This window comes from Sphaeramia orbicularis, chromosome 20 (assembly GCF_902148855.1).
Source record: "Sphaeramia orbicularis chromosome 20, fSphaOr1.1, whole genome shotgun sequence".
NCBI lineage: Eukaryota > Metazoa > Chordata > Actinopteri > Kurtiformes > Apogonidae > Sphaeramia > Sphaeramia orbicularis.
Window position 1 is genome coordinate 7682716 of NC_043976.1, and position 69164 is coordinate 7751879.

Consider the following 69164-nt stretch of genomic DNA (forward strand, 5'->3'; position numbering starts at 1 on the left):
GTCAAACATGTGGCCCGGGGGCCAAATCTGACCCGCCAAAGGTTCCATTCTGGCCCCGCAAGATGAAAGTGCAAAATTAACCTCAACAGTCAGGTTGTCAAAAATCCTTTTGGTTGAGGTTCCACATACAGACCAATGTGATCTACAGTAAAAAATAAACACAATAACCCATAAATAATGACAACTACATGTTTTCTTTGTGAAAAATTATGTAGAAAAAATTTAAGTAAAAAAATAACATTACACTGTGAAAGTATTTACATTTACAAAACTAATCTTTCACAATAAAATGCAAATAAATACATAAATAAAAACAAAGATGAACAACCCGAAATGTGCAATTTTAACAATATTCTGCCTGTTAATAAATGTTTTGTGCATTCATGGATCCACTGTGATCTGTAGTTGTGTTAATAATAAGAGATGGAATATTGTAGAAATTGTTCAAATTTTAGTTCCAAACTCCAAAAATTTTAACACTACTCTGCCTGTTACCAAAATTTTATGGAACACTGTGTGTAAATGCACATGTAAAAATAACAAGTTGAGGCATAAAATTGTTAAAATTGCACTAATTTTTCAAATGAAAGTTCTGTTTTTTCAGGTTATTCACATCTTTTTTGTAAAATATAAATATTTTCATAATTTAATTGGGGTTTTTTTGTACTAAAAAAAATGGAAAAACTTGGATTTGTCATTATTTCTAGGTTATTAAGTCATTATTTTACTGCTCTGGCCCGCTTGAGATCAAATTGGGCTAAATATGGCCCCTGAACCAAAATGAGTTTGACACCCCGGCTATAAAATGTTCAGAATATTCTACTCATTTGTAGATATAGTCAAAAGTATGAAACAGTTTAAGTTGAATGGATTTAAATCACTCACTTTTAGTCATGACCACACCTTTTTATCTCCACTTTGCATTGTGGGTATTGGGCATGTTGTTGAACATGTTTTTCTGTGCAGGGGTTCAGCGTGGTTGTGGTGTTAGTGTTCATTTGGACTGAATGTGTGTATGTCAGTGTTTATTGGCCTTTTTGTGTTTGTTTTTGTATTTTTGTAGAGCTGCACCATGAGTCAAAGCCATAGGAAGAACAATGGATTTACTGTTCATCCACAATTGTTCTTTTTCAAAAAAGTCCGTTATGCTTTGCCAAATTAAAAGCACTTCCTGTACTGGTAAATTACAGCAAGCAGACTTCCTGCCAAACTTCCATCCACGCTAAAATATATCAAGTTCAATAATTATACAAAGCAATTTAAATGGCCAAAGATTTTAATCTAAATCAATTTGGAAGTGAGTCCAATGAACTGACGATATTAAGTCTAATGATTGTACAAAGCAATTAACATTGCAACAAACTTTAAGTTAATTTAACGTGGCATTTGGTGTGTTGTACTTAAAATAACAATTCCATTCAAATCAAGCATTTAACTTTAATACACTTAAGTTTTCATTACTCCTTACTTACATTTTTTAAGGCAACCGGTTACCTCAAATTTTTGAAGTAAACTCAACTTATCTGGTCTTAGAGGGACCATCCAGCCTGAAGAAGAACCCAAACTTGGAATTCTTCAGGTATTTGTATTTATTTATTTAGTTACAGGACAGTGTGTATTGGCATTAGTTACAAAGAACAAGATGCATGCACCAGATATAGCTGAGAAGCCACTGACACTGCTTTGTCCAAATGAAAGAGTAGAAGGACCGTCCAGACTGATGTCAGTGTTCACTCCAAAAGCTGTGTCTTTGATGGTAATTGCAAGACGACAGATTTAGTAGAAGATAAGTCAGAGATGGACTGGGTTGGACCTTGTTCCTTGGCTCAAACTCAAACATGAAACAGTTCAATCACATTTCTTTGGAAAGTTAGATTATTACAAATCTGTGTTGTTCACCTCGCCAACTGGGTGGAACTGCTCACGCTACAACATTGAAATTCTTGGGAAGCTGTTACACAACCTATTATCCAAAGGTCTGATTTGAACTGATAAACTCTGAAATGACAAGAAACACATAACCAGCTCTCCCACACCTTTGACCAAAACCTTTTCTGCCGTCATATCAGCAGAATGTACAAACATTTTTACACTTTTAACCTGGGAGATCATTGTCATTCTTTCCATCTTCTTGTGCCTTACAATCATCGTGGAAATTTGTAGAAAATGTTCCATATTTCCCAAAACTTGTGGAGTTCATTTCTTGTGGTTTAACTTGTTTTTCCCAAAGTAAACAAGAAAAGCAATGATTTCCTTCAGTCATCATGATAGCACAGACCCACAGAAGGTTTGTTTCTTCTAAAAAATAACTCACATGTCATTTATCTTCTAGGAGACAAATATTGAGTGAAAAACTGTGTTCGTGTGTTCTTAGAAATGAGAAAACCTTCAGGTTTATATTCAAAATGCAGAATACTTAGGACTGGGAGTGACCACTTTACTAATAACCTCACCTACCAATTCTCTCCAAAAAAACAAAATACCTGGGGACATTCCCACATACAATGAAGAACTGATCCTTTTTGGTGGTTGTATTTAGTACACTTACCAGAAATATGAGGGTTACAATAATGTAACCTGACTGGAATAACATATTGTCCATTGTCTATTAGTATTGAAACAACATAGAGTATCACTGATACAGCATGTTTAGTCTTTTTTTTTTTTTTTTTTTTTTACATTTATACTTCTTTATAGACCAAACTTTATGTGTGGCTTCAATCAAACAGACAAAAGAAGTAAATCGAATCTAAGGAACAAACTCCATCCCAGTCCTTCTCTGACTCATCTTCTTCTAAATCTGTCGTCCATGCTTCTAATATTTTGATGATGATTCTCTAAATTTACCTACAAACTTCCTGCATGGTAAAGACGGCTGACCTTTACCTTCCACGTAGTTTTGAGTAATATTTTCTAGACTGGATACAAGAGGATCTTTCTGTATATAATATATGATATAATTATTTACAATATTGTCAAATTATGAACACAATCATCTTTAAAGTATGACTTTACAGAGTAATTCTTAAAACTGCAAATGACTGCACATGGTCCAATGTTTTCCATGTGTCAAATCATACAGTAGATGGTTAAAAAAGAAAAACTTCAGTTACAAGGTAAAAGAAAATTAAAACATTGTAATGATGTGTAAGCAAATGTGGTTGAGTAGAATTGGCTGGAATTTAGTTACCTGAAACAGCAGGACACTGATAGGTGACAGTAGGACAGCATTTAACACTAGTATCAACATTTAGAGTTGAGCATTAGGTGGACTGTATTAATCGGATGTGTCTCAACCATAAAACCATTTAATATGCCACATTCACAGAACTAACAGAACAATTTGAGATTCCAAAAACACATTTTTTTCGCTATTTACTAATTCGTCACTTTTTAAAAAGTAGATACCATTCGTTTCCCAATTTACCTGTAGAAACTACTCTGGATAAAATTTTAGACATAAAGGGTAATAAGAGAGGTGCAATAAAAGAAATTTACAACTGACTTTTAGAGCTACAATCGTCCTCATTATCTATTATAAAATCACACTGGGAAGGCAATCTAGCACTGGACATAACAGATAACATCTGGAAATCAATTCTCCATACAGTACACACCAGTGGCGGCTGCTCGTCTTTCGGACAGGGGAAGCTCATTGTCGGCTTACATTAAAAAAAATAATTAAGAAAATGCTCAGTGACCTTATCGTACCAAGTAGGCGTCTTTTCCAGGGACTGGACCAGTGTCCTCTCAATGTCCATCAGAGCTAGGCTGCTTAGATTGCCTTGGCCCAGTGTGTTGTGGGTGTAAGACTTCAGCCTTTTTAAACTAGAGATGCTCCTTTCACTCCGACCTAGCCGACAGTTTGATTGATTTAACTATCTACAAAACGATATTCAACTCGAACAAGAAATGATTAAATTATGTAACTGAAACAAGAAAACGCTGAAATTATGTTAAATTGAAACAAGGAAGTACAATGAGTGTGTTTTATTTACAGTGCAAGAAATGAACGAGTAATTTCGTAGTAGTTTCTTTCTTGATTTCACAGCAGAATGCACAACGTTATTAAACTGAACCGTGTCAGTGAAGGAGTAGATCTGAAACTAGCTGTCAATCAAACGGGATTCAGCCTTTTGACCGATCCTCCAATCAGCACGTGGGATTCTGGCGTCCAGCCCGGCTGAGCTCCGCCCACAGCTCCATTCACCCCCAGAGACGCCCGGCGTCCGGGGGCGGGACAACATCGTGGCATTTATCCAATTACCGTCCAGTTTCGACGCAATGAAAAAAATTGTTCCATTCAGTCCCATTGAAGCCCGTAGACGCCCGGAGTCTACGGACAAACACACTGAGCAGAGATCGAATGAGAAAACAGCGCAATGGGAATGGAGGAGAAGTGAACAACATCGCGTCCGTTGGTTTGTGATAAAGCTGATTCTGAACGAACTCATCTTTGAGATGAACGTGTTCTAACGCATTTGTAGTCAATAAAATGTCAACACAACCGAACATATTTAACCATTTAATTTTCGTAATTTTAGGGGAAGCCAGGCTTCCCTTGCAGTCTATGAGAAATTGCCACTGTTGCCATGGTGATCTGTCACTAGACTAGACAAAGAGTTTAGGTTTGGACAATGGACAAGGACTGGACTGGAAAAGACACATGGGACATGTTTGTTTTTTGGACCAGTTTGGACAGTTTGGGCTTTAATGTTCTGAGATGTGCAATGGAAACAGGCTCACTGACCCACTGATACTGGTCACATGTTCATCTGTAGTACCAAAATTTGTTTGTTGTTGTAAAAAAAAAGTAATTTTATTGTCATAGCTGTAAGATAACTGCACATTTCGTATTTTTATTTGGAAAAAATATTGTCACAGTGAGCAGTCTGGTTGAGTTTATTTACCAAAAATCTCAGTTATTTTTCAGAGGGAATCCGGCTGTAGTGCTCTTTACTGTGGGTTTGGAGGCTCTGAAAAGAGCCTTTGTGGTGATCATCGTCCACATACCTCAGCCAATAACCATCGGATGTACTGCAGAACAACGATTCCCTCTGCATTCAAGTGGACGCCGTCATCTGACAGGTGCTCCAGGTGAGACCAGGTGCGGGTGTGGGTCTCATCTCCAACTCCGCCATGAAAATGATGCTCCTGGTCCGCTCCAGACCCTATCCGCTGTCTGTTCACTGGTACCACCAGCAACAACACCGGAGGGATGTAATATCCTTAGACCTCTTGTCCAGGTGGGGGTTACCTGGAAGGATATATATATCCTTATATATATATATATATATATATATATATATATATATATATATATACACACACACATATATATATATGTGTGTGTGTGTGTGTATGTATGTATGTGTGTATGAAGAGCATGTCATGTGATTCTCTGTCTGTGCTGCATATCATGTCCCAGTAAAAAGCCAAACAAGCTATTTTTAGGTGTCCTGCGTCCTCCTTGATTTTATGGGGTCACAATGTTATAATTGTAATGCACAAGAAGATGGAAAGAATGACAGTAATCTCCCAGGTTATCGGTGTATAAATGTTTGTTACATTCTGCTGATATTAAACAGCAGAAAAGTCTTAAGTCAAAGGTTCATGTGTGAGAGTGTTGGTTACTCATTTGTCATCAGCTAGTCACACATTTTGTTTATATGTTTGTAACTGTTTCCCAAGAATTTCAGTGTTGTATTGTCAACAGTGCCACCCAGTTGGCAAGGTGAACAATACAGATTCACTATAATCTAACGTTCTTGAGAAACTGACTATTTCCTGCTTGAGTTTGAACTGACAAACAAACTACAAAGCAGTCCTTCTCTGGCTCATCTTCTACTAAATCTGTCGTCTATGCTTGTAGTATAGTATTCGATCAAATCAAATTATATTTATATAGTGCCAAACCATAACAAAAGTCATCTCATGACATGGAACCAGACACTGGATGATTCTCCAGATTTACCTACACACTGTCTGCAGGATAAAGACGTCTGACCTTTACTTTCTAGGCAGTTCTGAATGATAGTTTCTAAAGTGGATAGGGGAGAAAAGGTCTAAACTTCAGGCAGACCAGTTCAACACCTGCACTCTTCTTCTATGAATTCATGTTGTTGTAATAAATTCATTGTGTGCTTTTGCTCTGTCTTGCTGAAATATACAAGGTCTTCTCTGAAATAGATGTTGTGTGGATTCTCTAAAACCTGCATATACTCATAAGCATTGATGGTGTCACCAGATGTACAAGTTGCCCATTCCTCAGATACTAATGCACCCCCATACCGTCAAAGATGCAGCTTTTGGAGGGAACACTGACATTGGGCTGGACGGTCACTCTTCTCTTTCATTTGGATGATAGTGTCAATAGTTTTCCTAAAGAATCCAAAGTTTGGGTTCGCCTGTCCACACAACAATTTTCCAGTTTTCTTTTTTCAAACGAGCTTTGACTCAGAGAAGATGGTGGCGTTTGAGATCATGTTCATGTATGTGTTCTTCTTTACATGACAGAGCTTTAACCTGCATTTGCGAGCTCACAAATGTCTCTGCATCTTACATCCAAAGACGTACAATTTGGCTGATACTAAAAAAATCTAATGTCATGTGAAAGATATCTTATCTTGAAAATGTTGTTTGTGTAAAGCAGGAAACAGTTGACTTTTTTTTTTACAGTGAAATTACTAAAGTCAGTTCTGTGGCTCCACCCAAAATGTGACAAACTTTCTGCTGGTAGGTGTGATTATGCAGTATTTATACACAGGTATAAGATGAACTATGGAAAGTGAAGGCTTATGACCAAACTGTTGACTTCACTATTATCGTTCCTGTACATCATCATAGGAGATGGCAAAACTCCCTGAAAAACATGGTGGCTCCGACTCGGTAAGAGGAAAACATAATTTTTTTGTTTGTGTTCATTCAGTCTATTTATCCCTGAAACACAGTTCACTGGTCTTCTCTTCATGATTTTATCTTATGAGTCTTTAATTGAAGTAAAAAAAAAAAAAAGTATTTAAAATGTATAATGTTTCATATGGAAATGTACATTTAACTATTTGTTGTTAATGATTCCAATTATCATTTTTATTTTTGTTTCGATCCTTAATGCACCAGTAGATTTTATTAAGTTTTCATTAAGTTTATATGTTGTAGTAAAGTTCTAGCTTTGGGTTATAATTGATTAAAAAAGCTGAGCAAGTTTCACAGCATCAAGAGGAGTATATTTTCCTCATTTTTCTTTTTTCCACATCAATGCAGGAATTTAAGTAATTCTTAATTTTGCAAAAAAGTTTATTTTTGTGAACATTTGATAAATGAAAATTTGCATCCAAACTTCGTTGTCAACTTGACCTCATCATAACAGGTTAATCCTGGAGGATACGGTCCCACTGAGGAGGCCACTGAGGGATTTAACATTCTTTGTTTTCAGGTAAAAAACAAACCACTGTTGTTTCTTTTATCCGTTTCATCTTTGCCAAACAGGTTTTGGGTCTTCACTTCTTGCTGTTTTTGGTTTCATTCACAGCTCAAGCCCAGAGCCCAGGCAATAACAAACGAGATTTTTGAGGATTTTCGGGCAATTTCTTACCGGGCTCAGGTTGTAGCTGGAAAAAACTTCATATTCAAGGTATGAAAAGGCATACTATTTGAGAAAATGTCTGGAAGCCCCTGAATACCTGTAGAATTACCTGTGATACAGAAATGAGTCTGTTTAAGGAAAAAGAATGGAATCACCAGCATAAATACATACTTTTTCCTGTAGGTTCATGTTGGCGAAGAAAACTACATCCACATGAAGGTCTACTGCGCTCTGCCCTGCTATGGAGGAGGAGTAGTGGTGGTTGATGTACAGCAGAACAAGAAGAAAACTGATCCCATCGAACCTTTCTAATGTGGCCACAGTAAACTCACCAGCACCTCTGGGTTTTAATACAGAGTGTTGTGTTTCTTTCACATCAATTAAAGAAATAATTCTTTAAAATCAGCATGTTAATCACATTAAAACAAAGTGGCTCTTTGGTGTTGAGAACTTCATATCTTACTTTTCAGATTAAAATATATTTTAATGAAGCATCAAACATGGTTTTGTTGTGATTCTTAAAGCAGCTGTAACTTTTTTTTTATCATGAAGCTTGGTTTATACTTTATAGGTCCATTCCAGTCTTGGGTTATCTGACAAGCTGTATATGTGTGATTTGATCGATAAAGAGGAAACGGACATTCAGTCATATTGGTGAACGGTGGAAACAATGAAAGACTATTTAAATAGAATAAGACTTATCTCCTACACCTTGTAATGCTGAGGTCAGACTACAACCAAAACCAAACAAGATCATCAGTCTCACATTTAGTATATTACAAAGTACAAGTAGTTTATTTAAATAAGACAGTACATGTTGAGAAGGAGGTGCAATAAGTTCATATCTTAGTCTATTTTTACACTTCTCTTTTTAGACCTAACTTTATACATGACTTAAAAAGAGACAGTCAATTAAACAAGAACAGATTTGGGCAAAAATAGGAAAACCAGTGAGATTGGAACAAATAAAATCATCAGTGTTTCATATGTTTTCAATTCTTCACAAAATTTCTAATTTGCCACCCGTAGATGTGATGCAGTGATATTTATAAAATACAGAATAATATATCTCCTACATCCAAGGGTTCTAACATTAAATATATATATATTTTTTTATATACAGGGTGGGAAAGCAAAATTTACAATATTTTAAGGCAGGGATTGAAAGACAGTGTATGACCAGTTAGTTTATTGAAAGTCATGAGAATTTATTTGCCACGAGAAAATATACATAATAGAAAATGTTTTTATTCTATGTGTCCTCCTTCTTTCTCAATAACTGCCTTCACACGCTTCCTGAAACTTGCGCAAGTGTTCCTCAAATATTCGGGTGACAACTTCTCCCATTCTTCTTTAATAGTATCTTCCAGACTTTCTCGTAATAGTTTTGCTCATAGTCATTCTCTTGTTTCCATTATAAACAGTCTTTATGGACACTCCAACTATTTTTGAAATCTCCTTTGGTGTGACGAGTGCATTCAGCAAATCACACACTCTTTGACGTTTGCTTTCCTGATTACTCATATGGGCAAAAGTTTCTGAAAAGGTATGGATAATAGTGTTAGGTATGATTATGACATCAATATATGTTTGGTTTCAAAACAATTGACGTAGTGCCTGCTGAGAAAAAACAACTAAATGTTCATTGTAAATTTTGCTTCCCCACCCTGTATATCATTTTATTTGTGGATTTTTAACAGCATTACACAGATGCATCATATACTCTTTACATTTTTACTGTTTTTGAACACAAGTTCCCACCTCCAACTTAAATATAAACATAAACATGTAAATATATTTACCAGAAGACATCAAGATTATGAAAGCAAAAATAAATACATAAAATAAAATTGAATAGATAGCAATTATACACATATTAAAAAGAAAAAAAAAAAAAAAAGACAAATAAAATATGTACCATTCCTACAGTTATCCAGGTGATGAGTGGTGATTTGGTGTAAAAGTCATGATACATTGCTCATTTTATAAGTTTCTGTGAATTTTAGAAAAGGCTGCCATGCTTTATAGAATTTTGCAGTTGATCCTGTTAGCGTACATCTCATCTTCTCCATATGTAAAAACCTCATAATGTCTGCCATCCACTGATCATGTGTGGGAGGCAGGCCCGGACTGGCTAATCAGGAGGTCCGGGACAATTCCCGGTGGGCCGGTATAATATTTAGGCCGCGAGGGCTGGAGTTCACTTTAAATATGTATTTAATATTTTATTTATTTATTTTTTGGGGGCCGGTGTTCAGTCATAGCACTGAGTTGATCACGTAATCTGCAGTCGCTGTTCCTGGGCCCCACCCCCTCTACTAGCAAACTGTTGGTTTTCTTCCTCTTTTTTGCAGATGCACCGTGACCTGGCGTAATCTGTCCTTGCATATGGTTAGTAGCTCTGTACTGTAGCTGTGGTGCATATACCATCTGTGCTCTGTAGGCTGTGGATGGTCAGCTGTGTTTGCTGTTTGAAACATGGATAATAGAAAGAACAAGGGTGGTGTGGAGAAGACAAGAATTAAAAAGAGGAAAGCTCTGGAAGCAAATGCAGCCAGTTGTGTCAAAATCGGCAACTTTTTCACAAAAACGACCTCCCGGTTGGAAACAACTAATGAGGACGATGAACCGGGTAAACCACCTTTCAAGTTAGTTAATTATTGAGTCAGTGAATTGTGTGGCATTGTGGCGTGGAACATAACGTTATGCATTTTAAATAATAGTATGATGCGACGCCACATAACTGGGAAACTTTGTCTTGTAGCTCCTCAGAGTCAGAAAGAACATCCAGCAGCAGACAGCAGCCATGAGCCCACAAGTCCAGAGTGGGCAGGTTGGACTGCTCATAGAGGGAAGATTATTAGAATAAATAGGCTCCAATGAAGAGTATGGTGTAGGCCTTTTCAGTATGAAAGGTGCTCTGAGATGCTCCAGGATTCAGCACTACATGAATGAAACTGACACCAAGGCTTTGAAAATAGAAGATTTGTGCTGAGAATTCTGAGCATTTTTAAACTGTGCTTTAGTGTCAGAAGCAGAGCCAGGAGCCAGTAGTGATGAGGGGATTGTTCCTGTCAGGATGGAAGGAAAAGGTGAGCTGTTTGAACAGACTGTGTGAACAAGCATTAGTTCCAGTAAAACCACTTTCTATACCCAAACCATAGTCCTGACTGATTTTATTTATCATTAAAAGTGAGACAGTAAATACACAAAGCCCACAACTGATAGGCAACAGCATAAAGAAATATTAAATAAACCTGCATATTTTGTCAATGTAAATATCTGAATTGGTTAAGTAAGTTCAAATGTCTGTCGATATTATTTTTTATTGTGATACAGGTGCAGGAGAGTCTAGAGAAACTGGAGGAAGTGTGAAAGGGAGAGCAGAGTCTACTGATGACAGAGGAGCAGCTCAGCAGCACAACCCGGAACCACTAGGCACAAAGGAGACGGATGAAGATGAGTCTGTTGTTAGCTTTGATTACTTTCCTCACCCTCAGTCACAGGATACACATACATTTTTTTCTTATCATCCTCGTCAAACCCCTAATATCACTGTACCAAAAGTTTTTTAATAGCAAAGTTGGAACAAACCGCAAGTGGCTGACTTACTGTGAAAAAATTCAGTGTCTCTACTGCTCTGTTTGTCTCAAGCTTTGCAGAACAGTGTGTAGACCTAACATGTAAGGTTAGAATTACATGATTTTAATAATAATTGGTCGTGATCTAAAGTGGGCCGGTCTGAGGTATGAAACTCCAGGGCTGAAAATGAGTCTCAGTCTGGCCCTGCCAGAAATAGTGAACCACAGGCACCGGAAGTAAGCCACAGGCCACAGTGAGGTCTCGTCCCTACTGTTGAGCTGGCGGGTCAGTTCTCCGTTTTTCCGGAGGTTAGGTCGCTGTGCCGTGACATAGACCAGGGGTCAGCAACCCTGGTCCTAGAGAGCCACTATCCTGCATGTTTTAGATGTGTCCCTCTTCCAACACAGCTGATTCAAATGATAAGCCTATCGTCAAACTCTGGAGGAGCCTGATAACGACAGTCAGGTGTGCTGGAACAGGGAAACATCTAAAGCATGCAGGATAGTGGCTCTGTAGGACCATGGTTGCTTGATGCTATCCCTTCAGGTTTAAAAACTTTGCTATCTTCTACTATTAGTCCTTCAACAACCATTAGCCCTCAAATTGCACAATCAGAATTATACACAGGAAATTTAGATCCATTCTTGAGTAAAAAAAAAAAACTAATAATAAATGCATTAGAGAAGTGATTCAAAGGGATACAATTTGTAAGCCAGCTTCCATCTTTTTTTGGAGTAATTCATATTCTGATGTGGAATGGGAAAAGGTATGGTTATTACCAAGGATGTTTTTTTTATTTCCAATAAAGTGAGAGAGGTATCTTTAAAACTGTTCCATAGGCGTTATCCTACTAATTGAACTGTGATTAAGTATAAGATCAATGTCATCAATTAAGGTATAATTTGAGAGAAGGCGCCACAGCCCCCGGAGTCCACAGCCGCCCCCCGGCATGGAGGGCTCCCTCTGATGAAACACTGGAGAATAAGAAACATTAAAAAGATATAAAAATATTATTCGGTCGCGTGACCTCAAATTCCCGTCTGCTTGGTCTCAAAAGGGGGACACAGAAAGAACGTCATCGAAATGTGAGAAAGAAATGGGGGTGGATGGTTTGTTTGTACACAAATGTGGCGTGTTCTCCAAAGCCGATCTGATCGGCCTGTGGCACTTTACAGGTTGTATTCGTAAAGCCGATTTAATCGGCCCATGGCACTGAAAGAGTTAATAATTCTTTTGACTTGGTCCACTTCTGTACTATATGTAGTGACAAATACTGTTCTGTTTTGTGTTTGTTTAGGGGGATTCCTTTCTAGTAAGGTGTGTCTGTCCAGATGTTTAGCTCTTGTGTAAGCTTCTTGTAATGTGGCATTCTTGTAGCCCCTTGCCTGAAACCGTGCAAACATCTCCCCTGATTTACTCACAAAATCTGCATCTTGGTCGCACCCTCTGAAACTGGTCATAAGGGATGTTTTCTTTAAGCCATTTTGGATGAATGCTACTGGCATGTAGAACAGTGTTTCTGTCAGTGGGTTTTCTGAAAATGGATGTGTGTAACATCCCTAAATTGTCTTCATAAATAGTGAGATCCAGAAAATGAATGCTATCTTTACTGTAGTCCAATGACAACTTAATGTTTGGGTTAATGTTATTAAGGAAGCCATGGAAAGCTTTAAGTTCTGCCTCTGACCCTGACCAAAACAAGCATACATCATCAATGTAACGTCCCCACCAGACAGTGTGCTTTAAAAAGCTGTTCTTTTCCTGATTAAACACAAAATCTTCTTCCCATTTACCTAGGTAGAGTCCTGCATAAGGTGGGCAATAGCAAGCACCCATTGCACATCCTTTTGTCTGTCTGAAAACCTTATCCATAAAAATGAATATATTATTGTTCAAAGTCCATTCTGTAAGAGTTAAAAGAAAATCATTAGGTGGCATTTCAGACTCAGGATGGTTTTTCAACTAAACCTTTGTGACCGCCAATAAAAAACAAACAGCTCTTGACAAGTGTAGTCTGATCTAATTCAAAGGAGTGGCTTGAAGTTCTGTATATCAAGAAAAATAATTAGGGCTGAAAGGACTAACTGACAAATAACATAAATAATCAAAATTAATATGTCTATCGACAGGTCTTTAGTGACGTTATACACTTTTGTATAAAGGAAAGTTATGTAACTCTTGAGTATTTAGTTGTGTGTTTAAACTTTGTCAGACTCTGTAATTGTTAATCACAAAATGCACTTTTGTTTAAGAATAAATAAATAATGTTTCTCTCCATTTAACCTTCCTCAAGTGATGTAGCAGCTTTAACTGTCATATTATCCTCTATATTTTGCAGTTTCACCATAAATCATGTATTTTCCTATATTTAATTTCCTATTTTTAACATAAATCTTCATGAATATTCACAGTAGATTCAAAGGTTATCGTATCTAAACAGAGAAAACAGAAGAAAAAGATATAAATAACTGAACATAAACCCAGTGTTCCCATCTACTGTCATTGATCCAACTCAATGGGTTTTACTGGTAATTTAATGGTGTAGAAGATGAAAATGTTTCCACAGTAACTACGGAGTATCCGAACATCCAAATATGGTCTGATATCTGATGACCATGTAAAGATGATGTTTGAATAATCGTACATAAGTTATCACGTTCATGCCATACTTATGATGTTATTATATGCTATGTTGAATGAGGGCAAAGTGCTCTTAGAGTTCTTTTACAGGTTTTGCAGAAGTGAAAGCACCTCGGAGGATGGGGACCATGCCTTGGAGACCAGTTGACCCATGTCGTCTGATGGAAAGCAGAAGTTCACACAAAGGCTACACAGATGTGTCTGGACGATTCAGTTTTGACATTTAATAAGAGGAAAATAATCATGCACCCATGTACTAACAATGTGATCAATACGTAAACCCTCAGACTAATCACACCCATGTAACTAGGGAACACCCAAATGAAATAAATGAGGAGAGCAAGGGCAGGACCCTCAGAGTGAGTTGGGGCATTGTGACTGAGCAGTGTTCTGTCAACTACTCTCCTCGCGAGCAAGAGATACTTGACTCCTGTGTGTTCTTGTGTCTTTCCTTGAATTTAGGTGGTCTAAACCTGACATTTTTAATTAGTCCTTCGAGCCGGATCTCAATACACCTGTAGATTGCCAGCCTGGGGGACAGTCTCCGTGCAGACCGCGGCTGCAGCCGGGACGCAACAAAAACAGCAGACCGAAACAGACCCTTTCCGGGAACGGCAGTCTGACCCACTGGCTGGGATCTGATGGTTGACGAGAATCCTTGAACAGAGCAACAGGAGGGTGAGTATGGTCTTGAATTAAAAGGAAACGGGTGACTGAGGGTTACTGCGTAGAAAACCCTATAATCCTAGGCACTGATAGGTGAATAAATAGGTTGGAAGGGCCTTTGACAGGGAAGTCATAAAACTCCGTAGGTTAGAAGGGCCTTTGACAGGGAAGTCATAAAACTCCGTAGGTCGGAAGGGCCTTTGACAGGGAAGTCATAAAACTCCGTAAAATTGCCGGCCAAGGCGGAAGTTGGCATAATTTAAGCGGTGCAAAAATGCCAGGCAGGGCGGGAGCTGCCAGTTAAATTTAGGTTTGCCAGGTCAAGGCGAGAGTTGACCGCCGCAAACGGTGAAAGAGGAAGTGTGTGAGTGGAACGAAGGATTTTTGTCCTTTGTTCATACCAAAACTGACTGAAGTAAACAGTGTGCTATTGGTGGAAGCAGTAGGCAAGATTTCTCCGCCTCGTTGAGGTAGAAGCTTGAGAAATACCACTGATAGACTTTGAAAACACTGTACAGTCAGGTTGAAAGCCAGTCTAAGTAGCGACTCCACTAGGGATACACATGAGACTGGTCTAAATTGTTTAACAAAATGGGGAAATCTCATAGCAAAGAAGCTGGGAATGAAACAGAAGTAAAAACAAATGATTGGAAATACATGGAACTGAAGGATCCCAGTTCCATTAAAAAAAAAAAAAAAAAAAAAAACCTTTCAGATTGGAGATGACAATTTGAATTCGATGGTAAATTAACCACACAAAATGTTAGTGAATTGATAGGGAAAATGAAATTAAAAGCTAACAATAATCTAAAGAAAATGGAAAAATTAGGCCTCAGAGAAGTTCAAATGTGGCTAAAAGAAGCTCAGAAAAGAGGAGGAAAAATAAGTCAAACAAAAATAAGATCGACAGAGGAAACAAGTATAAAGACAATGTTTCACAGAAAAGAGGATGATGAAACACAACCATGTAGGCGACAACAACCTCAAGCTCAAAATGTAGTAGAAGAAGGGCCACAACGAGCACAGGAAGAGGAAGGAGCAGTGGGAGGTGCTGTGCCTGTTTTAGCGGCACCCTCCGCTCCCCCTCCACCACCTCAGATTCAAAACAAACTATATCCAAAGTTAGCAGGGCAACCTCCACCCTACTGCCCAAAAGAATCAGACAAATACCGTAAATTCCAGACTATAAGCCGCTACTTTTTTCCCACGCTTTAAACACTGCGGTTTATACTCCGACGCGGCTTATACGACGATTTTACCTTATTGCCTGCCACACCCCAGGGGAGAATCTGTCTATTGTTACCAGGTATGCAGGAATGGATAACATTAACAACTTAACCTTTATAAAGTTAATATTAACACACACAAAAGGGGAACTTTTAAGGAAAAATAGTAAACCTTCAAATGCTAATATTGTTTGACAAATGTACAAAACAAAACTCTGGATGAAAACACCCAATAAAGCTCTCCAGAGACCGTCATAAATTTAAAGCATCTCAGAATCAATGCGCACGTCGTGAGAGACAGCAAGTGCATATTGAGGCACAGACACCGCCGGTGGCTCACTTCCAGTACCACGGCTCGGTGCTGCAGCACCTTGGTGGCGCCGCAGTGCCACGGCACCTAGTGTTGGCCCCGAGCCGCGGCACCTCCTTGGTGCGCTGCGGCACCACGGCTCAGTGCCAGGTGCCGTGGCACTGCGGTGCCACAGCTCGGTGCCAGGTGCCGTGGCACTGCGGTGCCACAGTTCGGTGCCAGGTGTCATGGCGCCGTGGGACCATGGCTCGGTACGACGGTTCGGTACCAGGTACCACAGCACAGTGCCAAGTACCGTGGCATCTCGTCCCTGCTGCACATCGTGCGTAATGTTAAATGAAAATGATATTACAACAGACTTAATTACTCGTTTTTAATCTTTATATTTTGAAAATAAATTAAAAGTCCTACTCTAACGAAAAACAAAAATTTGTTCACTTTCAAGTGTCTTTCAAGTCATTTTAAGTCCGTGAATCCACAGCCGGCGCAAAAGCAAGTCAATCCTGTATTGGCACGAATCCAAAGGAAACCCCGTTAAGTCCACCGACAAAAAAGAAAGAGAAAATGTGCTTTTATTACTATCCTTTTATTGCCTCGTTTTTGTCTTTTTTTTTTTTAAATCATCATATTAACAACGAATCAACCTATAGATATGACAGCAAGCTCACACATATCATACCCATTTACATACAGGGAATAATTTCATTTGAACTCAAAGAAAACCTTTGTCCAATTACCGTCCAGTTTTGATGCAATGAAAAAAAGAGGTTCCACTCGGTCCCATAGACTCCCATAGAAGCCAGGCTTCAACGGGGGAAATGCAGTGACCATAGATCGTATGAGAAGTGAACAACATCGAGTCTGATGATTTGTGATAAAGCTGATTCTGAACAAACTCGTCTGTGAGATGAACGTGTTTTAACACATGTGTAGTCAATGAAATGTCAACACAACCAAACATTTAACCATTTAATTTTCGTAATGATAGGGGAAGCCGGGCTTCTCTTGCCGTCTATGAGAAATTGCCACTGGTGGAAACCCACGGCTTATAAACCGGCACGGCTTATACGTGTACAAAATTGATTTTCTTTCTAATATTAAGGTCTGCGGCTTATATTCAGGTGCGGTCTATAGTCCAGAATTTACGGTACATGCAAACACGTAGCCAGACAGAAAAGAAAAAACAAAAATTAGTCTGGTCCAGAATATTGGGGGAGGAGTAGTTACTAAGAAAGAAGATTTGGAAGACTTTGACCATGACCATGACTCAGACTCCAAGGTACAGGCTTACCCAATGGTCGAGGTAGCAAATCCTAGGACAGGAGAGGAGGGACAAAACCCTACAGTCTTGGTGTATAGGACGTGGACTATGGAAGATGTAAAAAAGACAGTGGAAGGTGTGACAAGTCCTAAAATAGATGTAGAACAATGTATAATTGACATGGGAAATTTAAGGAAGTCTTACAACCTTAAAGCTCTACCGTATGATGTGGCATTTTTACACTTTTCTTTTGTCATCTTAAAATGCTCCTAATAAGTGTGTGTCAAACTAAAATGTAAAAGAAATCCACCAGGTATTGAAACTCAAAAATGTTTACTTCTCATATATTTCTAATAAAAGTCTGACCAATCATTTTAGTCGGTCTGAATGAAATAATTGGCCGAACCTGACTGAGCCTCCTGTCAATCATCCATTACGGCCGTCCAGCATCCGATCCATTATCGCCGTCTCATCCGATATGTGTCCCTCTGAATCTGACGCTGCTTCTCCTGTCACTGACCACAGTCTTCTGTCTAGGATGTGTTTGGATAGAACTGACATGCACATGTGGAAGGGAACAAACGGATTTATGAACAGAAACGACAACTGAGGGGCACAAACGGGAGTCTGATGAATGAAGGATGGAGATAAAAGTCCGGAAGTCAGGTGTACTGGACTGAACAGGTCTGCTTAAAGTTCAGTTTTTATGACGGTGGGACTCATACAGGTACATGTACATGGTGTCACACAATGTAAGATGATGTAGGATGATAATTGTATGGACTATGAAACCTCAAATGTCCACGGAAAATTCGCAGAGGCCGCGCGTTCACAGTGCTCGCGCCCATCCTCTGGGCACTGCAGTGAAGACCCTGACCCAGTACTGCACAGACCAGGTCTACTGATGGAACAGGAGCCGCGGGCCCGCGGCAGGTGGATGATGCATCTGATTACTGAGGGAGGGGTCCGCGGACACGCCAAAACGGACCGGACCTCCACCTCTGCTTCCTCCTCTGTTTCCATCGCGCATCAGGAGAGAGGAGGAGGAGCCTCAGAGCTCAGGCAGAGGGAAGGGGGCGGGGCTTTGGAGGGAGGTGGGTTGTTCGTGTTCAAACTTTTACTAAGTGCTGTGAGAAATGCCACATCGGAAGGTATAGCTTTAATCAGGAGCAGTTTGCAGGTTTTACTGATCACACAAACAGCTGCATGAATATAAATGTATTCAGCATGAGGCAAACATAGGGTTACAGTTGTTTTTGAACATTTGTTTTTATAAAATTCTTAAATCTGAAGTTGACAATGCATCCTTGTTCATATTTCACCTTAAATAAATCATTCTCTTCCACACATCAAAGCCAATCAGATAAACTCAAAAGTGCACTGTCCACAATGTGTGTGACGCAGGACGTAGAGCCCCACCCCTGGGTGAAATGCCTAGTTTTTTTAGTGAGTCCCCTTCCTGCACAGCCATCCAAAGTATTCTGTTTACTGCCTTCCACTTCCACATGACTTTGAACTCCAATTGGATCGCAGTGAGCATTATTAACTACATCCTGGTCTGCAGATGTCAGTATTTGGTCAGTAATTTTTGATCTTTGGTCTTTAATTAAAGTTACTCTGGCATATTGATAACCCTTTGCATGTATTTGGTAATTTAAACATGTAGTTTCTTACGTTTATTGCCATTTTAAGTGGCCACGAATGAAAGTAGCTTCACATATAGTGAGCTACTTCTGCGGCGTTTGTGTTACTTAGCTTGCTACATTTGACTGGGTGGTAGCTTCTGTGTAGTGAAGCTTCATTCATGGCAGAGTAACTGGTAGCTTAGCTCACTACATTTTCCAAGTAGCCTGCCCAACACTGATTAAAACATATTAAACAGTTTAGATCAGTAGATGCTTTGGGTCTTTATAGGTTAAGGTTGCTATTTAGCTTTAAATTTACTCCTTAACTACTTTGTTGCATTCCACATCACACTTTCAACAGCAACATATTGTAGAAGAAATATGTTTTGCGGGTTGAAATTGTGACTGGTTCAGATGAGATATATTCCCACAAAGGTACAAGATCAGGACTAAGTGTGCTTTATTTGTCCCAAAGGAAACACAATACATGACATAGACTAATACAATTAAAGTGCAAGACATAAAACCCATGAAACATCAAGGCCCTGATCTATGGCCTGAATTTAGGACACTGACAGATATGGGAGTGACTCAGTTCTTGCATTTATTCAGACATCTTTTCTTGTTTTGGATTGGAAATCTGTAGCGTCATTTGGATTTGAACGGCTCATACTGAGTGTAAAATATGTGAGGAGTCAGCAAGGATTTTTCTTGCCTGTTTGATTACAATCGACTATTAAGATAGATATTCATTCACTCCCATGACTTTGAGCACTATAAAACAACAAGGAAGCAAAAGTCTCTCTCTCTGACCAGATGATTCCCCCAAAATTAGATATTGAGCTGCAACTAATGACTATTTTCAGTGTGTATTGATTTATTCATTATTTTCTTGATTAATTAGTTAATTATTTGGTCTAAAAACCTGAGGTGATATCCTTAAATGACAAATGAAATTGTTTAAAGTAGTGCTGTCAAATGATTAAAATTTCTAATCACATTAATCAGAGGGTTGCTGTGGATTAATTTCAATTAATCACAATTAAATATCATTCATTTTTAATCTATATTAATCACGTTTTATTTTACATGAACAAACAGACTGAAGAAAGAAGGGAATATATATGCATTTAACGTGCTTATTAAACACCTTCAACAGTTTCAACAAAAGAACTTGAAACAACTATTCCGTCATGGTTTTTTTTGGACTCAATCCAGAGGACCAACATACTGTTTAGCGTCTTCCATCTTTATGGGTTGGCTTTTTGCTGTCTGTCACTATTGGATCAACTGCCCATTTGCACATACTTGACAGTAACTCTACTTCTGCCCCAAATGCATTGGCAGTGACGTTCAGAGTCATTCTGTGCTGCAGATGGGTTAGTTGCATTAAAATTTTTGGTATAAATATGGATTAATCTGCGTTAATGCGTTAATTTTGACAGCCCTAAAGATATTGAGTTTACTGTCGTCAAGGAGAAAAGAGAACAGAAAATATTCACATGTAAGAAAATCTGAAATTTGCAAAATGACTCAATCGATCAGCAAAATAGAAAAAATGGATGTCGATTGATTTAATAGTTGACAACTGACCATGTAATTCTAATTATACATAAGTTTACAAGGAACAATATGTTGATTAAAAGGTGTGGCTAACCTTGCATTTGTTCTGCCCACTTCACATTGTCAGGATGTTTGTTACAACACAGAAAGGCAGACACAGGATTCACAGTTATTATTTTGAAGATCCAGATAGATAAAACTTAAGTTATGGTCTTGCATATCACCTATTTAAACTGTAACTAAATACTGTTGACTTATCTTTTGTATCCTAAATATATGTTTACTGTAAACAGGGTTTACCTGATATCAAGACATATCCTCTCTTTTTACTGCAAGTTCACATCAGACATGACAATACAACAGAATCAAGTGTCATCTGAAACATTAGCTTGAAAAATATACACTATATTGCCAAAAGTATTTGCTCACCTGCCTTGACTCGCATATGAATTTCAGTGCCATCCCATTCCTAGTCTATGGGGTTCAATATGACGTCGGTCCACCCTTTGCAGCTATAACAGCTTCAACTCTTCTGGGAAGGCTGTCCACAAGGTTTAGGAGTGTGTTCATGGAAATTTTTGACCATTCTTCCAGAAGTGCATTGATGTTGGACAGAAGGCCTGGCTCTCAGTCTCCGCTCTAATTCATCCCAAAGGTGTTCTATGGGGTTGAGGTCAGGACTCTGTGCAGGCCAGTCCAGTTCATCCACACCAGACTCTGTCATCCATGTCTGTATGGACCTTGCTTTGTGCACTGGTGCACAGTCATGTTGGAAGAGGAAGGGGCCAGCTCCAAACTGTTCCCACAAAGTTGGGAGCATGGAATTGTCCAAAATGTTTTGGTATGCTGAAGCATTCCCAGTTCCTTTCACTGGAACTAAGGGGCCAAGCCCAGCTCCTGAAAAACAACCCCACACCATAACCCCCCTCCACCAATCTTTACGCTTGGCACAATGCAGTCCGACAAGTATCGTTCTCCTGGCAACCGCCAAACCCAGACCCATCCATCAGATTGCCAGATGGAGAAGTGCGATTGGTCACTCCAGAGAAGGCTCCTCCACTGCTCTAGAGTCCAGTGGCGGCGTGCTTTACACCACTGCATCCGGCGCTTTGCATTGCACTTGGTGATGTATGGCTTGGATGCCGCTGCTCGGCCATGGAAACCCATTCCATGAAGCTCTCTGCGCACTGTTCTGGAGCTAATCTGAAGGTCACATGAAGTTTGGAGGTCTGTAGCGATTGACTCTGCAGAAAGTTGGCGACCTCTTCGCACTATGTGCCTCAGCATCCACTGACCCCACTCCGTCAGTTTATGTGGCCTACCACTTTGTGGCTGAGTTGCTGTCATTCCCAAACACTTCCACTTTCTTATAATACAGCTGACAGTTGACTGTGGAATATTTAGGAGCCAGGAAATGTCACGACTGGATTTGTTGCACAGGTGGCAGCCTATCACAGTTCCACGATGGAGTTCACTGAGCTCCTGAGAGTGACCCATTCTTTCACAAATGTTTGTAAAAGCAGTCTGCATGCCTAGGTGCTTGATTTTATACACCTGTGGCCATGGAAGTGATTGGAACACCTGATTCTGATTATTTGGATGGGTGAGCGAATACTTTTGGCAATATAGTGTATCTGTACACAGTGTAAAGATACACACAGATGACTGTTTTTATAATGATGCAATACAATAATCACTGTGGAATAAAGTAGTTCACATGAAGCTCCACCTAAAATGGGACTGACTTTGTAGTGGTAGGTGTGATTTCGATTCAGTATTTAAACCTGTTTATCAGACAAAGTGTAAAGGCTGAGCTCTTGTAGCCAAACTGCTGATATCACCATTAACGCTCCTGTGCCTCAGCACAACAAATGGCTGAACTCCCTGAGGATTTTGACCCGGTAAGAGTTTTTTATTTTGACAAACAGTTTTCTGGTTTTCATGTAATATTTGTTTGTTGTACATCCTTAACATCTGAAAAATTATACTATCATAGAAAACTCTTGAATACTGTTTAAAGAAGTATAGAGACAAGGAAATACAATATAACCTGAGATGAGAGAGAGAGATGAAAACTGTAAAGATCATCAGAGCTCCTTCTTTTTGGTCCTCCACCCCTCCATGTCCTGTCCCCTGAAACTTTTCTGAGTTTCTGGGTGGAGCATTTCAAGGAAATGAAGAGCATCCAACAAAGTTTTTTTTTTTGCATAGTGACTCGTGAGTCACACATGTAACTTTGTGGTGGTGGTTGTGATTACTCTGTAGTGCATATTTGTTTATCAGCCTGGTGAATTAATGATTAACATTCTTGTACCATATCACAACAGAGCCACTATATGGTTGGAGCACCTGAAGCCTCTAAGGAAGCCAATGAAACAATTCAATGTATTTGTGATGAGGTGAGAGGCACCCATCCTTTTCTATCTTCACTCTGTTTACATGTCAAAAACTTTTCTTCTTCACTTCATTTGGTTGTATATACCAGGTCAAGTCCCAAGCAGAGGAACGGACGAACCAAACCTATGATGTATTCAAAGCAGTCACGTTCACACAGCAGGTGGTCGCTGGAACTCTCTACAAAATCAAGGTAATTGTAAGTGATAGTGTTTGATGTCGTATGTAGATTCAAACCACAGGTAGATTCAAATCACTGTGACATTGAACTGAGTCTGTTTAGAGAAAAGAACTCACATGGTTCAGCAACACACATCAACATAAATAAATCCTCTCCTTCCTGTAGGTTTCTGTCGGAGCCAACAAACACATCACCATTACAGTGTTATGTAGACTACCTTGCCATCCTGGAAGAAGATATGAGGTGACAGAAGTCAAAGATGATTAGTCTTCAATGAGGATCTAGTCCTCATTTACAAAGAACAGTCTCTGATATTCTTTAAGAAGGATCACACAGGTTTTACCACCAACATCTTCAGACTGGCATCTTTGATAACATTATCCTTTAAGACACCTAAAGTATACTTTAAAATCTGCAGGTGTGGGCATTTTCTGTTGAGATCTTGATGCCATAACAGATTTTAACCTGTTGTTATTCTTGTGGATGACAGTGTCTTATTCTCAGTGAATGCCTTTACAAAATTATTTCAATCTTGTCCAGTAGGAACGGTTTCAAATAAATAAAACATGGAAACACTGTCTCATACATTTGTTGGTAAGAAACAGTGTGCCTCAGGTGAATAAAGGTGTGGTAAGCAAACTGTCTTTTATCCTCAGCCTGTTTAGACTTGACAAATGGTTGTGACAATCTGTTTGAAATGTCACAGTGAAACATGCCGACTTTAAAAAAAAAAAAAGAAAAAAAAAAAAAGAAAATGTTTCAGGTTTACATTGGGGCTGATTCAGGTGAGGTTTGGTCTTCAGTGGGATGGTGGTTAGTATTTAGTTCACCTGCATTTGTCACCTACATTACGTAACACACACAAGAACACACACGCAGACACCATGACATGACACAAAGTGGGATGATGTGCGGCAGCAGAGTTTAGTTATTTCCTCTGGAAGTCATTATTGTGGAGGATGATTGATAAATTATGCGAATGATAAAAATACACTACCTAGCCCCCAAAAAAGTTCCCTCCTGGATTTAGCCAAGCAAATAGTTCAGATCATTTACTTTACCTTTTACTTTTTACTGTTTTATTGCTTGTTTTATACTCTCCTTGTTTACTGTACAGTGTCCTTGAGTGCCAAGAAGGGCACCTATAAATAAAAATGCATTCTTGTTCTTCTTCTCATTATTATTATTATCATCATCTTTACATTGGATAATTTCGACAGTGATTAATATATTTCAGCTGCAGGTGAAGTTCTTTTACCCTAAATGATGCAGTGAGTAGCTTCTTCTTTCTTCAACATGCATCAGTTTGACAGATCATAAAGATTGGACTGTGTTTCAGTGGGAAAAGGTCATGCGGTCGGATGAGTCCAGACTAACCTTGTTCCAGAGTAGTGGATGCATCAGGGTGAGTAGAGAAGTGACTACCCATCATGCCTAGTGCCTGTAGTACAACCCTGTGAGTCTCAGGATCTGGTCAGGTCTGGGTTCAGCCCCAACAAACAGAAATAACACTAAAGTGAGTCCGCGCCATTATAAAGCTAAAAAAAAAAAAAAAAAGAAAAGCAAGGGCTAAATATTACAGCATTGGACCAGGCTGTGTGTATCACCTTTTTGAACTTGGGGGACTCCGTACAAGTCAGTTCTGAGTCATCAATAGCATGATGTTATTCTGTTTAGAAATATTGTTAACTTGTTCGCTAACTAAAATCCTATTTATATGAATTCATATGAAAGAAATGTGTCAATCTGACCATTAAGCTTTTTAGTGCAGTGTGAAATTATAATTTAAAAAAAAGTTATTAAAGAAAGTTGTTAACATTAAATTGATAAAAACATATGTGTAGACACTGTGATTGAGAAATTTTTAAGGCTGTTAGGGTACAGGAAAATATTTGAAAGTGATGATACAGGACATCTGAAAGCCAAATATATTCCATTACCAGATACGTACTTTGTGTTTTACTTTGCACGAATAAAAACAGCTTCACGATAACCTGATTGGATAATAAAAATCATCAAAATGTAGGAAATGTTATGCTTAACACCAGACACGAGAACTGTGAAAATCCAACCCTAATTCAGAACAAATAATAACAAGGAGCAGACTGTAGCTATCAAAAGGACATAATCAAAGTACATGAAAGTGAGCATGTGTAAGAAAACATCTGCAATTCAATTAAAAAAAAGTTATTTCCTTCTACACTGCTTATATATAATACTAACTGTTTCTATACACAGTTAACTCATATTTTCTATTCTGAATACATGTGGACTCTTACTCCTGGTCCCACCAAATATCAAAATTCTCTAGTATTATCATAAACACATGTTGGAAAAGACAAAAATATCCATATTAAGGTCTTTCAGATCACGTCCAGCTAAATATGACTCAATTTGGTCACATTTAGCTCTAGTTAGATCTGTATTTCATCAAAATGCTGTTTTCTTGACATTAAATCATCAAATGTCCTGTGCAAACTTATGGTCTTAAAAAAAACTTTTCAGTAGTTTAATGAAGCACACTGATGACTCCTTTAACAGTGATCCAAATGCAGACTAAGATCAGTGGTTCATTCAGAGTGGGACTAACTCTGATGGTAGGTGTGACTACTCAGTAATTACATGTACATATTTAAGTAGATGTAGGCTGAGCACCTGAATCCAAACTGCTAACATAGTTAACATTCCTGTACCTCCTTGAACCCCTTGAAGAATGTGATGGAGAGAGAGGCAAAACACCTTTTTTAATTCAACCTGCTTACCTTGACAAACAGTTCTTGACTACACGCTTCTGCCCTCTAAACCTCAAACTTCAGCAAAGGAAAATGTTTTAAATCTGCAATTTTTTTCCTTCTGAAAACATAGGTGCAGATATTAAGTGTTGTTACCTCAATGATGGAACATACATTGGCTTAGATTAGATTAGTGATGTAGCTTTGAGGAGAATATACACGAGTTCTTCAGTCTGGGTCCAAATTGGGTGAAAAGTCCAGCTTTCAACTTTGCATGCATCAGTGTTTTATTCCAGGCACTGAAAACCTTCTGGATTTTGATGATACAGAATGTATAACACTAAAACTCTGGCGTGATATATTGCTAAAGGCTATGTAATGACTTGTGCAAATATCCTGACTACTACAACTACTTATGGTTGCTCTCTTTAGGGGTCACCACAACAAATCATCTGCTTCCATCTGACCCTGTCCAACACCAACTACCTGCATGTCCTCCCTCACTACATCCACGTCTCCTCTTTGCTGATTTAATCCTGATGTGCTGGAGAAATCATTTACAGCATACACAATCAAGTATTTTTTATCTCGGTAGCAAAATCATTGTCAACTATTTACCAAACCTAGTACCTTCAATTGTCAGTTTTACAGATTTTAGTGCAGCCTAACATTCCTGGAAATTACATATCAACCTTCTGACGGGCATCTTGATTGTGCTATGTATTATTGTAGTGGATAGTGAATCCACTTGTTTGGATTGGAGCTAGGCAGAATTTTCCCTTTTTTAAAAAAAAAAAAAAAAAAAAAAAGCACAGTGACTTTGGTTATGTGTATGATATATGTGCAAATTTTCAAATTCAATGAACCTCAATTTGGATGTTTTTAGAAGATAAAAGTATTAAAAGGTGCACCAGGGTAAGGAAATTGCATTAATGCTTAAATTAAAACATACTGAAATTAAAACCCAGTGAGGTGTGTACAGACCATAACCAAACACTGTCTCCTGACACTGAAAAAAACTAGACAACATGTCATTTGAAAACATTTCATTCTCTTTTAAAAAAAACTCTTCTGTACAATGTTTCTCCTTGAAGAAGCACACAGATGACTAACAATGGTGGAAGTACAATAGTCACAATGGAATATAACGATGGTGGCTGGAGGTCAGAGTGGTCTGGATGGTGAACCGCCTGCAGTCAGGACTCAGCAGCAGGTCACAGTTTCAACTCCAGTCTGGATTCAAACCTCAAGTAAAGCAGTTTCTCTCATTACTCAGAGACTCATTTCACCTTTGGAGGCGTGTAGTGAATTCTGCACCTTTCACTGAAAACCTGAACAAAGAAAACATCACAAAAACAACAACATATGAACATTACAGTGACAGATAATTGCTACAGACTGAGTGGCCAGATAATAGCAGACGTACCTTCAGGCTTCTATCGTTCACAACCTCTTCAACATTCAGTTCTGATTGCATAAGCTTTAACTGAGAAGACAAGACATCAATTACTAAATGTTTTACTTTCACTGTTCATTACCATCAGTTCAGACAAAGAGCAGAAAAACAAACTACTCCTGACATGTTTTCCTCAATACATTAAAGGATTTCAATTTAGCTTTTTAATTGCTTTGCACTGCATGAAAAGTGGGGTTTTCGTCAGTTAACATCCCTGTAAATTGCTGTGGAACTTGAAATTAACGCCTACTGGTGGGAATTTGAAGTCACCACAGAAAATTCTCTCTAACTGCTGGGAATTGCCGTGAATTCCCCCCCTCTGGTTAGAGAGCCTTGGCAGTAACCCCTCCCCAGCCCCTTGGGTATGTGAGGTTTTCGTATGTAAATGGTCCTGCTGTGAGGTATACAAATGCAAATGGAGTCGTACATGACACAGCAGTTTACAGTGGAGGTGAGACAACAACTCACTGACTTGAACCAGGCAGACACTGGATGAGCCACCAGACTGTGGACAAGAACCAGAAAAAGGCTGGAGCACAATCCAAAAATTGTGGTAAGTATAAATTCAATTAATTATTACATGTGTGCTATTTAGGTGGGAATTTTATCTTAGTGTGACTTTCTTAGTTAATTGCACAGTGTATGATAGTGTGGTTTGACTTGAGGAACTGATTAAAGTAATGAATGTGTCACATTGACCTGCTTGAACCTGGAGGTGTTTGTTCCTCAAAGTGACTTAGTCTTGTATTTTTTTTAGGAAGGTGTGCACCGTCTGCAAAACAGTGAAGGAAACAACAGATGGTATGAACCAGAGCAACGGTAAGATTTTAAAGAGTTTGGATCCATTCTGCTCTATAGAAGTAAATGTATGCCTTTAATGTCTGCTTTTTCTGAACTATTTCTATTTGGTTTTCAGACTGAGCTCACCCACAGTGAAGCAGTGACTGCTCATTTAATGGCAGCTCCAGCTGAAGGTCCAGGCTTGAATGGAGTAGAAAGTGGAGTCCTGTTGATTAAGTAACTTTAATAGTTTGTTGTGTTTTGTTTCTCTATTGTTATAATCCTATGCATCTATTTTTTTACTCTTCCTAACTTGTATATTTTAATTCCAGTGGCCTGTAAGACATACAGAAACAGTCCAATGGAACTACACATACAGCCAACCAGATCTAACAGTCCAGGCAGAAGCCATGAACATTTCAGCCCACAGCAGAGAAGAAAGACGGTAAGATTTATAAGAATCTGTGTTTAATCTGAATCTGACACAAACACCACATTCTACTACTGTTAGCCTCACAGTGCAGCACTGATGGTACTTCTGTCTGTACAGCAGCTGGAGGCAAAAGAGGAGGAACTGGCCAACAAGGAGGAGATTTATGGAGGGGGATCACAATGGATATGATGTCTGATGGAGAAGATGGCACTGCTGATGGGACATCTGGGTTGACTGTAAGGCCTCCATCCTTCCAGAGTCTGGAGCTCTAACCTTTGAGCTGCACTCTAACACACACTACAGCAGAACCAACACATGTTCTACCACCACAGACACTACAGCAGAACCAACACATGTTCTACCCACTACAGACACTAAAGCAGAACCAGCATATGTTCTACCACCACAGACACTACAGCAGAACCAACACATGTTCTACCACCACAGACACTACAGCAGAACCAACACATGTTCTACCACCACAGAAGACTGGACTGGACCACCCTCAGAGAAGATGGCACCAACACTTGTCTGATGTGATGTTTTTAGGTCAAAGATCAAACTTATTTCATACGTTGTATAAATTACTTTCATAAGTTACAATAAGTTGATAATAGATAAATCAGTTAAAATCTGTTAAAATGCAGTTGGCTTAAGAATTGATAGGAGTGAGATGTCTTCTCCTTAAGGATCTTTGTGTTCGCTGTGCGCTAAGGTTGTATACAGAGTGGGCGCTCTTTTGCTAGAGATGATCTTTGACGTATATTTGCCGTTCGCTATTTTCTCTGCAGTTAAAGTTCAGAAAAAGTTCAGAAAAACTCATGTTCGCTAAGTGTGCTCTACTACTGTGTGCCTTGGAACATTTTCTTCTTTGTAAGTGTATATATCCGAAAACAACATTAGGTTCTAGATGTTGGTTGATTGAAACTGTTCTGTGAACGTGTAATGAAGCTAACGTTTATAATATTCAAGCTAGTGATGTGAGTGCATTACGTGTGTAGCGTAATTAATAATAACTGTAATAATAACTGTCCGTTAGTAATTTAAGTTGGATGTATTTTATATGTTGCAGTTACAAAAACGTTAATGAAAACGTCAAGTAAAGGAGAAGCTCCAGCTCAGAACAGAAAGCCTTGTTTGGACTCTACTGTGTTGTTGTTTGTGGCTGGAGCTGCACAGACACATGTTGTGAGGACAGCACATCTGACTGAACTGACTGTGGAAATTCTAAGTTTGTTTAATTTGAAAGTGTTGGCACTGTTTTCTTAAATATGTAAGTGTGCTTTTTGCATTCTGCATTTTATTAAAGCTTGTCTTTATTTTTTAACATGATCTTGGCAGTCGTGTTCTTTCTTAATTGATATTGGTGGTAATGTTTTCAGTATGTGAATTATTACCCTGCAACAATAAATAAATATGTAAATAAATATCTGAATAATAAACATAATAATAACAATAATGATAATATTTTTAATGGGTGGGGCATATTATAATGCTGCACAGATGACCAATCACATGTGAGCTGTCCTTTGTGGTAACATCCAATGGGATGCTATAAAAAGAAAAAAAACATCCAATGGCTGTTTCTGTGGTCGGACATGGCAGGCACCAGTGACATTCAAATGTAAATGAGGGTCGTTCACACCTCTGCGAGCTGTTAACCCCCGCACCCGCTCGCCCCCACACCCGCCCCTATGAGGGGCCGTATGGGACATAATTCAGAATTAGCATTCACACACACACGTGAAAAGCATTCACACACACACACATGAAAATGCATACACACACATGTGAAATCATTCACACACACACATGTGAAAATGCGCACACACACATGTGAAATCATTCACACACACATGTGAAAATGTGCACACACACATGTGAAATGCATTCACACACACATGTGAAAAGGCATGCACACACACGTGAAATGCTTTCACAAACGCATGTGAAAATGCACACACATGCATGTGAAATACTTTCTCAAACATAATTTTTTTCACCTAAACAGGAAGGCATTTCACCTAAACCGGAAGGCATTTCACCTAAACAGGAAGGCATTTCACCTAAACAGGAAGGCATTTTACCTAAAAAGGAAGTGATTTGTGCTGAACAGCCAATAAAAAAAAGAGAGAAGTGAACCGGAAGACGCAACTCGGTAAACAGATTTCAACAAAAGGCTTGAGGGAAGTTTCAGTTTTACCTTCTTTCCAGCAATGTATCTTCATCTCATGCTTTTTGTATTTCATTTCCAAACGTTTTTTCTTCAAGCCAAAGGCACTGAAGAAGAAGATATTAGATTTTTTTTAAATAGTGCCTTGCAATGCATTGAGTCACTGCAAAGGGAACAACCTGACAGCTTCAGTGAAGAGAGACTGTACAGACAACTGGATGATCATACAAGGACTCTTTGTACATATATTGCTGCTGTGTCTGGATATGATCACCTTAATTCTGGTGTTAGCAGCCAGTTAGTATCTTTGTATAGATGCTTTTGGCATTTGCTGCAAGATCACTACGCCAGACAGAGCTCTACTAATGGGACACCAAACAACTTGAGACCCCCAACAACCCTGAGTGGCTATCGAGGTCGGCCTCGATACACCATATCTGCCGAACAGATAGAGCACTGCATGTCAATTGGTATGACATGGCAGCGGATCGCATCATGCTTTGGAATCAGTCGGCGAACCCTGTACAGACACAGGCAAATTCTGGGAGTGGAGCCATTACAGTTTTCAGTTTTATCAAACCAGGAGTTGGACACAATTGTTAGTGATATATTACACAACACTCCAAATGCAGGTGAAACATATGTAATGGGAAGTCTTAGATCCCGTGGCTTAAGAGTCCAAAGGTGGCGTTTAAGACTGAGCCTACATCATGTTGATCCAATTGGGCGGTCATTTAGACGTCGTCATGCCATACATCGAAGGGTGTACAGTGTTCAGGCACCCAACCAATTATGGTGAGTTTTGTAAAAGAAGCAATGTACTGCCATAATAGCAATTATTGTGTATTTTGTCAAGCTTTTTATTTATGGTAGCCAAACACATTAAGAAATACTTATTTCTTCAGAATCTTAAGTCCTCTATACTTTTTGCTTTCATTGTAACTGTGATGCAGTATACACATGCTCAAAAGTGGATTCTTATCTCCCAACAGGCATTTTGATGGTAACCACAAACTGGTTAGGTGGCGGATGGTCTTTCATGGCTGTGTGGATGGCTTCAGTCGGACTATCATATACCTACGATGCTTATCTAATAATAGAGCTTCAAGTGTATTGTCATTATTCTTAGAGGGAATAGCCAACTTTGGTTTGCCCTTAAGAGTCAGGTGTGATCATGGTATGGAAAATATACATGTTGCTCGTTTCATGTTAGAAAGAAGAGGACTGAACAGTGTTATTACAGGCGTCTCAGTGCATAACCAAAGGATTGAGAGACTGTGGGCAGAACTCAATAGAGTTGTAACAAGACATTTTGCAAATATCTTTAGCTTCATGGAAGAACATGGGTTACTTGATTCATTGAATGAATTACATCTATTTTGTCTCCATTATATTTACTTACCAAGAATTGAACAGGCTGTGACAGAATTTATGAACCAGTGGAACAACCATGGCCTCTCCACACAAGGAGGGCAGACGCCTCTTCAGCTGTGGCATACAGGTGTCATAAACAACATTGGAATCCATCCAGCTGTAAATGGTATTTTTGATGTTGATAACTATTACGGCATTGATGAAGAAGGACCCTTACCTGAACTTCAAACCAATAACAATGTTATAATTCCAGACATTGATGTAGCCATTAATGAGACTACCATGAACAGTATTCGAGTGAATCCATTAGAAAATGATGGAAACCATGGAATAAATTTATTTTCTTCACTTATAAATTTTCTGCAGTGAACAGCATGTGTTAAAACATATTTTTTAAACAAACAACATTTGTGCACAAAGTTAAGGAGCACTTGCTTCTATTCGGACAGAGATGAGAAACGCCAACTGTTTGTATGAAACTTAAATGACAATGAAAATAAATGTCAACTTGAGCTGATGTCATATCAATTGCCACTGTATTTATTTTGGCATTGATCTAGCTGATGTCATCATATCTATGTGTGAACTGATGTCAGCATATTGCTCTATTAATGTGCCAAGTTTGAAGTAAATTGAAACAAAATTAATGTTTTTATAGACATTTGAAATTTCACCCATTATAAGTAAATGAGAGAAGAAAAATATTTTAAAAATTCACAAAAAAATTTGAATTTTAACCTACTTTTCCCAAAATGTAATCAGATCCATTCTGGGTCACTGGCAATCTATAAACCCAATTTGGAATGAATTCAACCAATAGTTTTGCTGCTAAAGTGTTAACAAACAAACTGAACCAAAAACAATAACCTACCCCTTGCCTTCCCTTTGGGGGGTGGAAAAATAGGTCTGCACCCTCTGACTGGAACCAGCAAGGTGGGCATTCAAATGCAACTAACAGTGGCCCTTTAGTTTTTTAAGACAGACCTAGACAAGCAGAGAAAGAAAGGTAAAATAGAGTATGATGTGTTCATGCCCTGCCAAACCCATATGTGTTGCCGAGTGCGAAGTCAAACTTCTCCTTGAACAGCAGGTATGACACGTGTAGTGGTAACTTGATACAGTTAACACACGTGTTGGCCATGGGGAACATTGGTGTACAGGAGAAGTCGTCATCTCCTTTGTGAATGAACTGGATGGAAGGGCTTGGTGAAAAGCCAATGGGTGGTACAACAGATGCTCCAGTTGCGAAGGCCAATATTTTCTGTAGTTTGGAGGGCCCTTCCTCCTCTTATACAAGGAAAAAAAGAACATCAGTGGTTGTAGTTTTTATGAAATATTTACAGAGAAATTATCATCAGCTGAGAAGACATATTGGATAAGTCCATTTATATTACTATTATTATGTGATTATATATAATCAGAATTTTATATATAATCAGTATTTCACACAACCAAAGAATCAAAAAATGTTATACCTCTTACAGTATTGATATCCTTTCATGTCTTCTACAACCTGAGGGTGAAAATTATACTTCAAATGGAATAATAAAAATTTTAGTTACCCTCTGCATCCTGGAGATAGTCTCTCCAGAATGTAACAACCATCTCCTCAGCAACTCTCTTGTTGCTTCCTTCAGGAGACAGATGAATGCTGAACAAATCATCCATCAGGTCAGCAGTCAGTGGGCTTGGCTCAAAGCAGAACAAAGGACGAAAGCTATCAGGATGTCTTTGGATTTTCTCCAGGACCCCAAGAGTTTTTAGTCCCTCACAGAATCTGTGCACAGAACATATACAATTGCATTCAACATTTAATTGTGGTTGCTAATAGGCCATAATAATATTGTGGCCATTTTTCTTTAACATCAAGCTCTGGGAAGGAAATACAAACTATGATATGGAAGGAATAATGTAAAGTCATAAATATGAAGAGAATCAGTCAAATCACTATAATTTTCTGCTTCCCAAATGATGAGTTACTGAAAAAGTAATGGATGTTATAAATCTGGAGGTGTATCGGCCAAATTTTGAAGATAAAACAAAAATATTTAGTCATGTGTTAGTTACAGGTAACTGCATTCAGCCTCTTCTTACCATTATATAGTGACATCTATTTAATTCTGAAATATTAGGGCACATTGGAAATACATCTCTTAAAGCCTTTAGATAAAAAGCACCTCATTTATTCAAGCTCACGTCACAATATAAATTTTCTTGCTGTCTCTTCAAACTACCTCAAACATATCCTGGTTATATTATTACACAATGTGTACATGTATTTGTCTCACTGCTACACATTTCTGTGTGTAGTTCTAACAGATTGCATCCACGAGTGTATTCTGTTTTATAAAATGATAGCAGGATATACCTGCTTCCAAAAACTGTGCAAGCTTAAACCAACCAGTGTATTTTAGTTCCAGGGTGTAATGCAGTTTTTACTATGCGTATTTATATTTTTGAATGAAATAAATGCCCCTCCAATTATTTTATATCACACTACATAATGTCTCTGTGTGAGTACTTGAAAGCTAAAAATGTAATTCAAATGTTTTGCCTTTTGAGTCATTTTTCCAAATTGTCACCATTCACTGCTTTTTCAGTTGTGTATCTTTCAGCAAGTGATTAAATGGTAATGTCATATTCTCCAAATTTATAATACTAGCAACTGGAAACATGGCAATATGACTTCATTCCTTCCACAACAGAACTTTGCATTCTGAGAGTGACATCAGAGGTAAAATGGCAGCCATGCAAATATGGTGAAGTTTTTAATAGAAATCATTTTGTTATGTTTGTCTGAAGTCATACTGGTCAATTAAACTCAGATTCCTATTCTGAATAACCTGACAGGAAACATCCAACTGAATACCTTTGAAATGGACACTGCACCCTGTAGATAACCTGAAACATGACAATGTCATGCACCAGTAGATCCCTGTCTCCTACTGACCGCATAGGCCTCAGGCATCCTGCATTGGCCAAATAGTCAAGTAGAGGAGCCTTTGACTTCTCAAGGTCTTCAAGAGTTGTACTTTCAGATACCTAACAGGAGCAGCAGAATGTTGGTTAAGGAGGTCTCTTAGTTTTACCCTTTTAGTTGAACACAATTATTAGAGGTATGTATAATTACATGACATCCAAAGGCACCCTTATACTTTGGACATTTTTCAATCACATGGCTAATCATGTCACAAAATACAAGGACAATGTAATTTTCTTATAACATTGGTCCACTGAGTAGTTGTGCACGTCTTTCTAAGAGACCAATTGGGAATATAGCAATGGGCAGACTGGCCTGGTGTGAAATGTCCTATGCCCTCTCTAAGTGGTAACTAATGAACAAACATCTTATTGTAGCCTAAACATTATGTAGTGTCAAATTTACTTCAACTTAATATCAACTTCCATTTACTTCACTTTACAAACTGACCTTTTTAACTTTTTCCAAAAGTTCTGTGTCAGCAATATCTTCTCGGACTGGATTGGCTGAGCCATCAACCAAAAGAGAAAATACTGTTGGGGAGAGGAAATTTGGAGGTGGACCGCCATGTACTAAGCTAACTGCAATGGCTCTGCCAGCTATGTAGTACCAGTCCTCTCTTAGAGCTGCAACACAATGGAAGACAGAGAAATGGAACATTGATAAATACCTAATAATACTACATAAAAACATGGAGATCATTGTATTTTTGTATTATTTACAAATCAGATAAAAAGTTAATTTTAAATATAAAATGGATCCCAGCATCCATTTTTTGAAAAGCAAGTTATTACCAGTACTGTCCAGAGCCAGGTTCTTCCTGTTTTCTTTTCCCTCAAACTAGGAGGACATGGCAATAGTCTCCATCAGCAGCCTCAAAAACTCTCTCCTTGGGCCCCCCAAATCCACCCCTTCCTCAATTCTCCCCATGTCATCTGAAAATTTTACACACATTCTGTAGGTGGGGTCATAGGATACCCTTTGGAAGCCTCGCTTTGCCCCATCCCAGATAGCAGCACGGTTTATATTGAATTTGCACTGCCGTTGTGTGCAAATTTTCCTTGACAACTCCTGCAGTATCACATCAACTGGCACCTTTTCTGTACTGTAAGAGAACATAGGAAAACAACAGAAATGCAACAATACCATATGTTTTGTAACATGATGCATTCTCTGAAATCACGGGAATAAAAAAAAAAAAAATACATATAGCTTTTGGGTCTGAAAAAGTTTAGGCAACATTAATCTGCATTCTTTGTAATTACCAGCAGAGGGCAGCTACTCTAGTGTCACAAAGAGCTAAGTGTAGTCTCAATTATTCAGTTATTAATTATTGGATCATATCATCCTCAGTAGTAATTCCTATCTCTTAAGCTTACGTTCTGTGTGTGCTACTTACAGATGACTCTCCAAACTAGCTGTTATCGCTTTGTTTAGTTCCTCGTCATCAGAAGATTCATCAGAAAGACTAGCTACAACTGTTACATATGAGATGTAGTCTTCATCACAACCAGGAGCAGAGTTGCCATCACTTCTTGCATTATCTTCTGCATCATGTCCACTCGTGCCAGGAGTTATTACTTTGCAGTTTTTGATAGTACTGGTGGTAATGTTATTGGCACCACTGCAGTCTTCATTAGCAGTTTTAGTGCGATGGTTGCCATCTCCACTGTGACCACTATGACAGCCAAACTTTGCAGCAGACCTTGTGGTAGCCTGCCCACTTCTGCCCATGGGGATTTGTGGACCAACTAATTCAACACAGTCTTCATCGCTGTCACCTGACATTGCTCTGGTAGTGGCGTGGGAAAGTTCATTTTCATCATCCATGTCAGTCTTAAACAGATAAAGATAGTTGACCATTAAAATACAGAAAAAGCAAAAAACTGTAATTTTGAAATTAAAATCTTAAAAATAAGTTACTAATTTTGTTCACTCAATGATACCACTAGCAATTTGATTTATGAATGCCAATTATCTTAAAAAAGTCTATTATGTGATTATTATTTTTTTAAATAATAAAACTTATTGATTTTTAAAATGGGACAGTTCATATTAATGAACATTTACATGTAAATACAAGAGATTATAGCCATATGGCTAATTTCCATCTCGAGTCCCATTGGCACTTAAAAAAATTACAGATAACGAGATACCACAACTGAACAAAGACATACAAAAAGAAAAACAAGCAACAACACATAGTGTGCTCAAACAAAGAAAAACAGGGGGACCAAGGCAGCCACCTAGCAAAACGTTATTAAGGTTTTCACATGATTATATTGCAGATATCCCATTATTGCTGTTACACATTACGTAAGACAACTTACTAAAAGGGTCGTTGATGGTCTCACATAGAGGGCTTTGGATTTATAAACCTTATGGAACATTATCCCATTCAGCTCTTGTCCCTCCTGGAGTTTTGGGGTCACCAGCTTATTGCCACAAGACATTAAAAACTGGATGCTAAAAAGGAAGATGAGGGTATTATAAAGACAAAAAAAACAACTTTAAAATTATGTAGCTTAACCAGCTATTGTAGCCTATGTGTACATATGTGTATGTCCCTAGTTCCTTGGTCCTATGATCAGTGGGGGCTGGTCCATTCTTGTAGGTTTGCCAGGTTAACATTGATGTTAACAGCATTAATCCTAATTTATGTTGTGAATCGAGAATTATTGTATATACTCCACTGCATGGCACACTAAGACGCAAAACTACAACTACTTATTTACCCAATTACTGAATCTGCTGCAACAACAATATAACACACCACTATTAATCCAAATTGAATTTATTTTACTTACTTTCAAATTAGTAATTTGGAAACACAAATACAGATTGGTTCCATAAACTCATTAAATACTGTTAAATTACATAATTTTGAAAAAGTTGAACATTCTGATAACTGGCCATGGCTCATCTGATGAGTATATTATGCACTGATTGTGTATTTACATATCCACAGTGCCCATATGAAAGTCTTTTATTTGTACAGAGCATGTAATGCAGAAGTAAATCTTATTAGTTATTCCTAATATCACTCTTCTCAGGGGTCAAGGGTATAATAACAGCAATATTAGAGATGCTTATATTATTGTTATACACAGTCTGGAGAAAAAAATAACCATTACCTGACATCTTCTGGAATGCGCCCACCAAAGCCATCCCTGATGTGTTGTACAATTGTCTGATAGTCCCAGGCCTTCTGGAATTCAAAGGCACTGAGGATGTGCCCATGCTTGTGTAAACGTAATTTCGGACCTTGCTTGCACACAATTCCCCATGATGGATTGGGGAGTAGTATCACGTCATTGTGGAAATTGCCATGTTGCTGTGTCTTCATTCTGAAATGCAAATGTAACTATCAGACATATGTGGTAACAGCAAATGCAAGTCATATTAATTTTAGAAACATACATACAAACTTGTACAAACCAATATGTTACAGAAATAACATTGTCCTATAGCTATTTAAAATCTGTTGTTAACAACCTAAATTACTCTACTGTTGCAGAGTAATTCTAGCTCTTTAAGCACAGCGACAAACATTGAGCTAACTTTGTAGAGTGACTGGCTTCCCTATAGGTTCAAATTAAGACATACAATAGCATATTGTTACATAAAAATACGTATGCGATTCTGAAAGCGTGCATTTCACCATTCAGATCAGCATGTATCAGTATTTAACTGCTATGCAATATTATTACCTACTGGAATATCATGACAAATGTAAGAATGCTAATACGCTAATCTGACAAAGTATGCTGCACTGACAGAACACCCGTCAGTGATGCGTCAAGAAATGTATTTGTTGTTGCAGTCCTAACTGGTTTATAATAACTGTTATTACCTTTTTTTTCTTGAGCAGGTCGTCCACGAACTAAAGTGCTTCTGTGCTTGATAGCGTGGCGTACATCCAGGCATATTAGCACCTAACGGTAGAGGCGGAGATCCCCTGGTAGCACCGGAGCCGCTACCAGCCTGATGTGACGGGAAAAGCATTGCTAAGCGGTTGTCAACGGATCCGACCGAAGTAGTCGGCTGCTGGCCGTCTGTAGACGCATTTGCCAGAGTCTGCGTAGATCCTAACAAACTCTGAAGTAATGTCGCTGCTTCTGATAAATTGTTTGCTGACATTACAACGAGCGGGTCAGCGCCTGCAACACTGTAGTTTCCACTTCTCCGCCTCCGCCAATAAAAAAGGAGGAGGGAAAAAGGTTTCTCCACCTTCCGATTACAGTGAAATGCCTTCCTGTTCAGGTAAAATGCCTTCCTCTTTAGGTGAAAAAAATTAGGCTTAAGAAAGTATTTCACATGCATGTGTGTGCGTTTTCACATGCATTTGTGAATGCATTTCACATGTGTGTGTGCGTGTATTTTTACATGTGTGCGTGAATGCATTTCATGTGTGTGTGCGTGTATTTTCACATGTGTGCGTGAATGCATTTCATGTGTGTGTGCGTGTATTTTCACATGTGTGTGTGAATGCATTTCACATGTGTGTGTGCATGTATTTTCACACGTGTGTGTGTTTTCACGTGTGTGCATGCATTTTCACATGTATGTGTGCATGTTTTCACATGTGTGTGCATGCATTTTCACGTGTGTGTGTGCGTTTTCACATGTGTGTGAATGCATTTCACATGTATGTGTATGTGTTTTCACATGTGTGTGTGAATGCTTTTAACATATGTGTGTGAATGCTAATTCTGAATTATGTCCCATACGGCCCCTCATACGCCCCTCTCCTCCTCCCCCGTTGGCTCCGTTTGCGGCAGTTTCCGGCACAGCTGAACTTTTCTGTAAACTCACGATAATTACCGGGAATCTTTGAAGTTGGCGGGCGTTTACGGGGTCGATAATCTAGTTTTTCATGCAGTGTTGGCTTTTTGACTTTATAAAATAATGCTGCAGAAAATAAGTTGAGATACAAACATTTGCTATTTAAAAAAAAAACCATAAATTATGAGGGATTACTTTGGTCTGCTCCTTTCTGAGCTGTTTGATAAGTGCCAGGTTGTCGCTGTCCTTCGCTCGCTCTTCACGAAGCTGTCCCACCACCTCAGAAGTTTGGGCTATACAAGCCTTGATAGCCCTGTCTCTGCTCAGATGGGCCTCCATCATCTGCAAGGAATTAGAAATACAACAATATTATTAATATGTACTTCAGGAAAAAAAAACAAAAAACATTTTACAGCTGTAAAATCCAAAACATACACAAAACACTTTGAGTCATAATGATCCCACTTACTGATTCATAGAGCTGCTTGCATGTTTGTGTGGCGTCCACTTTGCCTGAGAAGGAGACTGTGGGCACAGTGGTGTTCAGGGCATGGACGATGCGATCATCAATGGTACGCATCACCTTCAGCACTTCCTTTAAAACACAGAGACACAGTCATAAACACAGTATGACTTTAGGCCATAAGAAACTACATGAATATTTGATTGACTCCTCATACAACAGGAATGTTATTAAAAATGTTTCTGTTCAACTTTAATGATGCAAACAAGACTTTTACCATTACAGGGGAGGATATTTTAACACCTCTAATAAATGGATGCCACAGAGAAATTGTGGAAAAGGCAGAAACTGTGAGGTACATTGACAAAGTAAGGAACTTAAAATCCTGCACAATTTATGCAAACATGTTGCATAAGCCTGCAGCCTTGTCCACTTATAACAAGACAGGAAAAAAAAAAAAATTTTTTTCAGAGTATTATTTTAGCATTTAAAATTGCCATTTTTTCAGCTGTAGTGTGAGCATGTTTGAGTTTGAGGTATTTGTAGTGACAATGAATGGCTAAAGTTGAACTTCAACAGGTTTTAATGAGTCTGGTTCGACTGAAGAGCTGTGTCCATGTCTCTGTAGCACAAACTAAGAGGCACACGGTCTGGCATTACTCCTCTAATTCAGTCTGACTCCTTGAACTCTAGCAGAGCACAAACTGTACGACACACAATGTACACAGCAGTGCTGCTCTGGACGGGTCACTCATTCACTGAATTAAAATAAAAATAAACGGCAGGCCGCCTCAGTTCCTTATGTGTCGTTTTTCGGGTCGATGTCATTCCGTGACACGTTGCCACAAGCATATTTGTCCTGCGTTAAAATTACCTGAAACATTGAAAAGTCCTCACAGTTTAAAGTTCCATCGGGCGCCGCCATAGTGGACTGTGGGGTCCTCACCGGTCACAACGCGTGGTGAGTGTTCAAGCAGATGCCTGAATAAAATCCACACAGGCCTAATAGTGTCGTGGTCGAGCCGCAATGTTTCATCCTAGCGACGATTTAGTGCATTACCGATAAAAACTGAATCGGGATACTTGACACTGTATCGACTTCTTGAAGCAGGAGGGTTACGTGGATGTGTTTAAATATATTTATTCGGCATGTCAAAAATCACAGACCCCACGGCCGACAACACATCCCATAACCAGCAGTTTCCACTTAACATGTTTATTTTACCCCGTTACAAAAATTACCTACAAACCCCTAAAACTCACCATATTATCATTGTAAGCATAACTGCAGAAGCACATTTTATTAATGTTATTTAACCCATTGTCCTGCTTGCACAAATCCGTCCTTCTAACATATTTACTGCATAAAACCACTTCTCTGACTGCACAAGTTGATGTTTGAATAAATTTTAACACAAAACATTAATATTTTTTTGCGCACACCCGGTTTCATTAGAAGAAACAGGAGAAAAAAAAACACGTCATCTACAATTGCAAACTGTAATACTTGAGTTATTTAACCGCAGCTATTTGATATTAGAACAATATGATAATATTATACTCCACTTTGTGCAACACTAATGAATTTTATTTTATTTCTCGCTATTTAATGTTTATGTATGATTTTGCGCCCATACAAAATCTGTTTATTTAGAAAATGACTGGCCCTAAGATTTTTGTTTTGTTTATCTGTTTTTTCAATCGTAAAACTTAACAGTTATCAGAATCTCAGAGAGCATTTGCAAACTTACAACAGACATTTCAAAAGCGCAAACTTGTCTTCCGTCCAGTCCTACATTTTGTTTTTCTTTTTTTGATCAGGCATACAGTGTGGCCCCTATGCTAACATGACGGGGTCTTCTCCCATTAGGCAGTAACCGAAGAGGCGCAGCTTGTTGACTTTCAGCAGCTGATTTGGGAAAGGACTGTCTTCATGGCTTCATAGAGTCATTTAACTTCCTTAACGTGATTAAAAACAATGAACTTCATCAGATCCCGTCTTGCCATCGGCACCTTCTTAGGTTTGTATCTCTAACTCTTTATTTGTGTCGCGTAACAACAGTTCGGTGACACTGTCTTTACTCATACTTGGTATGTGGAACATTATCGCTAATTTAGCACTAGGGTACATTTCACATTGTGAAGTTAAAACATTTATACCTGTTGTCACTTTCTTTGGAAATGTTACACTTTATTTCATCTAAATACTTCCAGTGTCATTTAACAATGAAAGTACGTGTGATTCGACAGGTATGATGATGATGACCATGACTGTCGTGTATTGTGAAATTTTTATCATCCTAAAACGACGCCTAACGCAAACACTTTGACCTGGCTCAAGACTTTATTGTACGATATTAAAGAGTTCAAAACCTGGTACACTTTATTGGCCGTATATTTGACTTATCACATTGTTATGGATCATATTGTCACGTTGTTTTATACGTACACGCATTCAAATACTAAAATCCAACTGTTTTTGTAACTTGTCATATGTAGTGTTTTAACAACAACAAAGAGAAAAATCTCAGTTTTTCTCTAAGCTCTTATCCATAAAGTAACCAACGATTTTACACCCGCCTGAATATTTAGGTAAAGTTTTTAATGGTCTGTAAACACGAGGCAAACTTCCATGTCAATATTAAATCAGCTTTTTTTGCTTGAACGAAACCATCACTTTCACATTTGACAGTAAAATATCACCTCAGAAAATGCTTCCAATGAAAGTGACACTGACAAAATAACGAGGATTTTTAATGTAGAAAAATTAACCGGATTTTCCTGACACCCCATATTATTTGCTTTATAAAGCTATTATTTCCTCTGAACACATGGCGTATACTGTATTTTGCCCTCCACACCCTCAGTGACAGCACGTTATGAAGATCATATTACAGCAAGAAAAACCTGTGTCAATGAATAGAAAAAATGTAATCTTATCCTTTTATCAAGAAATAGTCTCCGATAGAGCTACAATCACTGCCCGCTGCACTATGTATTTTTCTTGTGATTTTGTGCTGTTTGATTTAACAGGTCAGAGGTACAGACAGGTCACCACAACATGGAGCCACAGACCCATGTGCAGTAAACCACAGGAGACCAAACCTGAGCATCCACCTGCATATGGTAGAGTGTGACAATCCTAAACACAAACAACTTTAAACTGTTAGACAAACCTATGTTGAATGCTAACTACTTGATTTAAAGTGAAATTAATGATTACGAAGACTTTTTATTGAAACCCCTTCAATACTATGCAGTTTCTCAAAACGAGTCATAAATAAAAGTGATGGGTTTTTAACATCAGGGGTGCTGTTTGTTGCTATCAAAAAGTGTGTGAAAGATTTCCAAGTCCCAAAGGATGGAGAGACACAGGAAATGGGGTCACAGTCTGGGGTGATGAAGCCAACTACTGGGCCTTGTGAAACTGAACTCAACTGTTTTTTTTTTCACAATGTGTTTGTTTGCATGTGACAGTTTTTTGTGTGAGTATTTCTCTGTTCCTTCAATGTGTGTTTTGTTCTTTAATGTAGCATCTCGTCCCGGGTTCAAAATCCCAGGGTACAAACCATCCGAGATGGACAAGAAGATTTTGATCTGGTCAGGACGGTTTAAGACAGTAGACCAGATACCAGAGCTTGTGTCGTAAGTAGCCTCTTCCTGTTTACATCAGACCTCCCTGTAGTGTGATTTACTTAGTGTACATCAGAAGAACAGAGCTAAATAACTAAATGAACAGTGCTTCTGCTGTCTTCAGTGATGGCAGCAGTTCAAACAAAGCATGCTTGTGACAGGAGGTAATTACTGTGGCTCCTGAAATCAGGGTAGGGATCACATTTGATCTGCAACTCTGATAATGGACCTGACTGTCACGCATACAAACTGCAGACCTCCCACTGCCTTTACTGAGGGATACCAAGTTCAGTATCAGAAAACACCTTGAACCTGAGAATGAATGTATGGTGACTGAAGTGAATTGTAATTATTTATGTTGACAGAAGAGAACAAGGTGATTGTTGGTGAATAAATATTTGATCACACTGATATTTGTACACCTGCATATGTCACAGGTTTGAAATGATTGATGCTGCCAGAAACAAAGTCAGGGTGAAAGCCTGCTATGTGATGATGGCAGTAACAATAGGAGCCTGTTTGTTGATGATCTTTTTGGGTAAACAGGTGAGAAACAGCTGATGGATGTGTACACCCCATCATGTGTTGATTTTTCAGACAATTATTTTAACCCTCTACCTCTCCCTATATTTTTATTTACAGCTCTGTTTTAATCCATAATGATACAGCTGTTTTACTTCAGGTTAAATCTGAATATTGTTGTTTTTTGCAGGCTGCAGGCAGAAATGAGTCCCTCACAAATCAAAACATGGAGAAGAAAGCTAGATGGAGGGAGGAAGTCCAAAGGGAGAAGGAAGCTAAGATGGTCATGTCTGAGAAGGCTCAGTGAAGGAGACCCCTCATCATGACACAGCAGGGCTAATTTGGGACCATTGAGTCCCTCTTTCCTACTGTAACACTGCTTCAAGGCGTTCCGTTCCCACCGTTTGGAGAAATAGAGCAACGAAATTCAAAGCAGTTTGTTCATACGATCAACCTTTGCAGGAGAGACCTCAATAAAAACTATGGATTATTAAATTTAGATTTGGAAGCATATTTCAAGGTTTTATCTCATCAGTGAATGCACTTAGGTGAATGACTCACAACCGCTATTTTTGTGGAAGTCGCATTTTACAATGATCACAAGAGAACAGAAAGCCACAAAATCACTTAAGCTGATACTTTACAACAGATTTAAATGCTTTTTTTTTTTAAATGGCTATCAGGCAAATGTACTTAGAGACTTCACGTCACAGATGGATAAATAAAACACGTTTTCTTTCTAGTCAGTTTAAGACACTGGTCGTCAGTCATCACAATAAATTATGTTATATGACCTATCTGTTGTGCTTGTTCTTAGGTTAATTAATATTGGTTTTGTATGCAACAAGTGCCCAAATTAACATCCAGTAAAGTCTGCTTGTATAGATTTATGACCCTGTGTGTTTTGTTTGATTAAATGTATGTGTTTAATTTTACTTTTTGTGTGACACTCAGTAATGTCGTGTTGACTAAGCTTCCCTCTTTGTGTCCTAATTTATGCTGGAAGGTAAACTGAGTTACTATTTAGCATCTCAATAATAGGCAGGCAATCTGAAATTTTGTCCAAAACCTCCATGATGTCTCGGAATTAGTGTTGTAATGGAAGAGGTCTGAAGGTAAACAAGTTTTCTGCATCTTCTCTTGTTTTCAAGGTTTACAAAATCTAACCAGTGTTGTCTAACCAGTGAGGTCTTTTTAAATACAAATATAAAAACAAAGTGACTGACCCCGGTTTCTGATGAGTGCAGACTGTGCAGAAAGTTGATAGCGGTAAGAGTAGGGTGCACATTATCAAATTGTTGAGTTCCCCCTGGTCTCTGTCTATTGTAAATACTTAGTGAATGTATTCAGTGCAATAAAACCAATGCACTAACCTAGTTGATGAAACAGCTTTTATGCAAATGGTATAACTGGGGACAGTTGCACAAACTCAATACAACAAACAGTAATGAACATGTAGGGCTGGTCATCTCTTGTAGAGATTTTGACAAAAGTAAGCAATGTAAGCAAACAGGACTTGGTAAACAAACATTCAGTTTTGCTAACTAAGGTAATCACCAGTATTCTCAAGTTTTCTCTGGATTTTTGTTGAAATTATCTGGAAGAATCTCATACAATAAGGATTATGGCACCATCAGCAACATTGCTGATGCTAACCCCAAATAAAAAAAAATTCTAATGTCCAGAACCAAAAATCAAATCAGCTGTAATGATTTGGCATGATCAAAAAACAAACAAAAACTACCTGAACATGGGTTGGAATGCCATGTTTTTTGTCTGCACACAGCTGAACAGCCAATTTTCCACTGAGTGTGATTGTTAGTTCTTCTAGCTTTGCTGAGGCAGCATTATCTACTGATTGTAATTAGTGTGCTAACAGTTTCAGTTCACAAGCTGAAGTCCCTTTTGCTGGAAGGGTAAACGGTGAAATACATTGTAATCCTCACCATTCTAGAGGGGACCAAAGATACAGACCACACCTCTTTAAACCTCACCTACTGATGAGGAGAGAGCCTATTTAACCAACCAATTAAATAGTAAATAGGTATATTCTCAATGTGCAGGCATCAGTCCAGAACTAAAGTGCAGCAAATGAAATGAAATTATAGTAGGATAATAAAAATTAACACTGGTCTGCTGCTTGACAGACTTCAGGGTTAAATAGTCTGTTCTGTCTTGTCCAAGTCTGTCCAATTGTCTCAGTGCGAGGGAAGACTCAAATTCCCATGGTTCCATGGGGTTCACACCAGAGGCAGGAGGCAGTAAAAACTCTTCAGAATGGAGCAGCTGAAAAGTCCCATTACTGGATAAAGGAATGCATGATATGAGATCCATGAGGGTATGCAAGCAGCCAGATTTGTCACTGACAACCTCCGCCCCTCAGCAACACAGTCAAGTTCCTATTTTGTCCATCCGTGGTCACTTATCCAATGGCCGGAAAGTAGAGGCGAGGGAATTCACCTCCATTTGAAGTCGTTTAAGTGCCTTTTGTAGAGGTCAGTAGAGTCCTTGGGTTGGGACTGGCCACATGGACCCACTGTGGGCAATTCAGTCTAACGACCAAAGTCAAACATGGTCAGCGTCTCATTGTCAGTCCAGTGTTTAGGTTAGATCATTCTTCAACGTATGTGGGAGGGGGATTCAAATCATGTCCATGTTTGTCTGTCTTGCGAGTCATTAATGCTTCAATCAGACAAGCAGTGCAGTCCTACAAACTCCCACTGACTCAGAAAAAAGGGTTAACCAATCCTACGGAAACATAAAGGGGAGTGGGCCTTTAAAATGGGATGAGCTGACGAAATCCAAAAAGCACACAGTCTGTAGGGGAAAACGTTGTCAAAGTGATCAACTTATGGGAGATGCTGGAGCAGGTGGGTGGGCTTGAAGTGTTCAAGGATTGAGTGCAGAGATCATGTCTGCACAAGATGAATGATGAATAAAACCTTTACAAACTGGCTGACAAGACTGCGAGAACTTGACCCACATTGGACATACGCACACGTGCTCCTGTAAAATTACATTTTTCATAATTATGAGAAATTATGAGTATCTCTCTGACAATGAGAAGGAAGAAATTGAACCTAGGGTCAGCATTACCCTTCAACATGGCAGTGGGTTCAGTGTGAGAGAAATTAGCTTAGGTGAGGATGAAGGTGGAGCACAGGAGAGGGAGGATTTAGCATTATAGCTGAAAGCCTTCCATGGGAGCCTCACACTGCTGGAAGAGAAACTGCTGCTGCTGCAGATCGACAGCTGGAGCCAACGATGGGTCCTCGTCTTCAGTGTTGAAGTAGCGCTCGATCAAGTCAAAGGCTTTCTGGTAGATTTCCTGGTTCTCATGGCCCTGAAGGAACTCCAGCTTGTCCAAACCTAGAGGGAGTCATGAAGGAAAATTATTAAAACATAGTCTGAATCCAGCTTGTTAAATGTAAGAGTTTGCGACAAGATATCCGATTGGACTGTTGGGAGGACAAAATAACAGTCAATTTGACGTCTAGGAAATTATGAGGAGCTGTATATAATTTGTTGCGGTCAGCGCAATAGTTTGGTGTCCCAAGTATGTACACATACGTACCATAGGCTTCCTCAATGAGTGCACAGTATGTGTTAATGCCTCCTCCTCTCTTTGCCTCCAGTTCTCCCAGTCGTAGGATGTTTTCTAGACCATTAAGAGCCACTTGCACGATTTTGGAGTCCATAAGTGTGAGCAGGTCACACAGAGGTTTTATGCAGCCAAGTTCCACTAGATGCCTGCAGGGGGAGGTACACACACGCAGATGCAGCAAAATATATAACTCATTCAAAGAAAACTGTTGTCTTATTAATAGGTTTGAGTCTAATTTATTCATAGAAAACACTAAGCTTCAGTTCAGTGGGTTTAAGACAATGGAACAGCACTGTGTATTTTAGATTCATAAACTTTATTATGAAATAAATCATCGGGCTTACCTAATCTGTTCTGCAGAGCCCCCCGAAGTGGCGTTGGTAATGGCCCAGGCTGCCTCTTTTCTTGTGCGAAACTCTGCCACTTGCAAGATAGTGATAAGAGGAGGAAGCAGATCTGCTTCCATCACCATCTACACAAAGAGACAAAGACAAACTTATGACTCTCATGATTTGACTTTTCCTGTTTATTATATGCTATGACAATATAAGTCTAATATTCCATCCAATCCACTTACTGACCTTGAATGTTGGCACATACAGATTAACATATTTCTGTCTAACTTGTTTGTTGATTAAATGCTTGGTGAAATATAAGGATTAAAGCATTTTGACAGCTGATGGCACTCTGTCCAGTCACGTGCCATTAAACCAAAGTACTAGAGTGCTAGTCAAACATCAAACACTATGAAAATGTATGACCTGGAAATAATGTTGGACATTTGAATTTCATTCCATTTTTCTTAGGTTAGTGTAAAATGATTCTACCCATTACGCAAACTGACTGTGTCCAGCTCAAATTGTCATGATCTGATCCTTGTCTACCAACTGAGGCAAGCCTACACACATGCACATACCTGTATTTGTGCTCGGTTCCCTGCAGTGATGTTAGAGATAGTCCAGCAGGCTTCCTTTTTGATGGATTCCTTAGGGCTGCTCAGGAGGTGAAGTAAGGACTGCAGTGCTGAACAGTTCAGGATCACCTACAACAATAACACAAGAACCCTGAGTCAAAAATACACAGAAATGAAGTATTAAATTACTTACATAACATGTGTGCATGCTGCTGTTACCTGTGTCTGCAGGTCATCTCCAGTGACTATGTTCCCAACTGCCCGCAGTGCAGGAGAGACCACTTTATAATCTGAGTGCCTACAATAAAACACAATAACATTGTATTCACACTGATGGTTTTTTATTTTATTAATCCTGATTTTTTGCCCATTACTTTCATGGAGATATTGTGACATTTTACTTTCTCTTTTAGTTGTTCAACATGATTGTTCTCAGTCTGTATTAGTATCGTAATAATGGCATTGTTTGAAAAGTAGGGTATCATGTTTTGGTTTCTTTCAATATTGCCAACTTATTCAATGTATATTTTCAAGCAGTTCTCAACACCCAGAGAGTTCATTCATCCTTGAATTCTGTGAGTGTTACATACAAAATACAACAACATATGGATAGTCATACCCAATGCAGTGGTGACAAATGAGAGACATGGAAATAAATCTGCCTGTAAACCAAAGTCAAATTCAAGGCCTACATCTTCTTTAGCAATAAAAATATGAGTTGTATCATTTCTGAACTGCAAGTAAATGTGTTCAAAGCCTTACATCAGCAACTCCACCAGTCTGCGACAGACTCCTGAGTCAATAACAGCCTGAATTTTGTCATTAGGGCCATCAGAAAGGTAGGAGAGTGCCCAGCATGCATCAGCCAGGATGTCTGTGTCATTGACAAACAGCAGCCAAGACAGTACACTGAGGCAAGGAGAGACCTGAGAAAAAAACAGACAAAAGAGGTTGTGGAAGGATTAAGATGGGAACATGATGTCTGCTGGGAACAACTGTTTTCCATTTAATAACAAGAATGTCTTACAGCTTGTGACCTTGAAAAGTGAGATATGATGTACCTCAGTAAAGTGAGAGGTGTATTGTTGCCATAGTGATGTTTATCTTGGCAAATTACCTTAGTGAAGTCTGGAGGTGGGTTCTTTCCTCTGCATAAGTTTGAGAGTGCCCACACTGCATTTCTCATCATCGTTAGACGATTCTGTTTGGCCAATAACCTGGAAGAGATGTTTTATTATATGTAGGAATAAACATGAATCTCTTTGCTCTTTTTCCCCCATGAAATAACAGAAAATGTTTTATATTTTCTGTTACTTTATGACATTAAAGTTGTACTTACTGCACCAGTGAGGGCAGAATGTTGCAGTCTATGACAAAGTCTCTGCATTCTGTGCTATCTCCTGCTATGTTTCCCAAAGCCCACACAGCCTAAGGAGCAAAGCAAGTATACAATATATAATACAATAGACAACTTACAGCATGTTAATATACTTGTAATTATAATGTATGCCACTTCTTGAAGTTTCAGTGTAGCTTCTCTATAGTGTATTAAACACGGTGATCAAAATAACATTCCTACCTGTTCCTGTACGTCTTCAAAATCGGAACTAAGCATCTCTATGAAAATGGGAACAGCTCCTGCTTGGATAACCACTCGTGTCTGGTGGGATGTACCTGATGCAATGTTGGTCAAAACCCATGCAGCCTCAAACTGAAAGAAAAGTGAAAAAGCCATTCAGATTTCCCTTGTAAATTAGACTAACATGTTGTAAAAAAAAAAAAAAAAAAGAAACAAAATAATAATGAAGATTTTAAATCCATTTGTACTACTCATGCCATTGTGGCAGAGACCCAATCATAACATAACCAGTTCAGAAAGCAAGAATGTCCCTACTCATGATAATAATGATAGATTTTTGAAAGTTATGTATAAAATTAGACAATAACCAAGTGTGACACACAAACATAAACTAGCAGTACATTACATTTTCCATTTTTAGTTAAAGATGTTATTTTTAAGTCTTATGTTTTGTAGGACGGGATACACAATATTAATCCGAAGGCGTGTCTCCCCACAACAGCCATCCTTTTGTAGTGAATTATACCTGCAATGTGCAGTTTTCTCTTCTCTTAAGAAATTCAACAAAGCGCTCCACCACACCTGGAGTGGCAATGACTTCATCAATGGGAGGGTTGGGTTCTGTGTGAGACAAAGAAAGATTTCATCTCATATTTAGCCTAGTAAACTAAGACATTAAATGCATACAATAATGACATACTCACTCACCTTTAGAAAGGAGTTTCCGAAAGCGCTGGGTACCTATTAGCTGCTGCTCAGGAGAACTGGAGAAGATCATCTGAGTCATATCTTCAGAGATGACCCCACCCTGTATGGCAGAGAGGGAAAACCAAGAAAAATTAGTTATTTGAAGGTGTAACATGTAGTCAGAAGGCAGGATCCTTTACTTTGATGTTTTAATTAGAATTTCTGTTCTCACCATAAGTGGGTCCATGTTGTTGGCCTGGGACTCCAGGTAACCACTGTCGGCCATTCCGTCATCCTCAAGGACACTGTCATCCTCAACTGTGGCAACATTCCTCCTCTTAAAAAGCTAGAATATAGAAGTATATAAAATAATGATATAAGAGGTAACACTAGTGCCAGTTCTTCCATTATGAGGCCCAATGACGCCCACTGACTTACCTGTTCATCCTTCTTCTGTTTGCGGAGTTGGAGGCCTTCCTCTTCCCTCCTTCTTCGCATTTCATCTGTGTTGAGGGACTTGTTCTTGTAGCTCTTGAGTCGTGCATTGTCCTTACCCTGACTCATTGTGCAGCCTGAGAAGTTGCAGATATACATTAAATAACAAGCAATAGTTGGAGTTTTGTTAATGAGCTCTATTATAAAAAGCACAGTCCTATTTATTGGGTCAAAGTGTATAATTACTTTCATCTTCAGCCTACTTATCCGTGAGAAAGGCACCTAACACCAGGTTTTGCAGTTATAAATAATAGACAAAGCAGAATTACCAACACAACTTTTGACTTAGTTTGTCAAAGAGTATTGAAACTTAAGCAGTAATGAACAGTTACATACGACACCATTGCTGTTAACAAACACATTTCACTCAAAAAAAAACCCGTCGGATTATTAAAGTATTCTGATACTGATTCTGATAAATGAGGGGCATCTGAGGATACTAGCTTGCTAGCTAGTTAGCTTTGGGTGTCTTCTTGATACTAATCCAATAATATGTCACTGACCACTCAATTCTCAGGAGAAAGGGGATTTAATTTCACAAGGCAGAGAAGCATAATATAAAAGCAATAAATGGAAAGAGGGCTATGCTTTAACTAACAGCTAATGTCATAGCCGATAGCCTGCTGGCTAACTGTGGCTAGCAGAGTTAGCTAACGTTAGCTCTAAAAATGCACCCATAATGTTAGCTCATACGACAGGATCGAACATAGCCAAAAAGTTACAAACACTTTTCAAAAGGAGAATTAACGTCGTTTCAAAATATATGGGGTTACAGCACAGAGACGCTTGAAAACATGCAAATATTATTATCTGACCTGTCAAATTGGGCTCCGTAATCCCCTTATTCGCTAGGCCACCGTTTGTACAGCCGTCGCCGGTAATGCTTTACGCATGCGCAATACGGAACGTACCCACACCCACCCCCGCAATTGTACACTCCGCCTCACCCACTCTACGTCCTACAAAAAAGGAAAAAATAGGAGGGGTGGGCGCTCCTTCTGTTTTTTTTTTTGTTTGTTTGTTTTTTTTTCTTTTTCAACATCCCCTTTAAAAATTCTTGTTACATATATGAGTGCAAATGTCCGCACAAATCATAACTAATAAACTGTAAAGCAACACTCAGCAAGTGTATTTCAATTTCCTCAATGTGGAAATCAGCTAAGACACAGAACTGAAGCTGAAGCACATATCTGTTTCTGATAGAGCCGGCAGTAGCGTTTCTAACCCGTTTTTGGGGGTGCTAAAGGACCTCTAAATTGAATTCCAGCACCCCTAAAATTTAAGAGATTTATTTTTTATTTTTATTTTTTTTTGACTATATGTCCATTTGTAACAAGCTAGAAAAATGTCAAAACCATATACAGTACATAGTTGAAATGTAATAACAACAAAAATACAGCAGCATTCATCACCCCCCCCCCCCCCCCCGCCTCGAAAATGGTTTGATCCATCCCATCTCTCCCACCTTTCCCCGTCTCTAGCGCTTTAGAGTTGAAAACACACAGTTGTGGTGTAAATACCTGGCAGAAACCAGGATATGTGACATTTCTTTACTTCTTCCTCTCAATACCAACACATTATTATGATCACCAGTCCTCATTTTTGCTGCATTGAAACGTATATTACTATTTTTGTTATTAGGTAGAAGTTAGTTGATGTTTTTCTAAACTAGGAAACGTTCCAGGTGGTCAGTCAACCTCTGTCCTCTAAATTGGAGTGAGAGGAGTTTGCTGTTGTGTCATGTGCATGTGTTAATATTAAAACTGTCTGGAACAAATAGACAAATTTGGCACCCATAAACCATTAAAACAGTGCGACTTTTGTGGCCGGTCCCAGGTGATTTTTTTTTCTCCCTCTCTATTTAACCTTTCTTAAGTGAGTTATCACAATTTATCATAATATCTACCGTATTGTGTATTTTTCACCTTAAATCATGTATTTTTCTATATTAAATTTTACATATTTCATTTAGATGATCATGAAAACTCAGAGTCAATTCAAAGTTTATTGCATAAAAACAGAGAAAACTGAAGGAAAAAATTACTTTTTCTGCAGAGACATCATTAACTGAATAGACCCAGTGTGTCCATCCACTGTCACTGATCAAACTCCATGGGTTTTAGTGGTGAATCGATGTCGTAGAAGACGTTTCCACGTTCACTCCAGAGCCTCTGAACGTCCAAATGGGACATATCTGACGACCATGAAAAGACGACAAACTGTATTTTACACCGATTATTTAAATGGATTGATAGGATTAGTGGACCAACAGTTATTAAACATTTTAAAGGCTTGGGTCTTTAAGGTGAGGCGACACTAAAATACAAGGAATCATTTGCAGAGTATCCATACAAAGATGATTGCATACATTGTATACATTATACCTCAGGCAGGGCTACCTTTCTTTTAGTGTTTATTTTATTATGTATTATTGGCCTATTGTTTTGCAGATTTCCCTTTTTTTAAAGTTAATTTTTATTTATATATTTCTATAACACAGACAAGAGACAAACAATGAAAAAGTCCGTTTCTCTTAATGTGTTTTACATGTTGTGCATTGCATTTAAAAAAAAAGTCCACAAAATAAGTCCAAGTTCCATTTTTGGTATTTTAGGGGGGTGTTTTACTCCAGAAACATACATATAGGCTACTGTTTATGTGTATATGTTGAGGAGCTGCTGTATCACAATGATTTGTCCTCCTCCAGAAAAGGGTTAGAGTATATTTCTATTATGATTCTATCCATTCCTCTTTGGCTGTGGCACAGCATTTAAATAACTGTTTTTTTGTTTGTTTGTTTGTTTGTTTTGGTTTTTTTTTTAGTCAGATCTGATGGTTTAGTCATAGAATTTCCCCTACCCAAAAAGTGCTATGTTTTTCTTTCACAAATGTGGGAGTGATGGTCTGAAATTGCTTTAAAATGTACAAAACAATGACATTTCTATTTCATCGTTTTGTACATTTTAAAGCAATTTCAGACCACCGCCTGCCTGACCGACCAACCCTCTGGATCAGCACTCCTAAACCTTTGATCCAAGATCGCCCCTGGAGCCAGGTATGGGGGTCGTGTGTCTGAGCAGGTGTCGACTTTTAGGCTCATAATGATACTTTTTGAATAAGACTGAGACACACAGGCGTCAGGGGCCATTAGGTCTGGGTATGGCTGGACCCACATCCACGCACCCACACATAACAACACACATCATACAAAAACAGTCACAGGAACAACAATGTCTAAACCAACAACAAGCACCTTATCAGTATTATCATTATCATCATCGTTACATTATTATTGCAATGCCTATTGATTAATTAATTTATTTATTCATGACATAGGACAGGGTGGAAGTTACAGGTCATGCATTTAGTTGACATTAGGATATTCGTTGGAGAAAATGCTTTAACTGACCCATTCTGTTATTAGGATTGTTATGATGATGAATATTAAGAATGGCACGACTAGAACCCAAATTTTGTCACAAGTAGGCATTAACTTTTTCGTTCTCTTTATTCATATTTGTGTTGGAAGCCCATTGAAACATAATGTCAGTTGTTTTGATATTTTGAGAGCATAGGCTACTGAATATCTCCTGCAGTGCAGTATGCTGTCATTCATCTCAGGTGTTTCCAACTGGTGGACCCCGGTCCAAATATGGACCACGACAGGCTTTCATCCGGACCGCGAAGCCACTGTTTGTCTACTTCCCTTGTGTCGGCTCCGGTAACATTCCGTGTTCTGTTCGACATGGTTGTGGTCATCATGGGTCCACCTCAGGACTCCTCTGTTCAGTTTGATAGGTAACCTTCGTCCCCACTCAAAGTTCACACCTGTGGAGGAACGTCACAGCAAAGAAGAGAGCTCCACGGACTCCTCCACTGCCCCACGGAGAGAGAAAAGTTTCATCTGTGAAATATCAGACGTGTTTTAAAACCATTGTTATACACACTGACTGAATGTAATACACACTGAAAAAGACAAAAGACTGAAGAGTGTGAGATCTGCAAATAAAAAGGTTTAGAAAGAAAACATCTATCTATCTATCTATCTATCTATCTATCTATCTATCTATCTATCTATCTATCTATCTATCTATCTATCTATCTATCTATCTATCTATCTATCTATCTCTCTCTCTCTCCCTCCATCCATCCATCCATCCATCCATCCATCCATCCATCCATCCATCCATCCATCCATATCAAGTGAACATTTGTCTATTTGGCTGTAATAGTATATATTTTATACAATATTGAGTGAAAACAATGTCCGTTTCTTTTTTTGTTTGTCTGCCTGGAGTGGTAAATCTCCGACTACCAGACCCCTGAGATGAAAAGCCCCCTTCGTGCTCCCCATCATAAACACCTGGCACCGATTATTGACCCTTCAAAATCCAAACATTGTTGCATTTCAGAGGGCCATCCTTAATGTCCAGCCTATAAATATGTGATGTAAATTGGGACATGCACCAAAACACTTGTTCTCTACCAATGTCAACAATGCAGAGACAGCTGGGGCTCCAGTGCGCCACTCTCCCAGACGCGGGCGCCTTTGACATGTGGCATGACTACATGAACCTGGGCAGACTGCTGCTCAACCTGGACGGGACCCGTGAGATGGACCGCGCAGACACCGAGGGGCCAAAGAAGGAACCGACGGGAGATCCGTGGCGCACCATCCAAGCCGGTGCCGCGCGTCCGAACCTCCGCCGCACCTCTGCGGAGACCAGCTCGGCCAGCAGCCTCTCGGACAGCAGCTCCACCGGGGCCTCCTCCGACTTCTGCCGCTTCTGCAAGCAAAACGGGGAGTCTGCAAAGGTGTACCGCTCCCACAGTCTGAAATCAAAGGGGAAAGTCGTGTGTCCCATCCTCTGGAGCTACACCTGTCCCACCTGCGGGGCCACTGGGGACCACGCGCACACACGCAAGTACTGTCCACGCGGGGATGACAGGATGCTGCCGCGGTCCAGGGTTCTGTAGCTGTCAAAGGACTCTATCAGACTGATGACATTGTACATAATTACCAAAAGTGTTTTGGTCATATGTTCTTGTTTATACAGACTGTTTCTACTTGCAGAAGTTTTACCACATTTGTTTAACGTGGAAGAACCTTTAAAAAGTGTAAACATCATTGGACTGTCAATCTGCAATGGGTTCACAGATTTGTCACCATCCCTCTGCGCACTGGAAGACATGTTAGAGGATAAAAATGTGTGCGAAAGGTTTTTATTCAGTGTTTTTTTTCTGTGCCAATCTTGTATGTTTGACATTGTTTGTCATTTAATCAATAAACAGGTTTTTATTGTTCAAGGTTTCCTCGTGTGCAAATCTTCAAAAATCCAGCAAAAGACACTTTAACCCTTTCATGCACGAATTATGAGAACCTTAGTCAAGATTTTTTTCTTCACTGTTTAGCCATGAAAAAAACAATGCGATCGAGTTTTTTTTTTCTATGGAGTTACAAAAATATCCATGCATTTCATTTTTGAAGTAAAGAAACATGTGTTTAAAACCCAATATCAGAAAGTGATATGAAAACAATGAAATAAAAACATTTTTAATGCTGCTAATCTGATGTCTTCTCACAGTTTAACATATTCTAATGCTAGTAATTACTCACTTCATGGAGATAATATGCAAAAAAAAAAACCCTTCTTGTCTAACAAATAACAATTGATTTACACTCAAACATGTTAGTGCAGATCAGGTTTATCAAGAACAGTAAAGTTACAGTAATGATCTGAATTACAGTGTATGGGATGGTGCATAAGCGTCCACTGTGTTGGCTGATATGGAACTAAAACAACAAAACCCATTAATATACAAGAGAACAACTGGAGAAGAACTGTCAACTGGAGTGGACAGTGCATGAAAGGGTTAAGTATTGGGTTTACAGATTTAATATCATAATAAACAATATTTAGATTAATATCAAGAGAAGGCAGTTTTCTCAATAACACGTTAAGCTGGATCCATTATTATGTGTGCATTTTTTTGCATCATTTTAGACTTATTGTACGTTTAGAAAGCAGCTTAACGAAACAAACAAACAAACAAAAAAAAATCACCTGTTTGTTTTCCTGTTTCTTCAGTCGAGGTGTGGTGCAGTGTTTAACTATTACAATGGTAAAGGAACCCCTAAAGTGACATAGAAATTAAGAGTATCTATGTAGTATGAAAAAAATCTCCAAATAATTAATTTTGACAATGATTAAATAATTATTAAGGGATTTTGATTTAAGAGTATCTTAAAAAATGTCATTAGTTCAAAATGTGGTGCAGCACAGAACAAAACATGCAAATATTCATCTCAAACAGCCATCACAGGTACCATCACACATCATTCTGACATAAAGTGTATGTCAATATTGTTTATCAATTATAAAACATTAAAAGTATGTATACATGATAATGTAGTGGCTGGAGCTCTGATGACATGATGATGTGTCTGTGGTGACCGCCATTACCTTCTTCATCAGCCTAGTCAGATACAGGTCAAAGTCAGTGTTTCTTTCTTTCCTCTGGCTTCATTTAGTTTGGATATGTCATTGAAAGCAACATTTTATTTATATGAGAGACCCAAGAGCAGTATATATATTTGCATACACATTAATAACATGATTCAGACAAACAAGGCAGCAATCACACATGTAATAAATAACAAAAGTAGTTAAAACAGATGAAGTGTTGTTTAAAGTAGAAAAAAGCCGGTAGAGCTTTAATTGTTAAAACAAACAAACAAACAAACAAACAAAAAAACACTCACAAAAGGGGGAGGAGGTGCTTTAAAAAATTAATTTAATTAAAAAAAAAAATCACCATCAGCACATGACAGTTCATATCATATACATCATTCTTACCTTATTACGTCTTTTCGTGGTATTTCTGTCATTTGTGTCTTTTTCAGTCTTTCAACCCTCAAACACTGCTGATGACCAAAAACACCCACAGATATAAATGTGCCATAACTTTTCAACCACGAATCCTATCAATACATCTAAATAATGCAGGCAAAATGCAGTTTCTCTGCTTTTCAGTGGCTTCAGATCCATATATTTTTTGGATGTTCAGATACTCTGTAGTGAACTGGGAATGACTGTCACTGACTGCAGCATTGATTCACCAATAAAGTCCATGTAGTCTGACAAATGGCAGTGGTTGTAGATGCTTATTTTTCAGTGGTTATTTTATCAAAATCAGCTTATTAACCACATGCTTACATGGATTTTTAACACAGTCTTGATTGTATGTGAGAGTAATTAATGCTTTCAGGGCTGATATAATCACAACAGTCAGTGTACCTGCTTTGACGCTATGATTACATATCTAATAAATACCTGTTACCAAACACTCTGCTGGGTCAAAGTTGATCATTTTTGTGACACCCTGTTACATAGTAGGTCATTCATCTTAAGTGGCCTATTTTCTTTTCTTAATGACTGAGTTCTGCGTTTGAAAACAAAGGTCACATGGGGGAAGGCTCTAGAAATGATCATGTAAGTTATAATATAAGTACTATGGACACGTGCGAAGAGGCCTTAAAAGCCCTGTTCTTACACAACCAGCACTTGTTGAAATAAAAGCCCCTCCTCTGCAACAGACTCCACTTCCATCTGGCTACAAATGGTATGTTACCTTCATTCATACTAATATCAAAGTGAATTATGTCTCTTATGTATGTGTTTTAAGTTATAATGATTGTATTTGTAGATTCTTTGATTTTTGCACAATGGCAGAACACAGCATTAGTCTTCTGACAGCCATCGTGCTGTCATTGATCTGCTTCATCATCACTATGGTGTTCACTGCTTTGGCTGGACCTGGAATATGTGAGTCCACATTTGAAATATGATACTAAACTGTACGACTAATCTACCCATTCAGTTGTTAATATGTTTACTCTATGTGTGTTCTGTGTTTCTGTGTTTTAACACCTGAGAAAAACTTTTGACAACATGCCTGGATTTAAATTGCATGGATGTTAAATTTTTTGGTTTTGTATCCTATAGATCCATTTCTGTCGAGCACTGGAAATATTTCAGATGAATATACAACTGAGATCACACCTGCAGGATGGGCCTTTGCCATTTGGTCGATCATTTACGCCTTCTTGGCCTGTGTAATGGTCTATGTGCTCTCTGGTGTCTGTAGAAAGTATGAACTTCCTCACAGTTATTCTCCTTGCATGTGACATTGCACCATATAGATAACACACGTTTTTATCTTTCAGAGTGTGCAGTACCTGGTATGAAAGTTATGCGATTTGTTTGTTTTTCAGAAATGCCTATGGCTTCGTCTACTGCAGCCCTGCTGTTTTACCCCATGGATTTTTTGTGTCTTTGTGCTTAAATTTGGGCTTTAATATTGGATGGCTATTTTTGTGGGATAGAAGGTAAGATGGACCCTGTTTGGTTTTGCTATTATCATCCTCATGTAAATGTGAGAATATGTTGCACAGAAATCCAAATTCAATTTGTTTTGCACTGCTTAGAACAAAATGTACAGTGCATTGTGACAGGATGTGTAATTGTAACCTGATAAAAAAAATCACTTTATTTCAGACTTTAGATTAACTTTACATTCACTTTAGATTAACCTATGATGACTTTCATGACCATAATAATGCAATATTCTTTTTTCCATTGTTTGTCCCTCTCAAAGGTTGATGCCTGCTGCACTCGTTTTCCTCATCCTGATTGCCTTCACTAACTACGTCACGATATTCTTCTCTTGCCATAGTCTCAAAAGTTATGGCGCTTGGCTTAACAAATACCACAGAGTAGACCTGTGGCTCCACCGAGTGTTGGTTAGTATGACTCTTGATGATTCTGACAACCTCCAAAAAAAAAGAAAAAAAAAGAAAAGAAAAAATCAAGTATTGTCTCTTCAATTATCAACATAATGACAATCACAGATCACTTCTAACATTGAAACACATATATTGAAATGGTAAAATACACAAAAACATATGATGCACTGACGTTTCTGCTACCAAAACACTGAGAAAATGTTGTTTCATGTCATTTACATCTTTTCTGTTGTCTTTGTGTTATTACATCATGCACATTGTTTTTAACATCTTTTATGGTCTTTTGTCTTGTTGCATCGGTTTACATCATTTTCATCTGGATTCTTTTACATCATTTTGATCTTGCTGCATTTATTTAGTGTCTTTTTCTGGTTTTTGGTCTTTTAATCCTCAACGACGTAAGCAGCTGCAGGCAACCACTACTGACCTAAAAAGCCCCACAATATTTCAACCACCAATCCTACCAATACATGTAAATAATTCAGGTAAAATGCAGCTTCTCAGCTTTTCAATGAGATCAGATGTACTTTATTTGGATGTTCAGAGACTCTGTAGCAAACTGGGAATAATCATCATCAACTACAACATTGATTCACCAATACAACAAAGTAATTTTATTGGTGGAAGTGGTTATAAACAATTGTTTTTTATGTGCATTGAATCATAAATTTTACTGAAAAAGTGACAGTTTCTGAATTGTTCTCTGTTCTGATATAATAACCTTAGAATTTACGCTGAACTTTTATTAAAATCTACATGGTCACTAAACTAAAAATAGAAAAATACCTGATTTTCACTGATAAATACCAAATGCAGAGGATAATATATTAATAAATGCTTATGATAAATTGCGTAGGAAAGGTTAAATGTAGAGAAAACATAATTATATGTCTTTAAGGGTTAAGTAGTTGTCTTATTTTGCATCACTTTCACCTTTTTATGCCTTTTACAATTACTTCCTCTCCTCATGGCTTTGGGGAGGAAAAGAATTCACATAGAAATGGCTCTGCAACATATTTCAGTAGCTTACACTATATACAATTATTATTATGAGACAAAGATATTCATCTGCAAATCTTTTTTTCCAGATTCAGAATGGGATCGCTATATATGCAACATGGACAACCATTGCGTCCCTACTCAACCTAAATATTGTTCTGACTACTAATGCAAAGATGTCTCAAACAGATGCTTCCACCGTAGCACTTACTATTTTGACCCTGGTGTTGTTTGTGTGGTAAGTGCAAAGGGAAAAATGAAAATAGGATTCATTTCATAAGTTCTTATCACTTGAACCAATGTGCTGGATCTCTTACAGGTTCATCCTGGAAAATTCAGCTTTTGAAAAACACGTCAGGTACATTCAAACCATTTACTTTGTAGTGATCTGGGCGCTGACAGGGGTGTTCACGAAAAACAAGGACGCTGTAACTTCTGGAAGTCGCAATGGCATCTTTATAGGTGAGAAACTAAACAAACTCAATCTGAATGACCTGGATGTATCTTACTTCTTTTTTTTTTTTTTTCATTTGACTCACTGTCTCCCGAATCCACTAATATCAGTTCCTCTGCTGATCTTACAGCTGTACTCTTGGCTTTATCTTGCTTCTTGTGTGCCTTGCGGATAACTTTGACCATCTGGAGACACATCAAACACCCATTATACCAAGACGTAGATGCTGAGGACATGTTGCCGATGGAGATAGCTGACAAGCAGAAAACAATCTTTAAATAAGAATGTTGACTGAATATTATCCTGTTAAATGTCTCTGTATCATTACTCTTTTGTGTATATATGAGTTTTATTTGCAGTGTTGTGTTTAAATGATGATCTTGGATGATAATGAAATCTAAAGGCTTGGTGTAATTTACATTGTGTCATGTACACTGAATGCATATTCTCTGCTGTTCTAATTCATTTCTGGGCAGTTATGTAAAACATATGACACTGCCATTTACATTTGCGGAAAAAAATTACTAGACCACCCTTGTTTTCTTCAATTTCTTGTTCATTTTGATGCCTGGTACAACTAACGGTACATGTGTTTGGGCAAATATAATAAAAACAACAAAAATAGCTCATAAGAGTTTCATTTCAGAGCTGATATCTAGCCATTTTCCATGTTTTCTTGATAATAACCAAACTCACTTAAGGTCTTACATCAATAGCTACGGCATTGTACTGCTAAAAACAGTGCTTTTAGGCATTCCATGTTTTATTTTCTGTCAGTTTTAGTCACATGATACATACAGGAGTTAGTACTTGATTGCATAATTATTGTTTTTGATGACTTTTGATGGTCTAATAATTTTTGTCAGCGAATGTACATCTCCTATGTGGTATGTGCACCTCATACTTCATTTCAGCCTGGACAAATGTGAAAAAATGTGACAATAGTTTTGACTTCATAAAATAAATGCTTCAGTTAAACAGTCACAAGGATATTGTACATAAAAAGGTGATTAAAACTAACTTACTTGTGGTTGATTAATTTCCATGGAAGCTAAATGAAAATGTAATAATGCAAAAGTCTTTGAAATCATTATTAAAATTCCTGGAATTACTGGCTGGGGTTACTAAATTGAACTTTCTTTCTCACTTCACTGTATGTTCACATATAATTAACCAGTTTGACTTTGTAGGAATGACTCCTGTTTCTAGTAATGTCCTTTTTAGCATTGTTATTTGATAGCATATATGTACATTGCTGTTACTGTTAGTTAGTTTATTTATTTCGAATATGACATTAGAACCAAACCACAAACAGATTTATATGAAAAGAAAAGAAAACATTCGAAAAGGAGCGGGATGAATTTTAACTGAAAATCTCCTGCCCCTTTTCTCCATCCTTCTACCTATCCTAAATTCCTATGTCAGATCCCATATGTAACTCAAAAAATCCTACACATCAGACTAAATTCTGACTAAGCACAAAACACAAAAATGCAATACATATCAAGGATAGATTCTGTCCATTCTGCAACAACATTTCACATCAAAATAAACTCTGTCCCTTCTGTAGCAGTTAGCGTGAACAGTATTAGCATTATAATAATATAGATCTCAATGTGCATACAGTGTTTGTCTTTTATGATTCACTGCACTATGGCATAAATGTATACAAGATAAGAGGTTCACGTGGTGCTTTGAGTGGTCGTAAACCTTGCTGTTGCACAACGAGCTATTCTATAAAACAGGCACTTCCTTGTTTTCTGCAGTTTCTCCTGTTCTTCAGCTATTACTCGGCTCATACAGGAGGAGGAGGAGCATAGACAGGTATGACTTTATTGATTTATTGAGTCTTAATCATACTGCAACTTTTGTGGACCTTCCTCTTCTGTATGAAAACATGAACCTAGACTTCACAGTTATATATAATACTTTTACTATTACTTTTCCCACATGATTTTTGGATTTTCCAGCTGTAACCTTCAGAAATGATCATGAGATAGTTAATAATATCTGGAAAATATTTAAATTTGTTAAATGTGTGTGGCCTTTGTCCTTATTGTACAAGGTAAATGTTTATGACCGTGCTCATTAGGGTGAACAACAGGTCACTTTAACTCTGAGTGTTTTTGTCATTTAGAATGGAACACTGAGATTCACTGGATTTAACATGTAAAGCCTTTCTTTCTGTTGATGTCCATGTGTTCTGACATTGAATAAAGTGCAGTTTTCATTTGTCACAGCCCGCCACAATGGCTGAACATAATAAAGGCCGCCTTGCTGCGATAGTGGTGTCTGTCCTTGGCTATGCAATAAGCCTGGTGTTTAATGGTCTGTCAGTGGTTGGAGTTGGTGAGTCCAAACAGCAGACTTATCAAGAAGTCACAATTTAAACTCTTCATGTTTCTCTCCGATCTGATCAGTATTCATTTGTTTCTCTCAAGGTGTCTATTCTACAACCACGGCCAATGTTTCTGCTGTGTTCGACACCCAGATCACCCCCTCGGGATGGACCTTCAACATCTGGAGTGTCATCTACGTCTGGCTGACAGCGATGATTATCTACATCCTCACAGGCCTTTGCAGAAAGTCTGTTTTTTGACATCATAAAACATTTGAAACTTTCTCACAAAGTCAAATATAGTTTGAGGTGGTTCTCTAATGACTTGTCTACTTTAGTAGTAACAAAGTTAAAACAAATCAGCTTTTCCTGTAATTAAAAATGGCTAAACTTCTGACTTTTCATTGTCAGTGCTCTTGAGGGAGCGTCTTTAAAATTGTAAGACACTGACACTGCTGAAAGAATGCAGGTTTTTATGCATATTTGTTTGTCCATATTCAAGTCCAATAACAGATCTTAAACTGGTTTCCCAACCGGCAGTAAAAGGCTCCCCAATTAATAATGTGTTTTTTTTCCATGAAGTGGTCACTGATTCCAACTTTACATGTATCTTTATCAGTACCTTTAAAGGCCACATTACAGGAGAGGAACTTAAAATAATAACCACTGCTCTGTGTCTGTCTACATTTTCACATACTCATAGTATGATCTGTTCTGGCCCTTTTTTTTTGTCGACCTCCAGAAATGGTTATGGCTATGTTTACTGTAGCCCCCCAGTGCTGCCTTATGGATTCTTCATCAATTGGTGCCTCAATCTGTGCTTTAATATCGGCTGGTTGATTGTTTGGGACAGAGGGTAAGAGTTTCAAAGCTTTAAATGGGCTCTCGTGCTTCTTTTTTTAATGTTGTATTGTAAAACTATTGTAATCATCGTGATGTTTTTGTCCCTTTTGATAGAACGATGCTTGCTGCATTAATATTTCTCCTCCTGGTCATCTTTACAAACTACTCCATGGTGTTCTTCATCTGTCATGGACTCTACATTTATGGACCCTGGCTAAAAAAATATCACAAAGTAGATCTGTGGCTGCACCGGGTGTTGGTTAGTATGACTGATACAGCATTTACATATTTAAATTTATGTGCAAGAGTTAATTTTGCAGGTGCCAGGTTAGGTCTTTTTGTATTGTAAGTTACTATTAGTGAGCTGACGTACAGAATATTATTCTCTTTTTGAGTAAATAAATTATCTACTTACACCTTTTGCAGATTCAGAATGGTGTGATGATCTACACAACGTGGACAACCATTGCAACTTTAATCAATCTGACCATTGTGCTGACTTACAACACAAAGATGTCCCCAACAGACGCTGCCACCATTGCTTACTCTTGTTTGGCTGCTTTGTTGGTAGTGTGGTGAGTGCTCTCATGTAAAAAAAAAAACAAACAAAACATGTCAAAAGTATGAATGTTCATGTGTGAGATTCTTACGTACTGGGCCTTTTTCAGGTTTATTGTGGAAAACTTTGTGCTTGACAAACATGTGCGGTACATCCTCATCATCTACCCTGTTGTTATTTGGGCACTGTCTGGAAATCTGGACAAAAACTTTGATGCTCAATCACCAAATCGCAATGGCATCTTTATTGGTAAGAACTACCTCATCTTGTTTGTTCACATCTTTTTGTGAAAATCACTAAATAAATACCTTTTGAGTAAATTTTGAAGTAAAACAAATGCATAGCAGGATACTGTCATAATTTGAGACTTTGAATTTGAAAGTTTTCAATGAGTTTTTAGTGAATAACATATTTGAATTCTTATTTCTTTTTGGAATGCATGTTACCATCTATGTAAAGGCTGAGTTTTTTTTTATTTTTATTTTTAATTATTATTATTTTTTTAATCTCTCAGTGGTGCTCCTGGCCGTAGCCTGTTTGCTGTTTGTCATACGTGTTATTTTGGTGATTTGGAGGCACAAGAAACAGCCACTCTACCAAGACGTCAACCCAGAGGCGATGGAACCAATGGCGACAGCCGCGAAGCAGAAAAAGATATTCAAATAAACACACACTTGTTATCACTGGTGTTTATCATTTCTTTGAAAAGGATAATTAGCAGTTTTCTCCTCAACTCTGGCTGAACTTTTACAGCACAACTGAACTTTTGAACTTTTAAAGCACAACTCATTTGCTTGATTAGGAGATTTTTTACAATACAGTGCTGTGTAGCCTAACTTTTCCATGATGAATTAAGACATCACTGTAAAAATCCATGTTGTGATTGTACAGATTATTTTGTTTTTCTTTGATGAGAGAATACTTGTCCCTGGTACCAGGCATATGTCATGAGTAAGAGTCAAAGAACTAAGTTTTCTTTTGTAACTGTAAAATATACATAACATAATGTTCAGTGTCTATTGAGAGCTGAGTTTACGTCTACAGCATATGAACAAATTAAAACCAACTGTAACCACTTTAATCCTACATTAACCATGTCTTATATATATAATTCAGGTGGTGAATCATGCAGTGTTTGTACAGTTCCTTGAGAAATAAAGATTATTCAAATTTACCCATATCTTTCCTGTTATCACTGCTGTTACTAGCTTTGTTGACTTGTACCCAGTAGGGGGCTGCAGCATTCAGTCCAGCTAAAAATAAACGTAGAAGAAGAATATCTGCAGGGAAGTGTCAATAGATCCCTTAACCAGGTCTGGCAGGCATCAAATCTAGTATATTCTTAGTTTGTATAAATGACAACTGATGTGGAAAACGACTTGGATTAGTTAAAAAGTTACTCACAGTTAATGTTATAATGGTAGCTAGATATGGATTAGTATCTGTTGTTTTTACTGTAAAGTAGAACGTAAGCGGTTCTTCTGCCTGACAGACAAAGATCAGGGCAGGAGATTTTCGCGCTGCTTCTTGTGCGCGGGTTACTCTCAAATTGTAAACAGCGCCATTGTTTTGCTAACGCTAACATTGGTTATCAAATGTGTAAATTATTCGTCTTATTTATTTATCAATGGTGTACAAACTTGTTGCCAGCTGTATATTTACCGAGTGGATTCAAATAAATGTACACAGAGGCTTGACTGAGTGCTATCCGGACCTGATAACGGTAGTTAGCCTGCTAGATTATTAACTGTTAACCCTGTTTCGATGTCGTAGACTCATATCTACCGACAAAAAGAAGAAATGGAGACAAAATACCCAACCTTGGTAAGTTATTATTAAATTGTGTTTCCGTTTTTTGTGTCGTAATTGGAAGGAAAGCTAACGAACGCCCCACAACTATCGCCTGAACTAGGGGAAGAATTGGACCCATAACATTGGTGATGTCAACGCCAGTTAATCCAGAAGCAGTTTCTTACATACCCTTTTCTAAATATGATGTAGCCAAACATCACTGCAGCAAATGCTACCTTTACGACGCCTGTGGTGCGTAGATATGCACAAGCTATTCCAACATTGTTTATGGACAATAACACCGGCTGGATTATTATTGTAATATGCTGCGTAATAAATTAATCACGTCATTCATTTCTTTGAATTAGTAGACAAAAGCAGACGTCACAACAAGTAGCATTTATAGTCCTGAATATTATTGGTGATTGATCGTGGTGTTCATATATCAGAAAATTGCTAGAAGAGATTCAACTACCAGCTGCATAGTTTTATAATTTGTCTTTTGTGTTTAAACGTGGCATAGCCAGTACTGAAAGTCTAAATCAGGGGTGTCAAACTCATTTTAGTTCAGGGGCCACATTCAGCTAAATTTGATCTCAAGGCGGCTGGACCAGTAAAATAATAACAGTGGAAAAAGTAAAATTGTATTCTGATCAGGTTTACATCTACAAATTTTCCTTAAAAATCTGAATAACATGAACAACTTGAATTGTCTTAAGAAAAACAAATGCAATTTTAACAATATTCTGCCTCGGTTTATCAGTTTATCATTTATGTGCATTACAATTGCACAAAACATTTAGTAACAGGCAGAATATTGGTCAAATTGCATGTTCTTTTCTTAAGACATTTCCATTTGTTCATATTTGTTCAGGTTATTCCCATTTTTTGTAACAGTATAGTTTGGTAATGTAAACATTTTCATGTAATTTTACTTTTTTACACCAAAAAAATAAAGAGATAATTTGGGGTTGTCATTATTTATAGGTTATTATGATAATATTTTACTGGTTCTGACCCACTTGAAATCTAATTGAACTGTATGTGTCTGTATGTGGAACCTGAATTCAAAGGATTTTGACACCATTAATTGATATTGTCTTCAGTGTCATTTTTGCATTTCACAAATTTCATCCTGTGGGCCAGATTTGGCCCCCGGGCCGCATGTTTGACATCTGTGGTCTAAATGAACCATTATGCTTTTACAGAAAAGGCCAAAAAGGAAACTCTGCTACCACACAACCAAGGACAGGTATGGTTGAACATGTACATATATTTTCCCCTAACTGTGTTTTTCATTCTTGCTGTTAGAGAACGTAAAGTCATAAAATAAAGAACTAATGATAATGTTTTCTGTAGTGAGTGATGTTAATGTAATTCCATTAATCTCCACCGACCGCAATAGATAGTTTCCACATTGTTAAATATGTTTGGCATATACTGGATTTTAGGGATTTAAGTACTGTGTGTTGAGCTCTAGCTTTGTTTATGAATTGTTTATTGTTTGTCTCTTAGTTTCACCTTTTACATGCCATTTGTGTTTTCAGTCAACCTAAACAATGGACAGAAAAATTTACACTAGAAGACGTCGATAAGATGTTTGATGACTTGGGTGAGGATTTGATTCACTTGCACTTGGTTTTGTAATTTCTCACCCATGTCATAATGCTACCAGATATTCATGGCATTTTTTTCAGATTCAGTGCTACTTGAGGATGAAATAGTCCCCCCA

General features: G+C 38.2%; 11 protein-coding genes across 12 annotated transcripts in view; 8 read left to right on the forward strand and 3 right to left on the reverse strand.

The window, feature by feature from the left end:
* Positions 1-6761: 6761 nt before the first annotated feature.
* LOC115411565 (cystatin-A-like) lies at positions 6762-8078 on the forward strand. Its single transcript, XM_030123756.1, has 4 exons — positions 6762-6888; positions 7370-7435; positions 7532-7633; positions 7769-8078. Exons 1-4 carry the CDS (start codon positions 6850-6852, stop codon positions 7895-7897), a joined length of 336 nt encoding a protein of 111 aa, XP_029979616.1. The 5' UTR covers positions 6762-6849; the 3' UTR covers positions 7898-8078.
* Positions 8079-22259: 14181 nt separating this feature from the next.
* Positions 22260-24040, forward strand: LOC115411520 (cystatin-B-like). The gene is made up of 4 exons (XM_030123697.1): positions 22260-22359; positions 22786-22857; positions 22944-23045; positions 23199-24040. The coding sequence occupies exons 1-4, from the start codon at positions 22330-22332 to the stop codon at positions 23298-23300; spliced, it is 306 nt and encodes a 101-aa protein (XP_029979557.1). The 5' UTR covers positions 22260-22329; the 3' UTR covers positions 23301-24040.
* A 2756-nt stretch (positions 24041-26796) lies between these two features.
* On the reverse strand, positions 26797-41152 carry mix23 (mitochondrial matrix import factor 23). Its single transcript, XM_030122903.1, has 5 exons — positions 41084-41152; positions 40216-40341; positions 39942-40088; positions 27192-27251; positions 26797-27096 (listed from the first exon to the last, which is right to left on the reverse strand). The coding sequence occupies exons 1-5, from the start codon at positions 41132-41134 to the stop codon at positions 27046-27048; spliced, it is 435 nt and encodes a 144-aa protein (XP_029978763.1). The 5' UTR covers positions 41135-41152; the 3' UTR covers positions 26797-27045.
* Positions 30582-32545, forward strand: LOC115411007 (uncharacterized). The gene is made up of 2 exons (XM_030122901.1): positions 30582-31402; positions 31600-32545. Exons 1-2 carry the CDS (start codon positions 30651-30653, stop codon positions 32348-32350), a joined length of 1503 nt encoding a protein of 500 aa, XP_029978761.1. The 5' UTR covers positions 30582-30650; the 3' UTR covers positions 32351-32545.
* Positions 32759-39257, reverse strand: LOC115411005 (G2/M phase-specific E3 ubiquitin-protein ligase-like). Its single transcript, XM_030122898.1, is given in 9 exon segments — positions 32759-33268; positions 33544-33758; positions 34851-35023; positions 35412-35587; positions 35756-36066; positions 36361-36797; positions 37292-37427; positions 38096-38308; positions 38815-39257. Coding segments are annotated over 9 exon segments (2208 nt in total). The 5' UTR covers positions 39102-39257; the 3' UTR covers positions 32759-33008.
* Positions 41153-42065: 913 nt separating the features above from the next.
* Positions 42066-45299, forward strand: fam162a (family with sequence similarity 162 member A). The gene is made up of 5 exons (XM_030122902.1): positions 42066-42230; positions 43243-43335; positions 43743-43854; positions 44280-44388; positions 44555-45299. The coding sequence occupies exons 1-5, from the start codon at positions 42188-42190 to the stop codon at positions 44669-44671; spliced, it is 474 nt and encodes a 157-aa protein (XP_029978762.1). The 5' UTR covers positions 42066-42187; the 3' UTR covers positions 44672-45299.
* A 442-nt stretch (positions 45300-45741) lies between these two features.
* Positions 45742-52569, reverse strand: kpna1 (karyopherin alpha 1 (importin alpha 5)). The gene is made up of 14 exons (XM_030122899.1): positions 52458-52569; positions 51586-51719; positions 51380-51493; positions 51169-51268; positions 50987-51081; positions 50461-50592; positions 50221-50309; positions 49999-50098; positions 49644-49807; positions 49101-49179; positions 48885-49010; positions 48313-48440; positions 47939-48114; positions 45742-47733 (listed from the first exon to the last, which is right to left on the reverse strand). Exons 2-14 carry the CDS (start codon positions 51709-51711, stop codon positions 47546-47548), a joined length of 1617 nt encoding a protein of 538 aa, XP_029978759.1. The 5' UTR covers positions 51712-51719; positions 52458-52569; the 3' UTR covers positions 45742-47545.
* Positions 52570-56130: 3561 nt separating this feature from the next.
* Positions 56131-56619, forward strand: nanos2 (nanos homolog 2). Its single transcript, XM_030123915.1, has one exon. The coding sequence runs from the start codon at positions 56131-56133 to the stop codon at positions 56617-56619; it is 489 nt and encodes a 162-aa protein (XP_029979775.1).
* A 2749-nt stretch (positions 56620-59368) lies between these two features.
* Positions 59369-62183, forward strand: LOC115411700 (uncharacterized). The gene is made up of 7 exons (XM_030123916.1): positions 59369-59468; positions 59649-59793; positions 59918-60031; positions 60301-60445; positions 61537-61685; positions 61767-61909; positions 62032-62183. The coding sequence occupies exons 1-7, from the start codon at positions 59369-59371 to the stop codon at positions 62181-62183; spliced, it is 948 nt and encodes a 315-aa protein (XP_029979776.1).
* A 1967-nt stretch (positions 62184-64150) lies between these two features.
* On the forward strand, positions 64151-66307 carry LOC115411701 (uncharacterized). Its single transcript, XM_030123917.1, has 7 exons — positions 64151-64250; positions 64343-64487; positions 64982-65095; positions 65197-65341; positions 65509-65657; positions 65751-65890; positions 66156-66307. The coding sequence occupies exons 1-7, from the start codon at positions 64151-64153 to the stop codon at positions 66305-66307; spliced, it is 945 nt and encodes a 314-aa protein (XP_029979777.1).
* An 848-nt stretch (positions 66308-67155) lies between these two features.
* The window catches only part of LOC115411454 (altered inheritance of mitochondria protein 21), a 12503-nt gene continuing 10494 nt past the window's right edge, over positions 67156-69164 (forward strand). For both annotated transcript variants that reach the window (XM_030123581.1, XM_030123582.1), the window contains exons 1-4: positions 67156-67465; positions 68641-68684; positions 68980-69044; positions 69130-69164. The exon at positions 69130-69164 is cut by the window's right edge and continues 69 nt beyond it. In XM_030123581.1, coding sequence (XP_029979441.1) covers positions 67442-67465; positions 68641-68684; positions 68980-69044; positions 69130-69164 — 168 coding nt within the window. In that variant the 5' untranslated portion in view covers positions 67156-67441. The remainder of the gene's footprint in view (positions 67466-68640; positions 68685-68979; positions 69045-69129) is intronic.

What these genes read in the sequence shown, in the direction of transcription:
- LOC115411565 (XM_030123756.1), top strand. Translation starts at nt 6,850, where the DNA reads ATGGCAAAACTCCCTGAAAAACATGGTGGCTCCGACTCG. An exon ending in AACATGGTGGCTCCGACTCG is followed by an intron (nt 6,889 to 7,369) that starts GTAAGAGGAAAA and finishes TCATCATAACAG; the next exon opens with GTTAATCCTGGAGGATACGG. An exon ending in GAAAAAACTTCATATTCAAG is followed by an intron (nt 7,634 to 7,768) that starts GTATGAAAAGGC and finishes TTTTTCCTGTAG; the next exon opens with GTTCATGTTGGCGAAGAAAA.
- LOC115411520 (XM_030123697.1), top strand. Translation starts at nt 22,330, where the DNA reads ATGGCTGAACTCCCTGAGGATTTTGACCCG. An exon ending in TCCCTGAGGATTTTGACCCG is followed by an intron (nt 22,360 to 22,785) that starts GTAAGAGTTTTT and finishes ATATCACAACAG; the next exon opens with AGCCACTATATGGTTGGAGC. An exon ending in GAACTCTCTACAAAATCAAG is followed by an intron (nt 23,046 to 23,198) that starts GTAATTGTAAGT and finishes TCCTTCCTGTAG; the next exon opens with GTTTCTGTCGGAGCCAACAA.
- LOC115411007 (XM_030122901.1), top strand. Translation starts at nt 30,651, where the DNA reads ATGTATCTTCATCTCATGCTTTTTGTATTTCATTTCCAAACGTTTTTT. An exon ending in CAGGCACCCAACCAATTATG is followed by an intron (nt 31,403 to 31,599) that starts GTGAGTTTTGTA and finishes ATCTCCCAACAG; the next exon opens with GCATTTTGATGGTAACCACA.
- mix23 (XM_030122903.1), bottom strand. Translation starts at nt 41,134, where the DNA reads ATGGCGGCGCCCGATGGAACTTTAAACTGTGAGGACTTTTCAATGTTT. An exon ending in AGGACTTTTCAATGTTTCAG is followed by an intron (nt 40,342 to 41,083) that starts GTAATTTTAACG and finishes TGTGTTTTAAAG; the next exon opens with GAAGTGCTGAAGGTGATGCG. An exon ending in GCAAGCAGCTCTATGAATCA is followed by an intron (nt 40,089 to 40,215) that starts GTAAGTGGGATC and finishes AATTCCTTGCAG; the next exon opens with ATGATGGAGGCCCATCTGAG.
- fam162a (XM_030122902.1), top strand. Translation starts at nt 42,188, where the DNA reads ATGAACTTCATCAGATCCCGTCTTGCCATCGGCACCTTCTTAG. An exon ending in TGAGCATCCACCTGCATATG is followed by an intron (nt 43,336 to 43,742) that starts GTAGAGTGTGAC and finishes TCTTTAATGTAG; the next exon opens with CATCTCGTCCCGGGTTCAAA. An exon ending in CAGATACCAGAGCTTGTGTC is followed by an intron (nt 43,855 to 44,279) that starts GTAAGTAGCCTC and finishes CATATGTCACAG; the next exon opens with GTTTGAAATGATTGATGCTG.
- kpna1 (XM_030122899.1), bottom strand. Translation starts at nt 51,711, where the DNA reads ATGAGTCAGGGTAAGGACAATGCACGACTCAAGAGCTACAAGAACAAG. An exon ending in AACAGAAGAAGGATGAACAG is followed by an intron (nt 51,494 to 51,585) that starts GTAAGTCAGTGG and finishes TCTATATTCTAG; the next exon opens with CTTTTTAAGAGGAGGAATGT. An exon ending in ATTCTGCCCTCACTGGTGCA is followed by an intron (nt 50,099 to 50,220) that starts GTAAGTACAACT and finishes CATCTCTTCCAG; the next exon opens with GTTATTGGCCAAACAGAATC.
- nanos2 (XM_030123915.1), top strand. Translation starts at nt 56,131, where the DNA reads ATGTCAACAATGCAGAGACAGCTGGGGCTCCAGTGCGCCACTCTCCCA.
- LOC115411700 (XM_030123916.1), top strand. Translation starts at nt 59,369, where the DNA reads ATGGCAGAACACAGCATTAGTCTTCTGACAGCCATCGTGCTGTCATTG. An exon ending in TTTGGCTGGACCTGGAATAT is followed by an intron (nt 59,469 to 59,648) that starts GTGAGTCCACAT and finishes TGTATCCTATAG; the next exon opens with ATCCATTTCTGTCGAGCACT. An exon ending in TGTGGCTCCACCGAGTGTTG is followed by an intron (nt 60,446 to 61,536) that starts GTTAGTATGACT and finishes CTTTTTTTCCAG; the next exon opens with ATTCAGAATGGGATCGCTAT.
- LOC115411701 (XM_030123917.1), top strand. Translation starts at nt 64,151, where the DNA reads ATGGCTGAACATAATAAAGGCCGCCTTGCTGCGATAGTGGTGTCTGTC. An exon ending in TTGATTGTTTGGGACAGAGG is followed by an intron (nt 65,096 to 65,196) that starts GTAAGAGTTTCA and finishes CCCTTTTGATAG; the next exon opens with AACGATGCTTGCTGCATTAA. An exon ending in GCTGCTTTGTTGGTAGTGTG is followed by an intron (nt 65,658 to 65,750) that starts GTGAGTGCTCTC and finishes GGCCTTTTTCAG; the next exon opens with GTTTATTGTGGAAAACTTTG.